The sequence below is a fragment of the Macrotis lagotis genome, chromosome 3 (assembly GCF_037893015.1).
Source record: "Macrotis lagotis isolate mMagLag1 chromosome 3, bilby.v1.9.chrom.fasta, whole genome shotgun sequence".
In the NCBI taxonomy this organism is placed as follows: domain Eukaryota; kingdom Metazoa; phylum Chordata; class Mammalia; order Peramelemorphia; family Peramelidae; genus Macrotis; species Macrotis lagotis.
Window position 1 is genome coordinate 296,928,977 of NC_133660.1, and position 72,089 is coordinate 297,001,065.

Genomic DNA, 72,089 nt, shown 5'->3' on the forward strand with positions numbered 1-72,089 from the left:
TAGATAGATAGATAGACACCACATATCTGTTCCAAGATCTTAAGTGTTTTGACAACTAAGGTCTTGTAAATTTCTGCATATTTTGAACATAATAATAGTTGATTCACGTTATGATATAACTTAATGGACACTTTCTACTTGCAAATATTTCTTTCATTGACTGATGTTTAAAATATCATATTGAGAGATTTAATCATCTGTGGTAACCTATGAATAACATTAACTTTTAAAGTCTTTTTTATCATTTCATATTTTAGTATAAACTCTTGGTCTATACATTCCAAATTAAATTAAACATTAAATATTAAGTAATATAATAATAATTAATAATCAAATAATTAGATTAGTCTAGAGAATCATCTTAACATGTATGCATATATTCACACATACATGCACCACAAACACATGCAAACATATGTACACATGTGTGAACACATATACATACATATATACACACACATACACACACACACACATGCACACACAACCAAAACCACAAAAATGCCTACAGACACATAAAGACATCACTATATTGGTTAAATTAGTATTTTCCCTTGAGAAGAGGCAAGAACCTGATAAATATGCTCCATGTAGGGAATAAATGAAATCATGAGGCATTGAGAATACCATGTATTTGAAAGAATAGTCAAATATTGAGAATTGATACTTAAATGCAAAAATAATTGTAACTTCTTTAAATTTAATAAAAGTCTATTATGAACTTCAAACAGGCTATCCCTCTAGCCATCTTGGTTTGTCCTGTGTGATAACCAAAAATATTCTGAAACATATTCATTCTGTAGTCAAAAAACCTATATTGAAATCTTTCTTCTGATGTTGATTTTCTGCTGCCTTCAACAAGTGATTCAATTTTATTGTGCCTTGGCTTCTTTATCTATATTATAAAAGGATTCAAGTAGTTAACTTCCAAGATTCTTTTCACTCATTGTTTATGCTTCTGATACTACAAAATATGGCAATGCCATTTAAGTTTTTAACTTTTATCCTACAACCCTTATTCCTTCCTTCCTTCCTTCCTTCCTTCCTTCCTTCCTTCCTTCCTTCCTTCCTTCCTTCCTTCTTTCCTTCCTCCCTTCCTTCCTTCCTCCTTTCCTTCCTTCCCTCCCTCCCTCCCTCCCTCCTTTTTTTTTGTTTGTTTGTTTGTTTGTTTGTTTCTTTCTTTGTCTCTTTCTTTTTTTTTTGTCAAGTCTATCAGGGTTAAATAACTTGCTGAGGGTCACACAACTAGTAAGTGTCAAGGGTCTGAGAATAGATTTGAACTCACGTCCACCTGACTCCAGAGTTATTGTACTACCTGCCCCACCACAACCCATATTTCTAAACTTTAGAAAAGCTACCGCAATACCCACTTTAAGCTCGAAGTCAGATATTATAGGATTTCATTTAGAGTCTTGACTCTGTCATAAACTTAGTTGGTAAACTGGATCAATTTATTATATTTCTCATGCTTTAACTTTTCATTTATAAAATTGAAGCACTATTTCTAGCTCTACCTGCCTTTTGCTATGTAGAATAATTGAAACGATTCATCCAAAACATTTTGAAAATTGTAAAACTTGGAACACCATGGCAAGACATCATTGTCATCACCATTATCCCTTTCAGTTTTCTTAGAAGGAATGAAGATTAATCTTCATTAATTAATGTTCTATGGACTTTTATGTTGATGAAAAAAATATTTTGACCTCCTTTAAATTTAACATCCAACCACTATGGTGTCTTCCTTGAGTATCTACTGTTAGTTCTGATTCGATTCACTAAAACACATCTTTATTTGGCTTATAATTCTACTGATGTTATTTTCTTTACATTTCTTTACATTGATGTCACCTGTTGTCATTTCTTGTGACCCCTTCCCTCTTCCTCCACACTCACACAAACACAAATTGAAGCTTTCCTTACAGTAAAGTAGAACTAAGCAAAATAAATCAAGGAATTTGACATGTCAAAAAAATGCATACCTCATTCATCCCTTTTTACACTGTCATTTCTAAGCAAAGAGGATGCATACATATTACAGTGTTAGGATAATAATTGGTGTTCTGTACTCTTTCAAAGAAAGGGATTTATGAAGTAATTGATCATCTTTCTTGTAGGAGAAATTAAATTTAGAATCACCAACAGTATAATAATGCTTTCCTTCCCTATAAGGTATTTTATGCTCTTTTATTAAGCTTTTTCCTTGCCTGGATTTTCAAATTTTGCTTCACATTATAGGTAATTCATTATATAGAAATACCACTCAAATATTTGTGTTACTGACATAAGAATCAATCCACTTTAAATGGTAAAGAAAATAAGGAAGTTCATTCCAGGTCTATATTTGCAGAAATATAAAAATATCTATTATCTTCAGTGTTCTATGATTTTGTAGGAGCTTTACATATATTATCTTATTCATTGAAGAAAACATATTATGGAGCATGGGCAGTTATGAACTCCTTTATGTTAGGGAGATGACAGAATATCAGAGATTGACAAGGTTCCTAGAGCTATTTGCTATCAGATGGAGGATTGCTTCCCTGGGCTGTCTGTCTTCCAGGACAACAATTTTGGTCCAAGAAGAATCTACTTCAATAGCCAAATAACTTATAAAAGAGAACACAAACAAGAATAGATTATTTTATGTACATGAAATGAAAAATCTTTTGTGAAAAACTTTTGATAGAATCAAAGCTTTACAAACCTAATTTGTATATATGGATTATAAAGCTTTGATATTCAAAATATATTTGAAATTGTCATAGATAATACTAAGATCTATTATTGTATCATAGATAAGAAACCAAATAATATAACCAGACTGAATGTACAAATTAAAAATTGTAAATTTTCATTAATCATTAAAAATGTGACTAATAAGAGATTAAAATTGAATTCATATATTTTCATTCCACAAATTACATTCTATCTAATATGATACAAATTATAAATTATCATTTGTTGAATCCTTCTAGAGAATAAGGACATCATACTCATGTCACCATAGCTGTTAATCATCTAAATATTTTGAGAAACTATTTGAAATTATGAGTGAAAAGTCAATAAACTATCACAAGCTTAGGCTCAGCAGTCTCACTAATGTATCCTTAAGGAAGTTAATGACAGAAAGGTCCCACAACGGGAAAATACTAATAGTACTTTTTATGAAAGAAGAACTTGGATTTCAACCTATCAATGACTGGACATATTTTGTTTTAAGTGTTTTTTTTTATAAGAATGTAATGAAATGTTATAAAACATGGAAAATGAAAGTGAGGGATTAAATAAATAGGAAAAATAAGTTTTAAATAACTATACAGCAAAGAAATAGAACCATAATTACAGCAGCCACATCTTCTACATTAATGTGAAAGAAAGCAAAACTAAGACAGCTGAGTTCAGATTAATTGTAATAAAATGTTTATTACTGGAAAAGATGCTGAAACATATGTCTCTCCTCTTAACATGGTAGATCAAGAGAACTTGATTGAGGAAAAGTCAATTTTTCATGTGTAATCTATACCAGATTGTTTACCTTTGGAATTAATTTTTTAAAAAAGAATTGGAAATATTGTATTTACATGAAATTTAGAAAAATAAAATGCCTTTTAAAAATAGAAAAATAAAACAGTAAATGAATTAAAAATAATTTGTTGATTATGGTTTCTTTTAATGTGTGGTTTACTGTAATGTTTTCTTTCTTACATGCAATATGTGAGTCATATTCTTGGTAATACTTTTGATACAACAAAAAATAGGCATAAATAAACAAAAAAGTAAGTAGCTTCCCCCAAACCATTATGATTTTATTTAGATGAATTTAGAATGCAAGATACCTTTTCTTTTTCTAATTTTTTGTCTTGGTACATAGACAAATCAGAGCTTATTGTGCAAAAATATCATTCTTTGGGCATTTTTTCTCTGAATATGTGAATTTTTATTAGTAGTGTTTATTTTAAAGCTATTACATGGTTGTCTAAAAACACCTTAATAGTCAAAGAAGATACACAAGAAAAGAGTTGACACTTACCTTTCTTAGATGAGATTAAATCCCATTCAGGTGCTTCTTTTAATTATCATACTGAAAACAATACAAGAAGTTAATAACTACAATAAATAAGATACTTTAATATTTGGGAAGCTCTTTACATTCATGATCACATCTTATCCTTTCAACAATACCCTAATAGAAGTGCTTTAGGAATTTCTATTCTACATATTAGTAAACTGTCACTCAAACAATCTGAATAATTTGCCCAAAGTTGCAAAGTGGATAAGTGTCAGAGAAAGGCTTGAACTCAGGTTTCTCTGACTGTTCCCTCTAAGTTATTCTTTTTCTCCCTTAACTTTATCATATGCTACCGTATGCTACCCAACTTTGAAAGAGGAACCAGCCTCCTTCTAGAAATGACCATTTAGATCCTATCACCATAATGTTTAAGAAGAAGTGATTCTTGCCATTCTATGCTCTCTGGGAGCATAATTCTTTTATATTTTAATGAATGAGGTCTTTTGGCTCAAAGTCCAGTCTTCTAAACATCTCTTAATGAGGCAGTGTTATGTAGTGGAAAAATCTGGGGATTTGAGCCATGGGAGCATATTGCAACTCTGGTTTTCTTGATTCTTAACTAATTATCAAAAGGTCAATACTTTCTTCTTAATCTCTTTCCCAACTGGTTGAATGATGTATTGAATTCTTTTTTTTTTTATCATATTGTCATTGTGAAAAAAAGTCAATAACAAATGGTAGAATATTTTACCTGTATTTATCATTATTTTTTCTGCTTTTGTAAACTATTATTGAAATGATATCAGTTGCTTCCCTTCAATTATTTGAAAATAAATCAACCTCTTTTATTTTGGAATAAATTAAATCTTCTTCTTAGCATCTACCTATGAAAGAATTCATTTGCTATTTTCTGAACTACTCTCACTCCTCAGATCTTGAGAGGGTATATCAGTATTTAAAAAGTGCATAAAGACATAGGGTAGAATGCCAAGAAACCTTGGATTATCAATCATAACACAAGAGTTTGAATCTCAGTTCTGCTATTTTTATTGAATAGCTTTGAGGAAAGTTATTTGTTAGGTGTCTTCTTTAGTTTGAATCTATCTGAATGTGGCTCATTGTAATAGAAGTTTCTCATACAAGTCCAGCCTGAACAGAGGATTTGAATGAGTTCAGAAGTACAAACTATATTAATCCTGTAAAACATAAGAACTCTAAGTCAGACTACCTGCTCTAAAACTAAGTTCTAAACCCTCTTTTTCTAGATGTTCTATTTGTCCCACTGTTATACCACTGAAATATGTCATCTGACATATCTAAGAACTCCTAGATCTTGCCAATCACTCCTGCTCTAATCGTAGGAGTGCTGGAATTCTCCAATTGTCCCTCAGTTGAAATATCTTTTATGAATGTCTTTGAGTTATTTTAGGTGTATATAAGAATATGCTTATGTAAATATATATAAGCATCTATGTATTTATATCTTTATCTTCATTATTAGTTGAATCGATTAAAATATTCTTTAGTGTAAACTTTGGCACAGATAAAGTGGCACAGTGGATTCAGTTAAGGGGAAGATTTAAATTGAAAAAAACAAAATAAAACAAGCACAAAATCACAAACACCAAAAAGCTCAACCACCACAACAACAAAAACAGAATAGAACAAACTATCAGAATTAGAAGACAAATTAAGTTGTAGTGGGAAAGTTTTTCTAACAAATAAAATAAAAATACTATTAAATCACAGAACAATAATATCACAAACTATTCCTCAAATAAAGAAATGGTCAGTTGAAAGGAAAAATTTACAAGAGAAGAAAAGAAAATCATAAATGGTTTCATGAAAATATTCTTGAAATGACTAATCGACACAACCCCAACAATCAGTTGGAGATCCTAAATCCCAGTGTGGTGGAGCAGTCATGGGCAGACTCCAATTCAAGAGCTACCATTTGCTTCAGGAAAGCCCTGGACAAGCAGAAAACTTCTAGTGGCCAGAACAATCTAGTGAGTGCATCAGCGTAGCTCTAGGGAAATGCAGAATCACCCCACTGGTCTCAGTACATGTCACACAGGAGCACCAGTACCCTAACTCAGCAGCAAGTAAGTTGAACCTAAGGCATATAACCTCCAGTAGCACCAGTCATCCTTACCATACTCTCTCACCAAAAATGACAGCCCTCCATGGGTCTCAGGGAAATATCAGTGCAGTACTAAGGCAGGACCTGTAGCCCCTGGGACTAGCAGTTTGAGACAGTGTCCCTCTTACTTCAAGAGAAGACTTCAAATTTAAATGGGGAAAAGGCCAAAAAGATGAGCAAAAATCTGAACATTGGAAGTTATCATGGTAATAAAGAAAACCAAAATACAACCTTGGAAAATGATGGGCAATGTCAAAACACCTATGGGCAAAGTCTAAAACAAGTCTCAGCCCACAAAAGAATTCAAGGAAAAACTCAAAAAGGAGTTAAAAAATAATATAAAAGAGGCAGAAGAAAACTTGAGGATAGAAATGAGAGTGATGCAAGAGAAATATGTAAAAAAGTCAACAACTTGGAAAAAGAAAATTTTTTTAAATAGTAAAATCGGTTAAATGCAAAAGGACAATCAAAAATCCACTAAAGTGCGGCAGCTGGGTGCCACAGTGTATAGAGCACTGGCTCTGGAGTCAGGAGGACCTGAGTTCAAATCCTCACTCAGTTACTTAATAATTAGCTAGGTGTGTGACCTTGGGCAAGTCACTTAACTCCATTGCCTTGCAAAAATAAACAAAAAATCCCCTAAAACAAACCAGTCCTTAAAAAGTATAATCAGTCAAATGGAAAGCAAGTACAAAAGCTAACTGAGGAACGTAAAATTCAGCAAGCAAAAGCAAATGATTCTATGAGACATCAAAAATAAAAAATTCAAAAGAATGGAAAATAAAAAAAAACAAGAAGACAATGTAAGAAAATTTCATTGGAAAAACAACTGATATAGAAAAATAGATTGAGGATGAACAATAGCAAAAGGAATGGATTGCCATTGCAAAAGTAATGGTCAGCATGTTTCAATCCCTGATTATCATCAAGCATCATCAAATCCCTGATATTCAGGTACCAGAAGGAAAAAAAATAGCATTGAAATAATCCACCAAGCACCTCAGGAAAGAAATACCAAAATAAAAAAATCTAAGGAAAATTACAGCCAAATTTCAGAACAATCAGATCAATGAAAAAATATTGCAAGTGATCAGGAAGATTTTATTCTAATACCAGGGAACCACAACCAGTATTACACAGTATTTAACAGTTAAAACATTAAAGTAAAGATCATGGAATATGATATTTTGGAAGGCAAATGAGCTAGGACTACAAGAATGAATCACCTGGTAAAATTAAGGTTAATATTTCAAGGGATAAAATGGTCATTCAAGGATACAGGATTTCAAAGTTTCATTACAAGACCTGAAAAGAATAACAATGGCAGTAAAATGATCTCCAATATCAAGATCCAAAAGAAGCATACAAAGGGAAAAGAAAACATAAAAATTATACCGCTAGTGACACAGCTAGAAGGAATATATATAGATAGATAGATAGATATAGATAGATAGATATAGATATATAGTCAGAAAATTATGAATATAGGGGGAATTTGAGGTATTGACATAAAAAATTAAGGGATAAGAAGGAAGTGTACATAGGGATTTAGAAAGAAGGGAGAGGGTAGAATAGGGGAAATTATTTCACATGAAGTTATAGGGAAGGAAATATGGGAGTGAAGGCAATGGACATCACTTGAAACTCACTCTCATCACTATTGGCTCAAAGAGAGCATAATATACCCCATTAGTTAAATATAGAAATTTATCTTGCTAGACAGGAAATAAGGAGGGGAAGAACTTAATTAAAGGGCAGAATTGAAGAGGTGGTAAAGAGAAACAAAACATTGTTGAGGAGAGAAAGCATGAAAATAGAGATGTGAAGCAGAAGGGAAAATAGAGATGTGAAGCAGAAGGAAAAATAGGATGGTGGAAAATTAACTGTTAGTAAACATATTTGTGGATATGAATGGAAAGAATTCTCTCCCTCCCTGCCTTTCACAAAAAAAGCAAATAGAAGAGCAGATCAAAAACCATAATCCTACAGTGTTTATAAGAAACACACTTGAAGAAGAGACACATGCAAAGAATAAATTTATTTACTTCATTTAAAGTAGAAAAAAAAAGTAGAGGTAGAAAATTTTCATCTCAGACAAAGCAAAAACAAAAAATGACCTTGTTAAAATGGGTACATGATTTAGACATGAACAGTGACACCACAAGTAAATTAGAAGACTAAGGAGCAGTTGCTCAGATCTAAGGAGAAGGGAAGAATCCAAGACCAAACAAGATATAGAAAGCATTGCAAAATGTAAAATTTAACTTTGATTCTATTAAAATTAAAAAGCTTTTTCACAGACAAAAATCAATGAAACCAAGATTACAAAGAAAGCAGTAAGTGTGTCTGATAAGGCCTCATTTCTAAAATATATAGAGAGAGCCAAGTCAAATTTTTAAGAATGCAAATCATTCACCAATTAATAAGTGGACAAAGGTTATGAACATGCAGTTGAAGAAACCAAAGTTATCTATAGGCAGGTGAAGGAATCTAAATCATTTTTATTAGAAATAGGCATATTAAAACTACTCCGAGGTACCACTTTACACTTATAAATTTGGCTACTATAACAAAAAAGAAAAATGATACATGTTGGATAGAATGTGGGAAAACTGGATAACTAATCTAGTACTGGTGAAGTTGTGTACTGATCCAACTACTCTGGAAAACAATTCACATCTACTTCCAAAGGTTGTGAGAAATGAGATTTAATGAATGAGCATCCCTACTCAAATTCTAAATATTATTAATCAATTTGATATGATTCTGAGTTCTGTATATTGGGTCCCAGAATAGGGAAATTTACAATCATAGGAAGTTAGAGGACTGCCACCCTTGTTTTTCCTTGTCTTGGTTACCAAAGCCAGTTTAGTAGAGGGAAAACTGCATGAAAAGTCCCAATTTTGTTTTGTACCTCTGGACAAAGACTATCTTATAAACATCTGGTTAGGATATATAGTCTGTACCATCATCTTCCCCTGTCTATCCTAAGAAGTAGTCTGTCCATCATAGAATCACTTAGTATGTGGAGATGCTCTATTCTTCACTCATGCCTTGATCCCCAATACAATGTCATTTGTGTCCTATAAGAGTAAGCTCAATCAACCAATGTATTTCACCATGCCTAGGCTGCATATTTAAGAGTCAACAACTCCAAATATCTTTAAATGGAGACTCTATTTAGAGTGGCAGAATTCCCAAAAACCTGAGTGAAACAATTTTTCTATCCCAAGACAATTTGGAAGATTGGCGGGAAAGGTCTGCTTCTTTGGGGTAAGAGGATCACAGAGTAGCCCAGGTGAGGCTAGAGAAAACCAGTCCCAGTGATCCAGGAGCAGGAAGAAGGGAGATGTCAGTAGTTGTTTTCAGACCTCTCAGCCCAGGGATTGCCAGGGATAAATAGGAAGGTCACCCTACTAGACTAAGGTAAGAAAAATCTGGGGTAGGCCTCAACAGTACAGACCTAACCCTAGAAACAGGAGCCACTGAATCAACAAATACCAACTACTTCTGAATTTCTCAGCTCAAGGATGGTAAGGAATCAGGAGGAGATTACAGGGATCTCTTTGCTATCACTGAGGCAGGATTCTGTCCCTTTGCCCATACTCTGATCTGGGGTACATTCTGGGGCCCACCACTGGAAGAGTGGTAGAAGCACAATAGAGCTAACTGCTGGGGTGGAGCAAGGACCCCTTTTAACAGTTCCAGAATAGAAAGGAGTGCTTGTGATCGTCTATGTACCAGGGCACAGTCTATGAGAGTAGTCAAAACCTCTCCTTTGATCATAAGCCTTTGGAAGAAGTGAAAACTTGCAGGAAACTCAAAACATCTCCAAAAAATAGATGTAAAAACCCTCAGAAGCACTAGGGAGTGTGTCCTCCACCCTGAAAGCAGTACCCTACCATAACAAAGACTTAAAATAAAGACAGGCTGGAGAAATGGGCAAACAACAGAACAAAAGTCCAACCATAGGAAATTACTGTGGTCAGCTGGAAAGTCAAACTACATACTCAGAAGAAGATAACAAAGTCAAAGCTTCTACATCCAAAGCTACCAAAAACAATATGAATTGTTCCCAGGTCATGGAAGAGCTTGAAAAATTGAAGTTCAAGTAAGGGAGGCAGAGCAAAAATTCAGAAGAGAAGTGAGAGTGATGTGGGAAAATCATGAAAACTGAGTCTAAAAGCTTGAGGAAGGAGTTACAAAAAATACCCCCAAAAAGGACATCTTAAAAATCAGACTGGACCAAATAGTAAAAGAGGTACTAAAAGCAAATGAGAAGTAGAATTTCTTAAAAAGTAGAATTGATCAAATGGAAAACGAAATACAAAAGCTCACTGAATAATATAATTCTTTAAAATACAGTATGGAGCAAAGGGAAGCTGATGACTTTATGAGACATCAAGAAACAATAGAACAAAATCAAAAGAATTTTGTAAAAGTAGAAGAATTTGTGAAAAAATTCTCCTTGGAAAAGCAACTGACTTGGAAAATAAAATCTGGGAGAGATAATTTATTAAATATTACACTACTTGAAAGCTATGATTAAAAAAAGAGCCCAGACATCATTTTTCAAAAAAATTATCCAGGAAGAATAACATTCTAGAGGTAGAGCGTAAAATGGAAATTGAAAGAATCCACTGATAATGTCCTGAAAAATCCTCAAGGGAAAACTGTCAGGATTATTATAGTTAAATTTCAGAGTTCCCAAGTTAAGGAGAAAATATGAACAACAAGAAAGAAACAATTCAAATATTATGGAGCCAAAATCAGGATAAAATAAGACTCAACAACTTCTACATGAAGGGATCATAATGCTTAGAATATGATATTCTAAAAGGAAAAAGAACTTGGATTACAATCAAGAATGAAATACCTAGCAAAGTTGAACATATCAGGTGAAAAAAATGGATATTCTATGAAATAACGGACTTTCAAACTTTCTTGATGAAATGATCAGAGTTCAATCTTTAAATATAAAATGCAAGTGAAGTATTAAAAAGGCAAGTAGGAAAGGCAAATAATAAGGGGCTTAATAATGCTGAACTGCTTATATTTTTGCATGGGAAAATTATAGTGGTAATTCCTATGAACTTTCTCCTTTATTAGGACAATTAGAAGGAATATATATATATGTATATATATATATACATATATATATAGTTAAGAAACAGGTGGGAGTTGAATTTGAAGGAATAATATGTTTAAATAGCTGTAGTTTAAGGGTGAGAGAAGAATGTCCTGGGAGAAAGGGAAAGGCAGAGGTACAATGATATGTTATTTCACATGAAATGTGCAAAAACAAGCTTTAGTAGTGGAACTGAAGAGGGGGGAGATGAGGAGGAGTGAGAGAACCTCCCTCCCATCAAAATTGACTCAGAGATGGTATTTAACATGCACAATTAATTGAATAGAGAAATATTTCACCCTAGAGGAAGATAGGAGAGGAAAGGGATAGGACAAAGGGGATGGAGGGGGAGATGAAATAAGGGAGGGAAGGTTGTAGGAATGGGTAGACAGATGAAAAAAACTTTTGAGGATAAAAGGAGAGACAGAATAGGAAAAATAAGAATGTGGGGAATGAGATGGAGGAAAATAGTTAGCAATAGTAACTGTGGTGAAAAAATATTGAAATAAATTTCTTTGATGAAGACAAATTTATGAAAAAAAATCATTCCAGAATTGATAAATGATCAAAGGATATGAAGAGTTTTCAGATGAATTTATCAAAGCTCTCTATTTAAATCAGTTAAAAAGATCCAACCTCACTTTTGAAACAGAAATATGGGTTGGAACAATTATACCTATTGGATTGGTTAAAAACTCAGAAAGAGAAAATGACAAATATTGAAAGGGATGACAGGGAAAAATGAGATGCTGATGCACTGTTGGAGAAGTCATGAAATATTTCAACAATTGTGTAGATCAATTAAGAACTATACCTAAAGGGCAAGAAAACCATTGACACCATTTGACCTAGCAGTACCACTACTAAATCAATATTTCAGAAGAGATGAAAAAATGGGAAGGAAAAGGACCTATATGTATAATAATATTTATGGCAAGCTATTTTCTGGTGGTAGGGAGCTTGAGATTGAGGGAATGCCCTTCAGTTGAGGAATGGTTGAACAAATTGTGGTATGTGATTATGAAGGAATACTATTCTGCTATAAGAAATGATAAACAGAATGCTCTTAGTAAAAATATTACATGACTAAATGCAATGGGAAAGGTACCATATATAAAACAACAGCAATGTTGTAGGATAATCAGCTGTGACCATTTCTCAGCAATACTGTGACCCAAGAAAACGCTGAAGAACTTATGATAAAGAATACTATCCACACCCAAAACGATGCTAATGGTTTCTTTGTAAAAAAATATTTTAATTTATTTAAGGAAATGGGGATAAGTGACTTGCTCAAGGTCACACAGCTAGGCAACTATTAAGCATCTGAGGCCGGACTTGAATTCAGGTCCTCCTGACTCCAGGGCTGGTGCTCTATCCACTGTGCCACCTAGCTGCTGCAATAATGGTTTCTTAATATAGATTGATGCTTTTAAAAATTTAATTTTATTTTTCTTGAGGGTTCTCTTTTTTGGGGGGAGGAGTTATGTTTATCTTTACAACATAACTATTGTGGCAAATTTTTCATGACTCCTTTCTCAAACTATATCAAATAACTTGTTTTCTCAATGAGGGGCTGAGGGATGGGGGAAGGAAGAGAATTCAGAACTCAAGCTTTTAAAAGTGAATGTTGAAACTTGTTTTTGTGTGTAATGGGGGGGGAGTGGGGAAGGAAATTGTGAACTGGTAGATTTCGGAAAAAAACCTGGAAAGGCTTGTATGAACTGATGCAATGAAAAATCAGCAGAATTAGGAAAATATTATATATGGTATTGGTAACATTGTGCGGTGGTCAGTTTTGAATGATTTACCTCTTCTCAGCAACAGAATGATTCAGGAAAAGTGCAATAGAAACACATTGGAAACTACTATCCACACGAAGATGAAGACCTGATGGACTCAATACAGATCAAAGCATATCTTTTGTCACTTAATTTGATTTTTTCATTTTTTTCTTTTTGATTTGTTTCTTCTTTCATTATTGTTTCTAAAATGGAAGTATTGTTACAAATTAGCATATACATAAACTAAAATCAAATTACCTACCATTTTCAAAAGAGAGGAAGGCAAAGAGGGTTTAAAATTTGGAATTCAATATCTTGTAAAAATGAATACTGGAAATTATTTCAAGTTGTAATTGAGGAAAATAATAAAACATTATTAAAATATTTTAAAAAGAAGCCTCTAATTAATAAATGCATTTTAAAACAGCTCTAGGGGGTGGCTATGTGGTGCAGTGGATAGAGCTCCAGCCCTGGAGTCAGGAGTACCTGGCTTCGAATCCAGCTTCAGACACTTAATAATTATCTAGTTGTGTGTCCTTGGGCAAGCCACTTAACCCCATTGCCTTGCAAAAACCTAAAAAAAAAAAAAAAAAAAAAAAAACCCAAAAGCTCTAAAACTTTAATATCACTCAACCAATATAAATTCTCTAGTTAAAGATGATGAACAATGTTGGAGGGGCTAAATATTCAGATACCAGTATGTTGTTGGCACATCTGCGAGATCTTGTTATTAATTTATGCTTGAAAAATAAATAGCTTTTCATTCCCCAGAAACTACACTGTAATTTAAATAAACAAAAGAAAGAAAAGAAAAAATTAGCCAATATAATAAAAATATAAATAGGTGGCAGCTAAGTGGCACAATGGATAGGGTGCTTCACAGTTAGGAGGACCTGAGTTGAAATCTAGTTTCAGACAATAATTACCTAGCTATGTGACATTGGGTAAGTCACTTAACTCCATTGTCTTGCAAATTTCAAATATCTACATCTATATCTATATCTATATCTATATAGCTATAGCTATAGCTATAGCTATAGCTATAGCTATATCTATATAATCTATCTATATCTATCTATATCTATCTATCTATAATCTATCTCTATCTCTGTCTCTGTCTCTGTCTCTATCCCTGTCTCTCTCTATCCCTGTCTCTCTCTCTCTCTCTCTCTCTCTCTCTCTCTCTCTCTCTATCTCTATATCTATCTCTATATCTATATCAGCATTGACTCAGGAGAGAACTACTGATGAAGTGTTTCAGGTTTTATGGTAATTGAGGTATAGCTTAAGGAAAAATATAATGTTTAAATATGATGACTTTTTAAATTTGAAATTATAACTATGTGACTCTTCAGATGAATGGAAAAATTGTATGAACTTATTCTAGGATAAAAAAATGAATTAATCATGCAGTCAATTAAAAATAATTAGCATTTGCCATTCCCTGTGCCTTTGGATAAAATTTCAGAAATGAATCTTTTTCAAGTAATGTGCAATATTACAAAAGAGAAAGAATTAATATAAGCAAAATGTTAAATCATACAAAATAAATATAATTTAAAAATGGATTCATATTATATGGGGGAAATAATGAAACACTACTTGTAGAAAGTATCACATGAGCAGTTTAGAGATAAATGAGTGTCTCTGTGACCATAAAAAGACATGAGAAATATGAGGTGGAAAAGATGGTCCAGGAATAAAAATAATTGGATCTGTAGGATGAGAGAGATTGACAATTCAAAAATAGGATTGACTTGAACGTAATGACTAAAAGTATGAAATCCTCCACATATGAGGGAAGACTTTTAGTGAAAGATAACACATTCTGTTTTAATAATATTGAGTGTTTCAGGACAGAATAAAATATGCAAAATAGTTACATAAGATATTCCCTTTTGTGTGCATGAAACTTCTTTCCTGAAAAAGGTAGAGAGAACATTTTTGTAAGGAGAGTCAAATAAATGGGTTTTTTGTTAAATATATTTATAAATTAGTAATTTGGGGCACAAGTAATTGAGAGAAGGAAAGAGATACATAAAAGATAATTTTTATAAAGTATCAGATTCGGGAGGATTGTTTTTTTTTTTCTTGTGGATTTTGTTTTGTTTCGTTTTTCTTTCTTTAGTTGGGGATAATATAGCCCATAACCAGTTGAGTACAGTTATGCTAGCCCTCTGGACTGTCAAAAGGAGTTGCTTCCATTAAGGTTGTTCATCTCACAATGTTGTTGATGTGTACATTGTTCTTTTGGCTCTACTCTCTCCATTCAGCATCAGATCCCATAAATCATCCCATGCTTCTCTAGAGACTGACTATGGTTTCTTATAGAATAATAATATTCCACGGTCTTCATGTACCATAACTTGTTTAGTCATTTCCCACTTGATGGACATTCCCCCAATTTCCAAATTCTTGCCAGTACAAAAGAGCTGCTATAAATATTTTGGAACATGTAGGACTTTTACCATTTTTTACAATTTCTTCTGAAATTAGTTCTAGAATTGAAATTGTTGGGTCAAAGGGAATGAACAATTTTATTGCTCTTTGACCATTGTTCCATAATACTCTCCCGAAAGGTTGTATTCATTCACAACTCCATCAGCAATACATCATTGTCCCAATCCTCCCACAACCTCTCCAACACTGATCATCTTCCTTTTTTTCATCTGGGCTAATAGCTGTGAAATAATACCTCATTGTTGTATTAATTTGAATTTCTCTAATCAATAGTGATTTGGAGCATTTTTTCATTTGATTATATATAGCTTTAATTTCTTCATTTAAAAATTGTTCATATCCTTTGACCATTTATCAATTGGGGAATGACTTGATCTTATAAATCTGATACAATTCTCTCTATTTTAGAAATTAGAGTTTTTTTCAGAATTACAGGTTGTGAAGATTCTTTCCCAGATTTCTGCTTTTCTTTTAATTTTGACAGCATTGATTTTATTAGTGCAACATATTTTTAATTTAATATAGTCAAAATCATTCTTTTGCGGTTTATAACATGCTCTAATTCTAATTTGGTCATAAATTTATCCCTTTTCCATAGATCAGATAGAGTATCTTTTGTAGTAAGAAATATCTAAAAAAAATCAAATAAATAATGAGGAGGGAACCTTTCTGTTAAACAGATGCAGAAATGTTCCACAGATGTTCCAAGATCTGTTTTATGAGCCAGTAATCACTAAATTAATGACAGTTGCAAAGAATCAGGATCCTTTAGCTCTTTTTCATTAATAATTTTGGAATTCTGGACTTTATAAATGACACAAGTATAGATCAAAAATTTATTCTATGACCATGGTAATGACACTATGAAGACTATGTGGTTCTTATTTCAAGTAATAGTGGATTGTTTGAGTATTGCTTTTTTAATTTTAAATAATTAATTTATTAATTAATTTGAATAATTTATCATTCCATCTGAGACTATTGCTTCTTCAGATATTTTATTGAAAAGCTTATCATTCATTGCTTTATTGATTTGTTGGGGGAATTTCAAATAGTTGGAAGGCAAGTTAATCTTGATGCTGTATGAATAGCTACCTATCTGTAGTATTTGACATTTGGCATGAAGTGCTAAGAGTGCCTATCAAGAAGGTCTGTTGCACTGGAGAACAAGCATGAATGAAAAAACTTGAGACTAATGGAACAATTTATTTTGGGGCAGCTAGGTGACACAGTTGTTGGGGGGACTGGGGCATTTACTTGGCTCAATGGATAGAGCACCAGCCCTGGAGTCAGGAGGATCTGAGTTCAAATTTGAGCTCAGACACTTAATAATTGCCTAGCTGTGTGAAAATCTATAATATATTAATTACAGTTTTCTGCATTTTTATAAATTAAGTTCTTTGTCATTGAAATTCTGAAATAGAAGCATTACTTTAGATGTTTCAAGGATCGGTTTTGTGGAAAATGATCCTTTAATTTCAAGGGCCAGTCCTGAAATAAATCACTGATCTGTAGAGGAAAAAAGCAGGTTTCTTAATTTTAGATGTGAAGGAGAGACCATACAGTACTAATCACTTAGAGATAATTTTAAGTAAGGAATAATAAATTCATAAAGTCATCGACCATATATTGGTTTCATCTCATGAAATTTCATAAAATGCAGGAGACAAAATTAACTTTCTTGCTCAAAATCTTTAATTTATTTATGTTTATATGTATTTTAGCATTTTTATATCTATTTTAAAATTAGGAATTTCACTATTGATTTTTGTACAATTTAATCTTAATTGAAGTTCCATGTGACAATTGCACTACTTTATGTACAACACTTAATCTGATTCATCCTTCCTTCTTCCTTTCCTCCCTTCTTTCCTTCTTTTCTCCCTCTCTTCCTCCCTTCTTTCCTTCCTCCCTTTCTACATTCTTTCCTTCTATCTGAGGCACCACGCTATGGATCCCACCCCAATTCCTAACTGTATATATTTTAGTAAAATCCAGATGAACAATCTACATCTAAACAGCTATAGAGGTATCTTTTTGAAGATTTATATTGGAATAAATAGAATATGAGTTATCTTACAAATCAGAGTCTGGGAACTGACAGTAATATCATGCCAATATTTCTTCTTCCCTGGTATTTCTTTAATATAAGGGGTTTTTTTTGTCCTTTTAGTCATGCTTGACTCTTCATGATTCCATATGGGCTTTTCTTGGCTCAGATACTGGAATGGTTTGCCATTTCCTTCTCCAGCTCATTTTGGAGATGAGGAAAATGAAGCAAACAAGGATAAATGACTTGTCCAGGTTCACAAAGCTGGTAAGTTTCCAAGATCAGATTTAAATTTAGCCTTGTATTAGGTTTAAGGTCTTCCACTAGGTGGAGAAATTGAATTATTTCTTTCCTTAAAACAGAATATGACTTAGAGGCAATATTCTCTACTGTTGCTTATATGGATATGGAACCATTAGAGTTCAATGAAGGCAGTGGTGCAATGGTCAGACCTCTCTGATTTGGAGGATCTTTTTGTCAGCTGAGAGGAGACTAGACTGGAGTGGAGATACTCTTGTGGTAGCAAAACTTCCAGGAGGCAATTGTGATAGTGATGAAGCTTCATCAAGGTAACTATTCCTCCTCTCTTCTTAACTATATTACCTTCTTAATAAAACTCAGTTTCTTTAGGTTTTTGCCTCCTTAAAGCACTATATGAATTTACCTCACCATTTGTGGTAATTGAGAAATAAAATTTATGGCCTTACTCATGCTCCTGGGTAAAAGAAACATGTGAATTCTCTAGTAGTAAATGAACCCCCTAGAAGTCTTTACAAACTCCAAGCAATTCTGCCCTTTTAGCTTCCATCAGCAGTTATGTGCCTGAGGCACTGAAAGGGATGTGGTTCCTTGAACCCAATAGGGAAATTTGGAAGTTTTTTTTAGATTTTTTTTTTTGCAAGGCAAATGGGATTAAGTGGCTTGCCCAAGGCCACATGGCTAGGTAATTATTAAGTTTCTGAGACCGGATTTGAACCCAGGTACTCTTGAATCCAGGGCTGGTGCTCTATCCATTGTGCCACCTAGCCGCCCCGAGATTTGGAAGTTTTAAAGGAAAAATAACGTTGTCAGATTTGGACATATTTTGTTTAAAGGTGTTTACAATACATTGTTTAAGATAATTGATAAATACTCAAAGTCTGCAGACTAAAGTTTAACAAAATTTAGATCTGTATAAATGGATCTGAGAATTTTTATCTCTGAGAAAATTGAATACAAGGGAACTGATGAATCCATTAAGTGAAACTAAATAGAAGGAGGAAAAAAGAGGATTTAGTATAAAGTACTGAGGAACACCCACAATCAGTGGACATGACTTGGATGAAGATCCATCAAAGGCAACTGAGAAATAGCAAGCAGTTTTGGAAGAAAAGAATCAGTAGAGAGCAGTCATAAAAACCTAGAGAGTAGTGAGAATCAAAAATAGTGATTGGCAGTAAAATAGTATTTAGGCCTACGAGAACAAGACAAATGTGCCTAAGGAGGAATCCACCTTTCTTATACATTATCTCCAGGTACTGGGGAGAGGTGAAGACAAGAAGGAATTGCTCAGCAAAGTTGTATCAAAGCATTTGGCAATGTCTTAGACCCTAGCCCTGGGAATAAAAATGGTAAATCTGGTGGAATATGACTGGTTGAAAATATGATGTGATCATAGTTCTTATCTTTTACAGTTGATTACATTTATACCAGAGTTCTTATTGTATAAATTGTTCTTGTCCTGATCATTTCTTTAAGATGAGTTCATTCATGATTTCCCAGATTGTTTTCCCTTCATCATTTCTTGCAGCACAATAATATTTCATCACAATGATATAACATAACTTGTCCAATCATTTGGCAATTGATTGATATTGCCTCAGTTTTCAATTTTTGATTTTTCAAAAACTTTTTATAAATAGTTTCAAAGGACTCATAAGGAAATATGACCTTGGTGGCAGCTAGATGGCTCAATGGATAGAGCACCAGTCCTGAAGGCAGGAGGACCTGAGTTGAAATGCAGATTCAGACATTTAATAATTACTAGCTCTGTGGTTTTGGGCAAGTCATTTAAACCCATTGCCTTGCAAAAAAAAGCCCCAAGCAAGAAGAAACACAGCATTCATTTCCAGACAGAAAAGAAATGAACTCAGTGCAGATTAAAGAACACTTGCTTTCCCTCTCCTCCTTTCTTCCTCCTTTTCTTCTTTCTTCTTTCCTATTCTCCTTAGCTTCCTTCCTTCCTTCCTTCCTTCCTTCCTTCCTTCCTTCCTTCCTTCCTTCCTTCCTTCCTTCCTTCCTTCCTTCCTCCCTCCCTCTATTTCTCTCTTTCTTTTTCTACTTTATTTCTAATGGAAAAATTTGTTTTGGAATGATTTTACTTTAATTAATTTACTTTAATGTCAGATTACATATCACATTATATATATTCCCAATAAATAGACTGGTAAATAGAGCAATAAATGAAAAAGATATGCTAATTCAATTTTATTAAGTATGAAAGTGTAGTCTGGTCTGTATAGCAGTGCAGACTCCTCTTTGGCACCAGGGAAAAGGAGTGAATCTGTGTGAATCAAACTGATGTCAAGTCTGTACTAAGACTTCTTTTTGGTCATGGATAGTATTCTCACTGAGCCATTAACAGGACCCAGACAGTTTAAAAAATGCTTACATAACCTTTAAATTTATTCATGAAAATAATTAAGATGATTTTTTTAGTTGAATAAAAAACCATTTTACATGAATTATATTGACCATATTGACTTTTTGCTGGGTATCAACTTTCAGTGACCCACCTTGGATTCATTTTGCCCACATTGATGTTGTCATTTCCACATTTGAAATTCTAATCTTTATTTTTTAATTTTAATTTTAATTTTAATTTTTTTTGCAAGGCAATGGTGTTAAGGCCGCACAGCTAAGGAATTATTAAGTGTTTCAGGCCAAATTTGAACTCTGGTATTCTTGACTCCAGGGCTGGTGCTCTATATACTGCAAACCTAGTCACTCCTGCAATTTTCTTTTGGCAAAACAAAACAAGAAATTCTAATAGATTAATTTCCTATCATTGGCTTACTAAGAGTAAATTAAAAGAACCTGGAGTGATATACTAAGAAACGTTAAGTTGCTTAGATGAAATCAATATTGCTGCCTTTGTGACCCTTGGAATGTCATTTAATCTCATTGAGAAGGCAGCTAGTTGGACTTGAGTTAAAATTTGATACTGTGTGAATTTGGAGAAATCATTTAACCCTAATTGCCTCACAATCAGGGCCGTCTTCTGTAAACCTGCCCACATCTGGATCTGGAAGGCCCTGAAGGAGAAAGTGGGGCTGGTGACTTTGTACAGCACCTTCTCGCTCGAAGCCATTTTATGTGTATGTCACAGCATCACCTCCCTGATGTCATGGTCTTTTTTGAGAATGGAGGACAAACAATGACAACGACTTCACACTGAAGTATGATTTCTTCATTCAAAAAAAATGCAAAAAGTTATTTTTCTAGAAGTCACTTTCTGCCATTATTATAGAATTAAAGCGAACTAGTAAATGAACATAATTCTACACACGCACAGAGCTTTTTGCAAACCAAAGTTCTATATAATTGTTAGTTACAAATTTTGGCTTCATCCTATCACAATCCCCCTTTAGACTTTGAGGCAATTAGCTCTTCTTCACCATAATTTCTCTGCATTTGTCAAATGATGGATTTCTCTTCCAACATTTCAAGGAATGCTAATCTTTCTAATTATTATTTTGCAAAGTTAGATGCTATTGCAATGATATTGCTGAGTCTGCAATCAGAAATTCTCGAATTCATATTCAGCTAAAAGACATTTTGCATCGATGTGATGTATAGAAAGTCTCAACCTCTTTCTGACTCACTTTCCTCAACAGCAAAGTGAGGGTAACAACACTTGCCTTGCAAGATTGTTGTGCATGACCAATAAGAAAATATTTGTAAAGTGCTCAGCATGGTGAATAGAATATAAATGTTTAATAAGCTTTTGTTTCCCTGATACTCCCAGGAAAGTCTCTAACTATGTATTAATGTTCTGTAAAATCTGAAAATATCAATAACATAATCCTAAGAAAAACTTTCTCTACCTTTCCGCATTATTGATATTATTTTATCAAAGGGAAATTAAGGACTAAATCACCTATGTATACTTTTCCCAATGATTGACCTCTTTGCAGCATCTTTCACCTCCTGGTTTCTCAGGCTATAAATTAAAGGGTTTAGCATGGGTATTATGAGTGTATAAAATACAGCAGATATTTTCTCTTGCTCCATAGAATACTGAGAACTTGGTTGAATGTAACTGAAAGTCACTGAACCATAGAATAAAGTTACAGCTGTGAAGTGGGATGCACAGGTAGAAAAGGCTTTACGCCTCCCCTCAGCCGATTTGATTCTCAGAATAGCTACGATGATGTGGATGTAGGACACCATGATAATTATGAAGGTAAACATTGCAATCACTCCCGAGAAGATTAAAAGTAACATTTCATTGATGTGGGCATCAGAACAAGAGAGCTTCAAAAGAGGGGGGATATCACAGAAATAATGATTTACCACATTGGGACCACAGAAATTCAACCTGAGCAAACCAATTGTATGAGTCAAAGAATTAATTAAACCTCCTAAGTAGGACCCAAGAACCATCAAAATACAAATTCTTTGAGTCATAATAACTGTATAGAGCAATGGATTGGCAATGGCTATGTAACGGTCATATGCCATCATAGACAGGAGGATGCCCTCAGTGGTGACATACACAGCAAAAAAGAAACTTTGGAAAACACAACCAGCAAATGAACTCATTTTGTTCTGTACTAGAAAATTGACTAACATCTTGGGAGCAAAGACGGTAGAGTAACAAATATCGCATAAGGAAAGGTTGCTGAGGAAGAAGTACATGGGGGTGTGAAGTTGGACATTACACCAGATAATTATGATCATTCCCCAATTCCCTACCAGAGTGATCATATAAATGAAAAAGAAAAGCAAAAACAGAGGGACCTGAAGTTCTGGGATTTCAGTCAGGCCCACAAGAAAAAATTCTTTTACAAAACCAGTATGATTCCTTGCTGCCATCTCCAACATTCCCATGTTAACGATCCTTTTATGAATCTAACAGAATGTAATTCAAAATATGTAGTAGTGTATTTTTTTCTGGGATCTTGTTTTTAATAGTAGAGATTATCCTATGAAAGAACAATAACAATTTGTTAATGATAATAATAATTTTTCTATTTTTCCACTTTTTATATTGAGACAGAATTGACCATGTGATAAACCATGGTGCTGTTATTATTCATACACCTGATCTTAGAAAAAGTCAAGAAGTTATGCTATTATTCCCTTATATTTAATGTTCTTTCAAATATTACAAGTCATTTAAAATAACTTTGTATCTGTCATTGAATAAATGAATAAATAATTGAATATTGTTAAGATATAAAAACAATTTTTAAGTTGACAAAAAGCATTTGCAACATACCTTCATGAACAGATATGATAAGCATGATGATATTTTCTTCATATGATTTCCACACATGTAATTTTCTTGCTATGTTTATAAAATTTTTCATCTCATAAGCTAAAAAAATTATAGGCATCCGGGACAAATATGTAATTAATTTTTTTGTAATGAAAGTTATGTCTTGGTAATTGTTGATGCTATCTTAGACTGTTAAAAATAGTCTAGATCCAGTAGAATCTATTAAATGAGTTTATTCCTTGTTTTTTGTCCTCTGTCGGGACATGAAAATCAATGACTTATGAAAAAAATACTATCTATCAGGTTTTTTCTTGGCAAATATTCAGCAGTAATATGTAATATCATTTGGACCACATGTATGGATATTTTTCATTGGAAAGTAATTCAGGTTCCCTTAATGATAATCATTTCTGTGCTTTCTGGTAGAAATGGCATAGTTCGAATTTCTCATAATTAACTATTAAATTTTTTTGTATTTTAGATTTTTGCAGTCAAATGGGGTTAAGTGGCTTGCCTAAGGCCACACAGCTAGGTAACTGTTCAGCATCTGAGGTCAGATTTGAACCCAGGTACTCCTGACTCCAAGGCTGATGCTCTATCCACTGCACCATCTAGCCGCCCCAACTATTACATTTTAACAAAAAAAACTCTGTGATACTCATTTATTTAAAGTTTCACTGTCATGATCTTAATTCATTCTATATAATTTAATAAGTCCTATGATCTTCAGAATTTGTTTTGTCATTTCATAATATATAATAATATAACATATCATTAATTTTATTCTATTGACATTAGTGTTCATTAGATTTTAGTCATTAGTCCATTGATATTACTCCTAACCCTTTACAAATGTTAAATATGTTGTTATGAATATTTGACTTTTTTATATTTGTTATATAAAAGAAATATTTGTCATACCTCCTAAAAAGATTCAAGTGAGATCTCTGGGTCAAGGTTTCTTTGACTGTTAGTTACTTTTAATTAGAATAATGAATATTCAAATAATTTCATTCATTTACTGATGTACATGCATTACTCCCCTTCCCAAAAAAGGAAAGCTATTCTGGCTTTGATTTTGTATTTTTATTTACTTAGTATTGAACTTTACATATAGTAAAAGTTAATAGATTTTAAGATGTAATATAGAGAGACTGCCAGTCTCAGACACTTGCTAGCTGTGTAAACAACACATTTAAGCTTATTTCCCTTGGTTTCCTCATCTACAAAATGACCTGGAGAAGGAAATGACAAACCAATTGCACATCCTTGCCAAGAAAAGCTCAAATGGTGTCACAAAAAGTCAGATATAACAGAAAAACCAAGAAAAGGGAGATGTCTGAAACGTGCTTGGGTACTCCTAAAGTTTATCAAGCATTTTATAGACATTTCCCCTCATTGTGATGAATATATTTACACAAAATGTACATGGAGAGGTCCAGTTAGGTAATAGTGCAATTCTCCTGTAGTGTGATGTCTATAAGCCCCTTAATATTTCCTAGTGTGGTTTTTGGTTTAACAGAACCAAGGAAGCCCCAGTTTAATCACACTATTATTTGGTTTTAGGATATTCCTTTAACACCAATGGTACACAGTCAAATTCTGTTTCATACCACTTGCAAAGAGAAAGAAAATGCATGGAAATATGGAATCTGACTTTCAATTCTCCATGAAAATTTCTGAGGTTGGAGAAATTGAAAATTATAAATGTCTTTTCAGGTTGATTGTAAACACTTTGTATTTGTCAGCATACTTGTGACCAATATTGTCTTGTCCTTGATGAAAACCTTGATATCAAGAGTTCTTTCCCTTATCTACTGTCAGATTCCTATTTTCACACACAACATCAATTACACTTTATTGCCAAATAATTTACACCACTGCTTTGCTAAATATGACATTAAATAAAAGTTCCTGAACTACCTTCTCCTTTATCCTTCAATATAATTCTTTTTCTCCTAAAAAAAGAGGATTTATTTTCTGATAATGGAGGTTTTAGCTGAGACTCACAGTCTCACAGTCTGAACATTTATCATATCTTTAGCTTTATCCCAAGACCTGACCTGAGCACTTTATTAAGCAGACATAGATTATAACATATGTTAGGAATCCAAAAATAATCCACAAGAAAACTTTGAACCACAATGACCCCAGTTCTTTGTACTTTGTTTTTAGTTGATTATTTTGACTTCAAAACATGTCTATCTTGACAATTAAATCAATCCTTTTTTATAAAAAATAATATTTTAACCTGTGAATGTGAGTGTCTGTGTGTGTGTGTGTGTGTGTGTGTATATTTGTGTGTAAAAGTAAGAGATACAGAGAGAAAGAGAATTAGAAAGACAGAGATAGAAAAACAGAGAGACAGAGAGACAGGAGAGAGATCAACTATTCCAGTAGTCTGATGTAATCTCTAACACACTATTCAGAATAAAGTCATTAAATGAATAAAGTGTATACAATGACAAAAGAAATTAATTTTATAAAAGATAAATTCAAAATTTTTAAGTTCATAGAGAACAGGGTAAAAATACTATGTAAAAGCCAAAATTCCTACCCAAGTTTTATTTGACTTCATGTCTACTACCATACTTAAATATATAGGAAAATAGGAGGTAGATGACTATGAATATATATGGAATATGAGAAAATGAATGGAAATATTTTTGGGTTAAAAATAAATTTGTAATAAATTACATAGATTGCTTCAAATAAATAAAATATAGGACATTCAAAATTCCACTGGGGAAAAATATTTCAAATATAAACTTCAAAACTCTTTGTCTAGACTGAAATTGAAACTCCAAAAAATTGAGCATATTTTGAATGAATGATTAAAAATATTTAAAACAAATATTTTGTGAAAATCATTGTCTTAGAAACAAATAATCTAGAAAAAAATGAAAAAATATTCTAGATTCCAATTTAAACAAAAGACAGTTTAGACTCATCAAAGCATAACCAAACAATAAGGACAGTTTTCCCCAAAGCTCCAAAGTTAATTAATTTAAAGATTCAGAAATTAGACCAGTTCAAGTATGGAAACCTTATTTTAAAAGATTCTCTTTTTTTAGACATTCTATTATATTAAATAAGCTAGAAGTGTGGACTGATCATTTTGCAATTTTTTTTCCACTGAAACTTACAAAAATATTCTACTGAGGAATAGAACACGTATGATCTGCTTTTGTGTAATGACAAAACATATAATTTTTTAGAAATTCCATAATATCCAAACTGTTCAAGTTGTACCACAGTTAATGATTGCCTAATTCATTCATTTTGCAGTTTACATTGTACTCTATTTCTTGTTTAGTGTGACTGCCCAAATTAAATACCTCCTGAGCCAGTCTCCCATTTTCTGTGCAAAGTGTTTTACTTATTACTACTGAGGGTGAAAAAGAATTGGAACAGAGAAAAGAACCATTATTAAAGTAAAGAGATTTGTCCTTTTAATCCCAGATCTGTAACTGATTGAGTATATATTTTAGGTACTTTGTCTTTCTGTTTAATTCACTCATTTATAAAGTTCAGTGATTGAACTAAATTATGTATAATTAAATGCAGTTTTTTTTGTAATAAGCAGCAATTATCTGTAAAGCATTGTATTAGACAACTGAGATCCAATAAAAAACCAAAATGAAATTATAGTCTACCGAGAAGATAAGATTTATGTTACTATTAAATAAAACTTAAGAAGGGAAAAGGTATAATAAGATGGAGCTGAAGCTAGGAGGGAGAGGGTTTAGCATGGATCTCATGTGCTATTTCTTTTCTGTTTAGAGGTTAAAATTTGGGACAGTTTAGAGTACTCTGCCACCTCTGCCAAAATATTATCTGTGGCTATACCTTAATATAAAACAAGGCAATTAAAGATAGTTAATGATAGTTTCATTGAGCAAAGAAAAAAAAGATCTTGCTTATCTCTGTTATACTGGCATGGGAGGCTCAAAATTTAGAAACAGATAGAGACAATAAGCATAGACAGATTGAGAAACAGAAATTGGGAAAGAGAGCCTGAGATAGAAAGTTTGAGAGAAAAACATACAGATTAAGAGACAGAAGCAGAAAGACAGAGACAAGGGATCAAGAATAGCAGAAACAGAGAAAGACAGAGAGGAAAAGACATAGAAGGAGAAAGAGGGAGGAAAAGAAAGAGGAAAAGGAGAAAGAGACAGGGCTAGAAAGAGTGAGATTGGGAAGCAGATACAGAAACAATTATGCCTGATGGTACCTCTGTGGTAAAATCTGTCCTCTATGAATACTATTTTTTCATTTAATCTTTTCATGAAATTTTTTCACCTATCTCCACTACTTAATTGTTTAGTTTATTATATATTATAACATTCTATTTTAAAATATGTAGCTGTTTTGACCATTTAAATACAGATATCTCTATGTAAAAAAATATTTTTTTTGCTTTAAAAATTTTTTTTCTTGTTCCTTTCTGTTTATTTGGTCAAAAGTTGTAGGAAATTAAGAATGAATGTTAAGAACAAACTTGATCTGCATCAAAAAAGACTGTGACTCAATAGATAAAATCCTAAATCTTTGGAATAATGAATATGCTTTTTCCCTGACTGGAAACACATGATGAGTCTTTATGTTTCTCATTTCACAGTGACTTAACTCAATTGGCTTCAATGATTGAAATTAAAATGATTTCAATTCACCAAACATTCAATCCCATGAACTGGGGAAACAAATAAATTCAATAATACTTGCCCTCAAGGATCATGAATTATACTAAAGCCTAGAATATATAGAAAAGACACTGGTAAATGTAAGACTGAAGGAAGAAGAGAATACAGTGATCTGAGGCGTCCAAAAATACTTTGTGTGAGAAATGGCCCCTTGGAATTTGACCTGGGAGGGGGACTGCTTCTAAGAGAAAGAAATTTATAGCCAGTTAATTTAGGCTTAAGAGATAGTATATGCAAATATGTGGGATCAGTAAATGGAAAATGTATTTCAGGGTTAGAGTCTCAAAAAAGAATATGAATAAGAGACAATGACAAGGTAGAGGAATAAAGTCAGTGTATTTCACATCTGTCTCAAATTTAATTTGATATAGAGGATGAGATCATGGACTCATAGAATCATATCCTTCACCATTGCTCTAAAAATGAATCTGAAAGTAAAGAATTAAGGCAATGATATTACTGTTCCAGTCGATGAGTTTTATTTTTAGGATAAAAACAAAAAACAGCATGTACACTTAATTTGTACATGTTGAATCAATTTGGTTAGAAAAATTATTGCAAGCCCAATTAATTCGCATCAATAACTATGAGTTTTTGAGAACTGTAGTATGAAGATAATGTCCAGTGGGTAACCTTTAAGCAGTTATAGAAAGATAATATGACCACCAAATAATACTAACCTCATTTAAGACAGTTAACATCCAGAAAAGGATAAGTTCATTTTTTTTCAGCTTAGATAAAAATTGTTTTTGTTTGATTGATTATTATATGGGGACACTCCCTGGCTCCTAGCTCTGAATCTCAGACCACGTAATTCTGATTCTCAGACTGGGTCATTAACATGACTTTTTGGTCTTCTGGGAGTAGAAATAAACACAGAAATTTGTATTCTTTAAAGAGCTGCTAGTTGAATCTCTTTTTCACAAGAGAAAAGAATGCCTCCCTTTGCAACAAGGAGGAACAAATTAATATGTTCAAATTAGAAGTCTGCTACAGTAGAAAGGAGTGGGAACAATCTCAGCTCTCATCAATTCTCAGCATTGTAATTTCTTATCTAGTTGGACATGGGCAATGGTACAGTGAATGAATGAATTATTGTTTTAGGACTCAGTAAGATAAAGATTCAGTTTCTATCTCGAGCACTTAACTGTTACATGAAGAGGGACAAATTCCTAAACTTATATTAGTCTTTAATTCCCTGTCTCTGAAATGGAAATAGCACCAATCTCATAAATTTGTTGCTAGGACTACCTAAGATGACCAATATACTACTTCTCTTATATAGATATTATTATTAACTGACATAAGATAAAGAATATGAAAACCTTTTGGAAATGATAAAGTGATTCTTTAATGAAATACATAATACCCATCTTAATATTACAGAAGAGTATATCCATATGCCTATGCATGCATGTATTTATATATATATATATATATATATATATATATATATACATAATTATTTATGTGGTATAATTGAAAGGAGATGGGTATAGATGTCAATATATCTGAATTCTATTGGAATTGAAAATTGCACTCTATGTAAATATCTAAGAAATTACTTAACATCTCTGGGACTCAGTTTCTTCTTCTGCACAATAATGCTATGTCCCTCACAGTATGTGTTGTATTTTACATTAAAATAACCACCACACTATTACATATAATTGAATAATCACATTCAGGTAGCAGTTTGTAATATTGAAAATAATAAAGGTTCTTTTTTTAAATTCATATACTCTGAACTTTTTTATTGGATTTTATGTAATTGTCAGAAAAGTTCTGAAAACTCATTTAGTTTTGCTTCCTCACTATATTTTAGATAATAAAATGACAATATGGAGATTGAGAGTTGCTCCCACATCATCTAGATAGTGAGTGGCACCAAAAAAGTGCTCCATCATTACAAGTTGCTAGCATTAAGTCTTAGAGTCTATAGCATTTATATGCCTTGACTTTAGGAAGAGAGTCTTATAGAGCCACAGCTAATATAATCTTTGGCATGTATATGGGTAATCTATAATAGAATTATATAAATATTCTTATTACTCAATTTATCATTTTGCTTTTTTCTTAATGTCAGTTAACATTAAAAGTATGTAAAGCAAAACTTTACATTTTCAAATAAATCTTGATATCACTTCATGACATTTATGTTGTCATTCAAGATTGTCAGTTTCTCTTCACATCCCTCCTTTCCTTCCTTCATTTTGTCCTCTCCCTTCTGTATAGGCTTCTTTTCTCTTTTCCTATTTTCCTGTAAACATCTCCTTGATCATCTACTTGACATTCTCAAAATCATAAATATTATTCTTTAATTGCAACATTTTTAACTTTTTTCATCTACTCCAGATGAGGTCTGATGAAATGAGACTATCAATGGACTGTCACTATCCTATTCATGAACATAGCCTAGATTATGATTTGAGTAGTTAGCATGATATGCTGTTTGCCCAATTAAATTTAACACATTTTAGAATGTGGTTAGTGCATTGCAGGAATGTAGAGTGTCGAGGGCCAGCTCTTAAGAGTGATTTACACATTTTTTTTGACCTTTGCCACCAGAGAACAATATTAACAAAGTGATTGAAATAACTTTCTATACAACTAAAATTAAAGTTAAATAGATCAGGACATCCATGTTCAAGAGCATGTGTTCTGCTCATTAAATGGATTTGTTGGCTCACCAGTAAACTCTGACCTCAGGCATTCTCTGTGGTACCAAGAGGTGTTTGCAGACTTCTAAGGATAAGTATTATAAATTTAATTCGGGAAGTTAAGCAGCAGGGTTTCTTTTAACCTGCCATTTCTGAGATAAGTTTTTGTTATAAAAAATCTTAGTATCCAAGAATAAAGCAATAGAGTTTGTTTCATGGCCTTATGTGTTAATATTTCTATCTGACCTGACTGTTGTCAATGTTCAGATCCATGCAGAGTTATCGCAGGCGATAGTAGAGTACAGTACAATGCAGACAACTTTCAACTTCAAAATGAGATACTTTGGGAATGAGAAGAGCAAATTCCATCAGAGCCATTTTGAAAAACCCTAAAATCAAATTTTGCCTTGCATAGTTTATATGAAATTCAATTTCAGTCATCCCTAGTTTCTATAACTGGAAGGGGAGTAATCATGGGTATAAAGAATGCCAGTATGGTACTGGAGAAGGGAAAAACCAACATGAATAAAAGCAAAAGGGCCTTGTAATATGGGTTTCTTTTTCCAGGACATAGTGAAGAAACAGGCTTCAAGGGAGTAGAGGGTTTGTGCAGGAAATGGGTGTTGCCTCAGTCAAACTGAGACCTGGGAAAAAACTTGATTTTAAAAGGACAAGTTCTTGCAGTGCATCTGGACCATCTCTATTCATCCCCACCCATATATTGCCACAGAACAGAAGTCTCTTGAAGAGTGAGATCCTAACTTAAATTAAATTCCATTGCTAGATATTACAAAACTTTGCTGATGTCATAGTCTTCTTTAAGAATGAAGGACAACCAATAACCTATGAGAGTGGGAGTTAACCTATTGGGGACCCAATGAGCCAGACACAGTTAAACAAGAAAAATCTATCTATCTCTCAATAAATCTAGTAGCTTTTTAGGGGTGAACAAATAAATTATACATATGATCAAATATAGTAGGCTAATTTTTAAGTTGATGATTTTGTATGTTCTGCAAATGATGTTATAAATATACAAATGTCCTTTGTTAAAGAGAAAAACAGCATAACATAAGGAAAGCTATTCTGTTCACATTACTGAATTAATCAATAATAAAATTAACAAAATGCATATGGTTATATCAATAAATGTAGAGGAAATATTTTTGAAATATTACAGCATTTATTTCTTTTAAAAACACTTGGAAGATCAGGTTTAAATGGATTTTTCCTTAAAATGATAAAAAACTAAAAAAAAAACTTTGCTTAAAACCATCAACAATTATTATTTGCTATGCTATATACTAGAATTACCCAGTCAGATTATATATGAAAAAGGATGCCCACATTCATAAATATTATTCAATATTGCATTGGAAATTCTAGTAATAACAATGAGATAAAGAAATAGAAAGAATCAGGATAGGGAATGAGATAAAAAACTAACTCCTTATGCAGAAAATATCATAATATACTTGAAAAGTTCAAAAGATTCCAAAAAACAATAAGTGAAATGATAATTTTTGTAAGGTAGCAGGATTTAAAATAAATCATGGAGCATAACTATATATATCACCATAGAAATCTGCTAGGATATATAGTAAGAGATAACCAATTTAAAATAATTTCAAACAGTATAAAATACTGTTTCCAAAACAGTTTCCATAACTAACCCAGGAACTCTATTAACAAAGTGATTGAAACAACATTTTATAGTATCAAAATTGAAGTTCAATAGATCAAGACATATCAGTTATGGGTAGACAAGGCCAATATAATAAAATGACAATTTTAAACTTCTATATTCAATGACAGTCCAAGTAAATTACCAAAAAAAGTATTTTATTGAATTAAAATAACAATAAAATTCAATTGAAAGACTAAAAAAAAAATTTGAAAAGCAATAATGAAAGACTATAAAGGAAGACCTGGCACTACCAAACTTTAAACTATAATATAAGAATAAGTATCAAAACTAAATGATACTGGCTAAGAAATATAAGGGAAGATCAGTCAAATACAGTAGATATACAATTTATTTCAGTAAATGACTGAAACAACTCTGTTTTATTTATTTTTATTTTTTAATTAAGTTTTATTAAAGATATTATTTGACTTTTACAATTTCCCTCCATCTTGCTTCCCTCACCCCACCCCCCTACAGAAAGAACTCTGTCAGTCTTTACTTTGTTTCCATGTTGTACCTTAATCCAAATTGGGTGTGATGAGAGAGAAATCATATCCTTAAGAAGAGAAGAGAAGTCTAAGAGGTGACAAGATCAGACAATAAGATATCTGGTTTTTTTCTAAATTAAAGGGAATAGTCCTTGCACTTTGTTCAAACTCCACCGCTCCTTATCTGGATACAGATGGCACTCTCCTTTGCAGACAGCCCAAAATTGTTCCTGATTGTTGCACTGATGGAATGAAAGAGTCCTTCAAGGTTGAAAATCACTCCCATGTTGCTGTTAGGGTGTTTTTCTGGTTCTGCTCATCTCACTCAGCATCAGTTCATGCAAATCCCTCCAGGCTTCCCTGAATTCCCATCCCTCCTGTTTTCTAATAGAACAATAGTGTTCCATGACATACATATACCACAGTTTGCTAAGCCAGTCCCCAATTGATTGACATTTACTTGATTTCCAATTCTTTGCCACCACAAACAGGGCTGCTATAAATATTTTTGTATAAGTAATGTTTTTACCCTTTTTCATCATCTCTTCAGGATATAGACCCAGTAGTAGTATTGCTGGGTCAAAGGGTTTGCACATTTTTGTTGCCCTTTGGGCATAGTTCCAAATAGCTCTCCAGAAAGGTTGGATGAGTTCAAAGCTCCACCAACAGTGTAACAGCACCCCAGATTTCCCACAAGCCTTCCAACAATGATAATTATCCTTCCTGGTCATATTGCCCAATCATAGCAGTGTGAGGTGGTACCTCAGAGAAGCTTTAATTTGCATTTCTCTAATAATTAATGATTTAGGGCATTTTCATATGGCTATGGATTTCTTTGATCTCCTCTTTAAATTGTCTTTGCATATCTTTTGACCATTTGTCAATTGGGGAATGGCTTTTTGTTTTAAAAAATATGACTCAGTTCTCTGTTTATTTTAGAAATGAGTCCTTTGTCAGAATCATTAGTTTTAAAGATTGTTTCCCAATTTACTACATTTCTTTTGGTTACAGTGGTTTTATCTGGGCAAAAGCTTTTTAATTTAATGCAATTGAAATCACTGAAATCATCTAGTTGGTTTCTGGTGATGTTGTCCAACTCTTCCTTAGTCATAAACTGCTCCCCTTTCCATAGATCTGACAGGTAGACTAGTCCTTGATCTTCTAATTTGCTTATAGTATTTTTTAAGGTCTAAATCCTGTAACCATTTGGATCTTATCTTGGTAAAGGGTGTGAGGTGTTGGTCTAATCTAAGTTTCTTCCATACTAACCTCCAATTATCCCAGCAGTTTTTACCAAAGAGGGAGTTTTGATCCCAATGGCCGGACTCTTTGGGTTTATCAAACAGCAGATTACTATAATCGTCTCCTGCTTTTGCACCTAGTCTATTCCACTGGTCCACCACTCTGTTTCTTAGCCAATACCAAACAGTTTCGATGACTGATGTTTTATAATATAATTTTAGATCAGGTAGGACTAAGCCCACCTTCTTTTACACTTTTTCTCATTAAGCTCCTGGCAATTCTTGACTTTTTATTTCTCCATATGAGTTTACTTACAATTTATTTTAACTTATTAAAGTAATTTTTTTTGGAATTTTGATTGGTAGGGCACTAAACAGATAGTTTAGTTTTGGTAGAATTTTCATTTTTATTATATTAGCTCTACCTATCCACGAGCAGTTGCTATTTGACCATTTATTTAAATCTGATTTAATTTGTGTGAGCAGTGTTTTATAATTGTTTTCAAAAAGATTCTGAGTCTTCTTGGCAAATAGACTCCCAAGTATTTTATATTGTCTGAGATTACTTTGAATGGGATTTCTCTTTCTAGCTCTTCCTTCTCTATCATGCTAGACATATAAAGAAAAGTTGAGGATTTATGAGGGTTTATTTTATAACCTGCAACTTTGCTAAAATTGCTAATTGTTTCCAGTAACTTTTTGGATGATTTCTTGGGATACTCTAGGTAGACCATCGTGTCATCTGCAAAGTGTGAGAGTTTTGTCTCTTCCTTCCCAATTCTAATTCCTTCAATTTCTTTTTCTTCTCTAATTGCTGATGCTAACATTTCTAATACAATATTGAATAGTGGTGTTGATAATGGGCGCCCTTGTTTCACCCCTGATCTTATTGGGAATGCCTCTAGCCTCTCCCCATTGAGTATAATGCTTGTTGATGGTTTCAGATAGATACTGCTAATTATTTTAAGCAACAGTCCATTTATTCCTACACTCTCTAGTGTTTTTAATACGAATGGATGCTGCATTTTGTCAAAAGCTTTCTCAGCAGCTATTGATATGATTTTTGATGGGATTGTTGTTGATATAATTGAGTATACTAACAGTTTTCCTAATATTTAACCAATCCTGCATTCCTGGAATAAATCCTACTTGATCATAATGTATTATCCTAGTGATGACTTGTAATCGTTTAGCTAAGATTTCATTTAGGATTTTTGCATCTATGTTCATCAGGGAAATAGGTCTATACTTTTCTTTCTCTGTTTTAACTCTTCCTGGTTTAGGTAACAGTACCATATTGGTTTAATAGAAAGAGGCAGAGTTCCATCTTTCCCTATTTTTCCAAAGAGTTTATATAGGATTCAAACCAATTGTTCCTTAAATGTTTGGTAGAGTTCACTTGTGAATCCATCAGGTCCTGGAAATTTTTTTTTAGGGAGTTCAATAATGGCTTGTTGAATTTCTTTTTCTGAGATAGGGTTGTTTAGGTATTTAATCTCTTCTTCATTTAACCTGGGCAACCTATATTTTTGTAAATATTCATTCATTTCACTTAGAATATCAAATTTATTGGCATAGAGTTGGGCAAAATAATTTCGAATTATTACTTCAATTTCCTCCTCATTGGTGGTGAGTTCACCTTTTTCATTTATGATACTAGCAGTTTGGTTTTCTTTTTTTTAATCAAATTGAACAGAGGTTTATCAATTTTATTGTTTTTTTCATAATACCAACTTTTGGTTTTATTTATTAATTCAATAGTATTTTTGCTTTTGATTTTATTAATTTCTCCTTTAGTTTTTAGAATTTCTAATTTATTCTTTAATTGGGGATTTTTGATTTGTTCTTTCTCTAATTTTTTTTAGTTGCATGTTTAGTTCATTGATTTCCTCTTTCTCCAATTTATTCATGTAAGCATTTAGAGCTATAATATATCCCCTGAGAGTCACTTTGAATGGATCCCATAGGTTTTGGTATGTTTTTTCATTATTATCATTATCTAGGATAAAATTGTTAATTCTTTCTCTAATTTGTTTTTTGGTCCACTCATTTTTTTAAAATGAGGTTATTCAGTTTCCAATTTTTTCTGGGTCTATATCTCCTTGGCCCAGTATTGCATATGACTTTTTTGCATTGTGATGTGAGAAAAATGTATTCACTATTTCTGCCTTTCTGCAGTTGATCATTAGGTTTTTATGTCCTAGTACATGGTCAATTTTTGAATAAGTTCAATGTACTGCAGAGAAAAAGGTATATTCTTTTCTATCCCCATTCAGTTTCCTCCATAAGTCTACCATATCTAATTTTTCTAACAATCTATTTACCTCCTTAATTTCTTTCTTGTTTATTTTATGATACTATTTATCTAGATCTGATAGTGGGAGGTTGAGGTCTCCCACTAGTGGAGTTTTGCGGCCTATGTCTTCCTGTAGTTCTTTCAGCTTCTCCTCTAAGAATTTGGGTGCTGTCCCACTGGGTGCATATATATTCAGTATTGAAATGACTTTATTGTCTATGGTACCTTTTAGGAGGATAAAGTTTCCTTCCTTATCTCTTTTAACGCTATCTATTTTTGTTGCTGCTTTGTCTGAAATAAGGATTGCTACCCCTACTTTTTTTTACTTCAGCTGAAGCAAAATATTTTTTGCTCCAACCTTTTACCTTTACTCTATATGTATCTCTCTGCTTCAAATGAGTTTCTTGTAAGCAGCACATTGTAGAATTCTGGTTTTTAATCCACTCTGCTATTTGCTTATATTTTAAGGCAGAGTTCATCCCATTCACATTCAAGGATATGATTACTAATTCTTTATTGCCCTCCATGCTATCTTCCCTTCATTTTTTGTTTTTCCTCCTTTCTCCCCCCTTTATCTATATTCCCAAGTATTTTTTTTTCTGAATACCACCCCCTTCATTGTGTTTGCCCTCCTATATCACACCCTCCCCTTTCTTTCCCCTTTCCCTTTTTCCCTTTTCCCCTCCCTTCCTTTTGTTATTTCCCCCTTTCCCCCCACTCCCCTTCCCTTTCTCTGCCCCCCTCCCCTTTTAATACTTGAAAGGTTAGATGTTTTATAAGTTAACTGAGTATATGTAGGTTGACTTTAAGCCAAGTCTGATGAGAAGATTCAGGACTTTCTGCTCTGCTCCCTTCTTCCCCTCTATTACCATAGGTTTTTTTGTACCTGTTAGTGTAATGAGATTTACCCCATTCACTCCCCTCCCTCCTTCAGTCTCTTTCCTGTCCCCCAAGAACTGTTTTAAACAAGCAAAAAGACTTAATTTTGTTGAATAAGAATTCATTTTTTGGTAAAAAAAATTGTTTGGAAAACTGGAAAACAATCTTGGTATAAATTAAGCATATTGATATAGTTGATTATGCTGATAATTTTTCCCTGCATTTCTGGTATTCAAACTTGTCATACTGTATGATTCCTGAGTTATATTTTTGTAATATTATTTATTTTTGTTTTATTCAATTTGTTCATTAATATTCATTATGAAAATTTGCCTGCAATTTTCTTTTTTCTGTTTTTGCTTTTCTTTATTTAGGTATCAAAAGTATATTTATGTCATAAAAGAAATTTGGTTTGACACCTACATAAATATATAATCATTTATATTACATTATATATGTATATACATATATATGTATATACATATATATATATACATATATATATATATATATAAATTGTTTAAATAATGTTGTCTTTAATTAGTCCTCTAACATCCTTAAATATCTGGTAGAATATACAGATCTTAATCTTTACCTGAGCAATTCTTTTTATTTTTTAGGGACCTCATTTATGACTTTATGACTTATTTCAGCATCATTTTCTATAATAGGATTAATTTAAGTATCACATTTACTTTTCTGTTAATTTGGTCAGTTTTTATTTTTAAAAATAATCATCACTTAGACTGTATTTTCTGGCATATGATTTTGTAAAAAAATCTACTGTATGTTACAAATTCATCTTCTTTGTTGATATATTAATCCTTTTCCTTTTTTTTGAGAGTGAACATATTTTGCTTCTTATAAAAAAAAAGAAAACCAAAGAGGAGTTAAATGGCACCATGGTGACCTTGGAGTTAGGAGGGCCTGAGTTCAAATCTAGCCTCAAACATTTGATACTAGCTGTGTTTTCTTGAGTAAGTCTCTTAAACTTATTGCCTCACAAATCAAAAAAGAAAACAAGTCAACCAAACTGCCTAAATATTTAATATTGTTTTTAATCTCACCTTTTTTTCAGGATTTTGACACTTTGGTGTTAAATTGGGGCTTTTTTAATTTGCTCTTTTCCTAATTTTATCCATTGCTTACCCATGGATTGATTGTTGTCCTTCATTATCAAAGAAGACCCTGTCGTCTTATATATGATGGTATGACTTGAACATTACATTGACTATATTGAGGAAGTGTTATGGAAAGGCATCTTTCTCACTGCCTCTTGAAGAATCATCTTCTGACCCTGTCCTGATCTAATAGGAAACAGGACTTATGATGATGGTCTGGATGCAGTGGGAGACCTTATTCTTTTGTATGGGGTCTTTCCCATAAAATAATCCATTCTTTTTCTCAATTTTTTGATGTAATCATTTGGAGATATAAAATTTTCCCCTAAGTACTGTTTTATCTATATGCTATACATTTTGATGTTTCCACCTTGGTGTCATTATGTCTAAGAATATCAATAGTTTTTTTTTTTCTTTGATTCACTCATTATAAAGGATTAGATTCTATAACTCTTAATTAAGAATTAATCTCTGCTTCCATGACCCTTTATGGAATTTAATATTTATTCTGCTGTTATCTGATAAAAGATGCATCCTATATTTCTATTTTCCTTTATCCTTGAGCATTCCTGTTCAAAATACACAGTTAGTTTTCGTTTTGCTTTGCTTTCTTTTTGTGAAGATAACACGTATAGGTCAGAAAAGATATACAACTTTCTATTTCCATTTCATTTTCTCTAAAGATTTATATTTTAGCATTTATTTTTATTTATGTTTCCTAAAATGCTATTCATCTCCTTAACTTATTTCTTGGTTTGTTTATGTATTTATTTATTTATTCATTCATTCATTCATTTATTTATTTATCCATTCGTTCATTATTTATTTATTTATTTATTTATTTTTTGCTTTTTGTTTTTTGTTTTTTAGGTTCTTGCAAGGCAAATGGGGTTAAGTGGATTGCCCAAGGCCACACAGCTAGGTAATTATTAAGTGTCTGAGACTGGATTTGAACCCAGTTACTCCTGACTCCAAGGCCGGTGCTTTATCCACTATGCCACCTAGCTGCCCCTTCTTATTTATTTTATGATTATATTTATGAGATGCATCACTAAAACTTTCTATTAGCTTAATTTTACAGTCTATTTCTATTTATAATTTTTCTTTCAAATATTGATACTATGACATTTGGTGCATATATTGGGTACATAAGTATTGTTATTACTTCATCGTTTATTGTGACTTTCAGCAAGATGAAATTTTCCTGCAAAGGCTACTTGGGTCCTCTGTTTCTTTTGGCAACAACCAATAGTATGTAGTTAGGGACCCTTTGCTCCTAATCCTTTGCTGCAAGTCATCTGTTCCTTTATAGCATAACTGCTTTTCATAGCCCCTGCTCTTTTGTGACTGGAATAAATATCATTCCTCTTTGCTACTGTTACCGTGATATTTTAAGTATTCTTCTTTGACCTGGAACTTTGATCCAGAATTGTGAATAAGGAATGAAGTTTCCATTCTGTTCTCCATCTAGTGCCAGCACAGAAATTTCCTGTAGGTTTTTTCAGTTGTTGTAATTTATTTCTTTTTCTGGTCCCTCAAATCCTTTAATATTGAAACTTGTAAATCCTGTATAATCCTGAGTCTGGCTCTCTGTTATGTTATTTAAATCGTTTCTTTTTGGCAACTTATAGTATTTACTCTTTTAGCTGAGGATTGTGAAATTTAGTTATAATATGCCTTGGATACCACATTGCTGACTAGTTGCCTAATTCCTTTACCATCTTAGGTTTAAAGTTCTTGAAGATAGTGTTGCTGATGCTGTTCCCTCCAACCTTCAAGAAACATAAGTTCATCTCTATGAAGCACAGCAAATAGAATAATGATTCTTAAGATTTGTCAAGTCTTTCATGGTGGTCCAGTTAAAGTTTTGGGGCATCCAACTCAAAAAGTTATTACTCACATTTATTTTAGAAGGAAAGACTATATTTAAATCAGTGGTTCGTAAAAATAATTAAAAATGTATTTGTTTCCCTGTTCAAGTGTTTGTGAGACTTCAAATTTACATCATGTCCTAGATAAAGAATTCCTGGCTACTTCCAGAGCAGAGCCAGATGGCAGCATGAAGCTAGGAAGCTCCTAGAGTTTTTCCAGAAACAAGTTTAAATGAAGCCTTTTACAGACCCTAAAGTGAGAGAACCAAAAACCACCCAAAACCAAAAAAAAAAATAGCGATACAAGATATCATGGAGGAACTTCAGAAAAATTCTGTTTCTCATGGGTAAAAGAGGAGTGTAGCCAAGCATAGACAACAGACCTGGGAACCTAAAGGGAGGCTCTTATCCACAGTACAGATCAGATCCCAGCTCAACAGGCCAGCAGCACAGGAGACTAGTTGTGAGGATCCCAACATTAGCTCAGAAGGCAAAGATCAAGCCCAGGAAAGATGGAGTAACAAATAGGACTGGGTTGGAACTGGAACAAACAATGAGCACCTTGAGACACAAGTGAAGAAAGCCAGAGATCAGATCAGGAGCTCCCAGCACAAAAAGCTTGGGACCATGCTCCTTCTGCTCCAGAAGCAGAGCTCATCTGTCAAAATGAGTAAAAATAACAAAAAGAAATTGATAGCTATAGTTAGCTGTTATTATGATAGGGATGACAAAATTGCCATCTCAGAAGAAGAGAGCAGTGACAAAATGCCTATAGGTGAAACCTCAAAGAGATTTATGAATTGGTCTCAAATACCAAAAAAACCTCTTAGACAAGTTGAAAAATGATATTAAAAATCCAAATATAAGGAAGAAGAAAAATTGACAAAATAAATTAGACCATGCAGAAGAATTATGAAGAAGTGACTGAAGAAAACAAAATCTTTGAAAGTAAAATTGGGCAAGTGGAAAAAAGAACTCAGCTTCTTTAAAAGTAAAAATGACCAACTGGAAAAAGAAATTGACAGATCAAAAAGTAAAATTAACCAACTGGGAAAGGAAAAAACTGACCTAAAATTAAAGTTATCCCACTCAAAAGCCCACTCAAACTCAAAAGCCAACTGAAGAAATTAAAACCTTAAAAGGCAGAATTGAACAAATGGAACATAATGACTCTATGAAACATTAAGATTCTATTAAAAAACCAAAGTGCTGAAAAAATAGAATGAAACATAAAGCTTCTCATAGGAAAAATGATTCACATGCAAAATAGGAGAAATAATTCATGAATTATTTGTCTACCTGACTGCCACAATCAGAAAAAGAACCTACAAGAAATTATCATGGAAAACATGCCCTAATAACCTAGAAGAAAAAGATGAAATAGTCCTTGAAAGAATCCATAGATCTTCCCTAGAAAGCAATCCCAAAATAAAAACTCCAAGGAATATTGTAATCAAATTTCACAATCTTCAGCTAAAAGAGCAACTCATGCAAGTTGCCAAAAAGAAGCAATTTAAATATACCAGAGATCCTGAGTTAGGATTCCACAGGACTTACTAGTTTCAATATTAAAGGATTGGGGGGACTGGAATATGATATTCTGCAAGACCAAGGACATTTAATTACAACTAAAAATCAATTACCCTACAAAATTCAACATATTCTTTCAGAAAATGAAAAGATGGATTTTCAATGAAATAGAGGACTTACCTGATAAAATACTTACATGATAAAAAAAGACTAAATAGAAAATTTGATTTTGTAATACAAGACTCAAGAGATGAACAAAAAAAAGGTAAATGAAAAGAAAAAAATTATTACCTATTAAAGTTAAGAAAAAAAACATTAGTCATGATGATTATGATGATGATGATGATGATGACGATGATGATGTTTGTCCTTCACTCTCAAAGAAGACCTTGCCATCAGGGAGGTGATACCATGACAAACACATGAATTGGATTTGAGTGAAAGGGTGCTGTGCTAAGTAACCAGCCTCACTTTCTCTTCCAGAACCATCTGGGTCCAGTGACCAGATATGAATCAGGATAACTGGAGATGGTCCTGGATGTGAGGTAATCAGGCTTAAGTTTCTTGTCCAAGGTCACATAGTAAGTGTTAAAAATTTAGGCTAGATTTGTACTCCAGTCCTTCTGACTCCAAGGCCAATCAATGATAAATACTGAAAGGGAAGACATTACTTGCAACTCTGGAGAAAAGTATTTTTCTCAGGACAATTGAAAGGAACTTATTTAGACCAAGGATATAGGTATCAATTGATCATGATGTGATGATTTACTTCAGCTCATGAAAGTTGTATTTCTATTGGGACAGTGGGAGGGAGGATACTCGAACAGAAGGTATTGGTATAAATTGATTATGATGTGATAGCACTTTAGCAAAAAAGGGTTGTATTTCTATTGGAGGAGAATACTTGGAGAGAGGGTATGGGTACAAATTGATCATTATGGTGAAAATGCTTATGGCTCTAAAGAATTTTACTTCTCTCTCAGGATAGTTAAAAAGTTTACTTTGACAGAGGGTGGGCCACATTCAGTTATAAAGTAATTAAGACATGATAAAAAGGTTTATTCAGGGATGAAAATACAGAGGAGTAGAGGATAATTAACATCATATGAAGAGATGCAAAGGGCATAGTAGAGGGAGAAAACGAGAGTATAAATTCTGAGCAGATCTTACTTTCAACTGATTTGACTCAAAGAAGGAAATATATGTAGTTATTCCCAATTGAGTTTAGAAATGTTTCCTACCCTACAGTTAAGTAGCAGGGAAAAGGGGAAAAGACAGTATGAGACAGGCAGCAGTCAGAAGCAAAACATTGATGAGGGTAGATAACAGGAAAGGAGAAAGAAAAGTAAAAATAGGAGAAAAAATGGAGTGGAAAGAAAAAAAAAATTTTGCACAAACAAAATCTATGCAACCAAGATTAGAAGGAATAGAGAAAACGTGGAAACAACTTCATAGGTAATGTTGCTTATAAAGAATTCATTTCAAAAATATATAAAATAAGTGAATTGAATTTAATAATTTTTAGTCAATAAAATTAAGTCATAACTCAATTGACAAATGATCAAAGGATAGGGTCAGGTAATTTTTCAGATAAAGAAACTAAAGCTAGCTATAGTTATGTGTAAAAATACTTCAAATCATTAGTAATTAGAGAAATCCAAAATAAAAAAAAACCCTAAGGTATTGCCTTACATTTACCAGATTGACTAAAATGACAAAAATGGAAATTGATCAAAAAAAAAAACCAAACAATGGAGTTTAAATGGAGACAAGAGCATACTATGTTCACTTTTCTAAATTTCTTTTATGTTTCTTCTTTTTTCTCATTTTCCTCCCATCATTCTAATTCCTATTTTACAACCTGAATAATAGCGAATATACTAAGCATGATTGTATCAGTGCAACCTATATAAAATGGCTTGCTGCCATGGGTAAATGGGAGGAGGAAAGGGAGGTAGAAAAATGTGGAACTCAAAAGCTCGTGAAAGAATGAATTTGGAAAACCATCTTTACCTGTAAATGGAAAACTAATAAAATTATTTAAAATATTTAGACTAAATTCACTCTCTCCAATTCCCTTTCTTATTGTCAAATCAGTTCTTATTAGACATTTCTGTATATTCTCAGTATTCTAGGGACATTTCTAAGGGATTAGTCTTTCCTATGTGATAGCTCACAAGCCTACATCAATGTATTCCCACTATGAAAATCAATTAATATTAATTAGTCACACCAGCTTTAGAACTTAATCTTTAATTAAATCCAGAATCCAGGAGAATATATATTTAATTTTTAGAGAGCTCATGTGTCAAATAATAAATGAGTGATCATTGTCAGTTCTGGAAGGTATTTTCTGCCTTTCATGGATTACTCATGAAAGTTCCCTGAGACATACATGTACCATTTCTACTGGACTCCTTATAAAATCCCAAATACTGCTTTTTTTCAGTGTTTCTGATTTGTACTTTGCTTCGAATGCAGACACTATTGGATCACTATTTTTGCAGTGTTGGGTAATGGATAAAAAGTCTCCATCTTCTATATTCTCAAAATTATAAAACTTTCGTCCTGCAGACCAAGACTCTTTCCCCCTTTCCTGTGGTTTTCCTTAACAGAGTTTTGGTCCAAAGATTTCAACTTCTCTTCCTCCCACTCAAATCTCCCATTACCTACTAGTTGACTCATTTTATATATCCTCCACACATAGGTCTCCAACATGTCCACAAAGTAGAAATGACAAAGGTAATTTATTTTAATTGGAGATAATATCATCAATACACAATTATCCTTACAGAGTCATAACAGCAAGATTTTATATAGAGCTTTTAAGGTATAGAAAGAGACTATTTGTTTCTATATATGTGGATTCCAATGACTAGATGTCTTCAAATATAGATTGGAGAGTGAGTTGTCTATTATGATTTTATAGAGGGGATCCTACCTGAAAAATGGATTAGATCAGAAACCTTCTTTGTCTCTATATTTATGAAATTTTATTATTTTGCTACTTATTTCACTTTATATGACTCAAATTTGTTTGTGAATTGATCGGTTGATTGATTTTGAATATCTGGACAATACTGAAAAGTATCTTTATTTCCACTACATCAATTAAATCAATTGCCTAATTCTCTTACAAAGTCCACCTTCATTCAGGCCTTTATCACCTCTAACTTTTACTTTTAATTGGTTTTCCTTTACACGTCCTTCTCTAATCCAATTCTGCTTTCACAAAATTGGAATTTTTTTTCTAAAGTAAGTCTGAACATGTTAGTCCTTTAATCAATCAAATCTAGTGGTTCCTGTTATTTTCCCTTTAGGATAAAATATAAAGAAACTCTCCTTTTTAAACTATGAGTTCTTTATAAAGTATGTCCCTACCTATCATGATAATTTTCAATTTCCCTTTTAAAAATGTTTTTGAGAAAAGGGATTATCTTTGTGATACCAGTGCTTGGAACATAGTACATGTTTAATGAGCGTGTGTGTTTATTTTCTTTATTTGATTTATATCTTTATTATTATCTCTTTCCCCTTATCTCCTTGCATAATTTTCTTGCCTCTGTCCTTTTTCCCCTCATTCTCTCTGATTTCCTTAATTTGCTTTCTTGTTTTCCTTCCTTTTTTTAATATTTTTCTTTTACTTTTTTCCTTTCATCTTTCTATTCTGCTGCTCTATCCTACCTTCCTCTCCTCTACCCTACCATTTTATCCCCATTGTATGAAGTATCACCATCACTAGATTCACTGTTCACTATTCACCATCACTAGATTCACAGATCCCCTGTGATAGAAAATGTCTGTCTTTTATCTTAAGATCATAGTAATACTACTAAAACACTTTGCTGTCCTTTGTCTTCATGACCAATCTATGTCCTCCTATCATATTTATTTTTTGATATAAACTACTTTCATTTCTTCTTAGAAGTTTGTTATTGGCTATAGGTTGCAATGTATTTACACACAGCAGGATTCTCTCTAATCCCCTCATTTTTCATTCATTCATGCACTATTGCAATCAACATCTTTATGACATTTAACAACATTTGCTTATTGTATATTATTTTATAAGAAAGCAACAGAATCAGATAAGTCTTTGTTACTATCTGGAACTCATAGTTCTTAAAAATAGCTTTATATTTTTTATTTTTTTGAAATTTGCCCATCCTATTTGTCTTTTCCTGTTTAGCTCTGGATTTGATGAGCAAGCTTTTCTTTACATTTTTTGGGTAAAATTTCCAATATTTATGTAATGTTCCACAATGCTTTAAGCTGTATGAAGACAGGAGCTTGGTGCTATTTGACTTTGATAACCTTGATACTTGTTAATTCTAGATTACATGAATTTTGGAAAAAAATCAACATTTGCATCATTAAAAATATTTAAGTGGTTTCATTTTTCTCAGCCTTTTTTGGGGGGTGGGTTAAGGAAAAGGGAGGAATCAGGTGTTGTCATGAAAGACAATCGGCCATGAAAAAAATAAATTATAGATAAGATGCAGTTCTAGATCAGACTAAGGATAGTCATTTTATATTTACTTTGATTTTTGTATATTGTCTTATGAAAACACATATTAAAATCAATTGTGATATTATCAAGAGAACCTAGAATCCACTAAATAGCAAAATAACAAAGTATGGAAATAAAAAAAAAATCTCACTTTTGATCATTTAGTCTGCATCATGGCCAAGAAGACTGTTTAATCTCTGCATTAATTCATGTCTTTTGAAATTTCCAAGTAATAAAACAATTATTCCAATTTTAGGAAGATTTCCCCTGTAACCATTGGCCATTAGGATTTCTGGAGTCTGTAAACTTGAAGACAGTAGTATTTGTTGTTTAGGAGGACTAGAATATGTAATATGAGAGCTTGTTGAGCCCTTCTATATCCATTTTTTTTGGCAAGGCAATAGGGTTAAGTGACTCTCCCAAGGTCACACAGTTAGTCAAATATTAAGTGTCTGAGGGCAGATTTGAACTCGAGTCCTCCTGATTCCAGGGCCAGTGCTCTGCACCATCTAGTTGCCCCAGTGTGGAGCCCTTTTCAGAGCTACTCATACACATTTGCTATCCATTTGTTGCCCAACTCTTACCTGTGTCTTCTTGAAGCTGTAGCATGTGAAGCATTCATACCTCAGGAAAACTGGGCAGCTTTTATTATACTACATACCCCCAAATGTTCTACAATATTGTTCTAAATGCCACCCAAATCTTGACAGATAGAGTAAATCACGTTGAGGGAAACTAACAGGCCTCAAATCTATTGGTAAGATAGGAGGCTGTTTACTGCAAATATGCAAAAATGTCCCCCCAGTAAAACTGGTAAATAAGAACAATTTGTTTCCATGGCAATGAAGGCAGCTGAATTGGGTGCTGTGGAGAAGTTAGAACTTGGTTAGACACCAAAGATGCATCCTGGGTCATCACCTGTCTTCCTGCCCTTTGTCTTTCAATTGGATTTCAACTACTCAGCATGATAGAGTGAGGTTCACTTAAATCTAATTCCCATTCAAGTCAAAATATCACCCTCTGATAATGACATCGGTGCTCTTCAAAAATAAGGAATAATGAACAGCCAGTCAAATAGTGAAAAGATTCATTTAAACAAATAGTTATGTCAATCTGTTTCTTATTAATAGACTTTTCACAGAATAGGCAGATTTGTGTCCTTGCTCATAACTCCTATGTTTGTTCAGAAAGATTATGTAATGGAACTATGATTTCATTTCTGTAGAGAATATCTAACTAACTATAATTCCTTCTGTTCAGTTAGATCATTCTGTGCAACTCAGTCTTGGGTCTTCCATAAGGCATGTTAAAGTAAGTAAACTGACTAGATTTACATAATGAGCATGTGTCAAAGGAAAAATTTGAATCAGATCACTATCCCTGCTTTGTTTTTTAAATCAGCAGAGAAAGGGAATCTGTTTTACTTTCCTCTAACCAGTCCTATTACCGGGAATTACTTCTTTGTAAGTAGTACAATATATTTTCACTTTTTAAGTCAATGAGCCCTTAATCAAGGAGTCCCTCAGATTAATCACCTAACTTTTTTTCCATACCATGATAGTAGCTAAAATCAATTGTCTTTTTAAGAGATGATTTGTGACAACTTTGAAGGAACTTGCTTTTTAAATCTTTGTTCTTTTGAATGACTGAATCAGCTCTTGCCACATGGAGAAAACTTTATGCCTACTGAACAAAAATTAAAAAATTGGCCTCATCATAATTCATTTACTTTCCTTCTGAACCATCTTCTAGAATACTCCAAATCATTTCAAAGTAGAATAAACTTCATCAGATAGTAGTGGAATGATGAGCAATCTTCAAGTTAATACTAGATGACAATTTGTTGTGAGTGTAATGAAGTGTAGTATTAAACAGTTATTCTTTCACCCGCAGATTTTCAAGAGTCTTTTTCATCTCTAAGATATTGAAATTCCTTATCAGAAGGCACTATTGGTTTGGGGATATTCTGTCCAACATTTTCTTGAGTGCATTTTTCACATCTTTGTTTCTCAAACTATATATAATAGGGTTAAACATGGGGAAGACCACAGTATAAAAAACAGATACTACTTTATCTGTATCTGGGGAGTATTTTGTGCTGGGACGTAAGTACATGAATAAAAGTGTCCCATAGAATAAAGCCACAGCTATTAAGTGGGAAGCACAAGTGGAAAAGGTCTTACTTCTCCCTCCAGATGATTTGATGTTCAAAACTGTGATGAGAATAGAAAGGTAAGAAATGAAAATGATCACAAAAGTGCTAGTCTGGATGAAGCCACATAAAGCAAAGAGCAGAAGCTCATTGAGGGAGGTATTGGCACAAGACAAAGCTAGTAGTGGTGGTATGTCACAAAAAAAGTGATTGATGACATGAGATTTGCAGAATGGCAACCTGAAGGTCAGACACACATGAACCAGAGAAGTCATGCTTCCACTAAAATAAGCTAAGACAATGAAACAAACACACACCTTCCTCGACATAAGTGTAGAATACATCAAAGGATTGCAGATAGCTGCATAGCGGTCAAAGGCCATTGCAGCTAGAATGAGACATTCTGCATCAGCAAAGCATGCAAAAAAGTACATTTGAAGGGCACAACCATACAGGGAAATGTTCTTCTTAGAAGCTAAGAAGTTCACTAGCATTTTTGGAGCTATGGCTGTAGAATAACTAAGATCGAGAAAGGAAAGATTACTGAGAAAATAATACATAGGAGTTTGAAGATTAGAATCAGTATTGACCAGAACTATTAAACCAATGTTTCCCAACAAGGTCAAAATGTAGATGATCAAAAACAGAAGGAAGAGGCTGATTCGGAGTGGTAGATGATCCGTGAAGCCAATAAAAAGAAACTCAGTTGGTGCAGTATAATTCCTCTCAGACATCTTCTCTTTTGGGAATGAGATGAACAATAGATGTGGTTTTCAGTTAGAACATGTGATATTAGATAGTTCTAGAATGTCTTGTTTTTCTTTGCTGGGAAAAGGAAGAGAGATAATAATATCTTTCCTATCTTATTAAGAATACATCATGGGGCGGCTAGGTGGCGTAGTGGATAGAGCACCGGCCTTGGAGTCAGGAGTACCTGGGTTCAAATCCGGTCTCAGACACTTAATAGTTACCTAGCTGTGTGGCCTTGGGCAAGCCACTTAACCCCATTTGCCTTGCAAAAAAAAATCTAAAAAAAAAGAATACATCATTAAGAGTTCTACATTTAAGAAGTCTTAAATAATGTGAAAAAATGCTGACAAGGAACTACTATTCAAATGAAATAATAATGACAACAAATTTTTTTTGGATTTTTAAAATTCATAGTAAATAATATTTATTTTCCCTGTTGATTTTTTTATTAGGTTTTTGTTTTTCTGTGCAAGACAGTGGGTTTAAGTGGCTTGCCCAAGGCCACACAGCTAGGTAACTATTAAGTGTCTGAGGCCAGATTTGAACTCAAGGGCTCCTGACTCCAGGGCCGGTGCTCTATCCACTGCACCACCTAGCTGTCCCTTCCCTGTTGATTCTTTCAACAATTTTGTTAAGCTGGTACACTATTGTTATGGATTTAAGGATAAGGAAACTGGGTTCTATATGATTCAAATCATTTATCAATTGTTATTAAGTTAATCTTGAGTAAGAGGTAGAATTTCAACCCAGTTGACTCAAACACAATTCTCTGTTCACCTTGCTTCATCGAGCCCTCCAAATTATGATAATTGGAGTTTGAACAGACAATATACAAATCAATTATGACGTAGTATGTTCCTGGCAAATTTCTCTGGAGGAATTCAAATGTTCCCTGAAAACAATAAAAATAAGATCAAGGTATCTAGGTGGCAGAGTGGATAGAATGCTGAATATGGTGTCAGGAAAACCTGGTCCCAATGAACCACAAACACTTAGTAGTTTTGTGCCCCTCTCACTTTCCTCATCTTTAAAATATGCAAAAAAATCCACCTCCCAGAGATGCTGTGAAGATAAAATGAGAAAAATATTTTTAAAGCATTTTGAAAACATTAAATTACTATTTAAATTCTTATGATTAACAAGCAGTTGGAGGTAGTGGAATTTAAGAAACCAGGATGAAGATCTATAAGTAAGTTTTATGTATTAAACTAGACAAAACTGAAATTTCTATCATTGCTATGCAACTGGAATATGTGTAGCTTTATAAAGGCTGAGATTGCATAAATATACATTGAGTACAACATAATGAAAAATACTTTGGTTTTTAGAGTATAGACAACTGAATTTGCACAGTGATTCTTGCCTTTACCATGTGACATTAGACAGGTAATAGACACATAGAGGATGCAGGTTGGTACTTTCTCTGCCCTAGGGAGTTTCATAGACAGGATAAATTATTTTCTATGTCGTATAGCTAGTATTTTACAGAAGCAGCATTTGACACCAGAACTTCTGGTTCTCTTTTACTTTTGTTATACTTCCTAATAGACATTTAGGTGAATCAAATCACTTATTTAGGGAAAAAAAACCAGAAATCTTATGGATCTTCAAAAGAGTATAGCTTTATGGATAGGGTGGTATCCTTCGACTCAAGGAAGAGCTTGATTCAAATTATTACTTCAGACACTTTACTAGCTGTTTGATTCTAATGAAAGTTGCTTACTTTATTTGCCTTTGTTTCCTTATCTGTAGAATGAAGATAATTATAGTGCTTACTTTAAAGGATTGTTATGAGATATTTATTTCGCTGAAAATGAGATTTTATAAACTGCTTCATAATCATTAAAGCACCATACATTAGTATTCTATATGTTGAATACCTTGTGTAAAACACAAGCTCCAATAGTGAAGGGATTGTTATTTGTATCTTGCATAAATATTTATTTGTCATGTGTTTATCAAAGCACTCTTGAATTACTGAATAATTGATCGATGGAAACTAATCCATTGAGAACTTAACCCTTGATGGATTTCTTCATAAGGTCAGCATAAAGGAGTACTTTGCAAGGAGATTAGCTACCCCCCCCCCCAAATATTCCAGTTCTCTGAGGATAGCAGCTATTTTATTCATGGATGTTATACCTTCTTTGCTTAGTAAAGTTCCTGACATAAAAAATATATTTGTTGAATTAAAACAAATTGAATTGAATTTGTTTGAGTACAACATTTGATGCAAAAATAATACTAAGATCGTTGTATAAACATCTACAATTTGAGGACATTTCTTGGTTATCACAACAGGGAAGTAAGGCCAACCAGGGCATACTTAGAGTCTGGAAGAGAAAGTTAAAGATGGGATGGAAATTATGTTGACCAAAGAAGGGAAGCATCATTAGTATGCTGAAGCCAGGTTGGACGTGATTGTTAAATCTGTGAAATTTTCAATTTGAGTGTTTTTATTTAAAATTTCAATATATATCACAAATTAGGATTTTTATTACTTTATTAATAAGTTATTTCAAGGAATTGATAGTTAATTTCCATGTAGATTAAATTTAAAAATGAATCTTGATGAATTTTCTTTGAGAAACCCAGTTGTATAAATTTATCAGTTTTTCTTGGTGGTTCAATGAAAAAAAGTCCTAATGATAGGGTATCAGAAGTTCTGGAATTGGATTTCTGCCCAGTCAGTGGTCATATCATTTCACTTCTTTTCCTCTATTTTCTCATCTACCAAATGGAGATAATGACTCTTTCAGTGCCTACCCACAAAGTGTTGTCTAGGGAAAGTCTTTGTATACTTAGATCAGAAGATCAGAGTGATTGAATATAATTATCCCTAATTGAAAGGATTGCCATCAGAAAAACCACTGACATACTCTTAGTCTTTCATTTGACATCTAAGATTTTTTGGTAATAAAGATTAAAAATCAGATCAGTTAATTTAAAAAGAGCTCTATTTCTTCAATGAAAAATTTGGAAATCAAATTAATCAAGTACAGATGACATGGTTCCCTTTAACTCAGCAAAATTTCTCACTTTACTTTTCTTTTTATAATAAATTATGTTGTCCTAAACTTATTATTTTTGGTGAATAATATGCCTTAATTATATTTCAAAGATCTATGATTTTATTGATTTATTTACATTTTGTACTAACACAGATCACATCTACAATTCAGTAGTCAGTGAATTTTCTATCCCTGCAGTCAAACTGCTGAAGACTTTCCACACTCAGAGATGGTTGCTGATTAAATAGAATAACAATTAATACCAAAATGGAAGAATTTGCACCAAGATTCAAAGAGATTACACTCTACTGATATAGACTATAATATTTATCATAACCTCTTTACCTCTGTGAAGTAACAGTGTGACTTTAGTGAGGGATCACTTTATCAAATCAACATTTCCTGTTTTTGTATGGATTAAAGATAGAAGGCACCTGACAGATAAGACAAAATTGAAAGGTATCTTATAACATAGAAAATCACATGATAGCTTCCAGAAGGATCCTTAGAATTTAAAATATATAAACTTAGAACAGAATGGTACTTCTGTACATAGAATATAAATAGAGGTGATGTTATATAAAAAAGATTTATATTTTAAGATATATACATCTTTTTATTGTACAATGCTGTGAAAATACTTGTTTTATTCTATGAATTGAAATAAAAAAAAAATTAAAGTGAAATGAGAGTCCTAGAATATCATGCATGGAATATTAGAGCTCATACTCATAATCCTTTGGATTTGAATGCTAAGAAAATAGAAGGAATGCCAAAACTACAAGGTTAAATTAACCCTGTTAAAACTAGGAAGTTAAAGTTCAAAAGAAACTGAAGGATGTAGGCATATGAATGTGTATGCATATGTGCAAATATATACATTATACATATAATGTGTGTGCATAGATATAACGTGTGCGTGTTTATATCTATGTTTCCTTATCTCTGTATCTTAATGGTCAACTTTTCCAATCTGTTCCATTTTAAGATAAATAAGATATAAATTTCAGACATATTAACTTCATAAGGCCGGTTACCTATTGAAACTAATGCATGTATAGTTTCATTCCTTAAATAGACTATCAGCATCTCAGATATAACAGACTGGGGCTTACATTTCCTGGTATTCTCTTTTATATATTGAACATAAAATAGATGCTTCAGTCTAATTTTTAACTTATGGATTCTTTGACCATTAGCCATTTAAACTTGGAGCATAATATGAACTACTGCCAACTCATGCAGAAGAGCCATCTTCAGACCATCTTGTATCAATCTGGACATGAAAAGAATTCTTCCAGCAAGACTGTTATCTATAAACTGATTTAAGAAAGGCATTCCATTTATCCCTGTCTATAGAAATAATGATGCTGAAAGATCGCCCAGGTTTAAGGACATAAGGCTTGTGTCGTCAAACCTAAAATCTGGTTACAAATTTGTAAGGTCTCAGCATAATTCTAAATACCAAACAAACAAACAATAATAAAAAAAATAACTAGACTTTTACAAAGACAGATTATTTTTTATGTCTTTGATTTTTTGATTTTCTCCACTTGGGATAAGACTAGACTCTATTAATCCATGGATAACCATTCGTACTCCCAAAGGTATGTCAACTTTAATCTTCTCCACATCCACTGATTTTAATACTTACCTTACCCTATCCAACTACTTCATTAGGGCCTTTGATACGAATGATCTAAGTTAATTCAGAAGAAAACAATTCTCATGGCTAGGAGAATAAGCTAGAACTCATGACTTTTCAGTGGTCAAGCAATAGAATGACTCTTGAATATGATGCCCAGTTCATCACCACCACTACAGTTTTGTCTGCCCTTAACAATTTTTGCACATGTCATGAAAATACACAATGATTTTAGAACACTTCAAAATCTCATTTTCAGAACTTACATGGGGACAATTCTCTCCTTGATATTATAAACCACTTGAACTAAAAATGAGTATTTATATCTAGTTCTCTGACGTGTGGGACATGTTCCCTGGAGCAACTCTCACCCTCAGGCTTATAAGTAATTAATGGTTTATTTTTTCACATGAAAATATGTGGAAAATGACAATATGCATGCCTTTTCCCCACATACACACCCTGTTGTGAGATTCTGGGTTCACAATTGACTGCTGCCAATTAATAAAAAGGGGTAATAGAATATATCAGGATTATGGATTAAAATATCATATTCTTTTAAACCCATCTCAACAGTCTAGTCAAATAACAGTCTATTCAAATATTTATCCAAAGTAAACAATTTCAAATAAGAAATTGGTGAGAAAATTCATATCAAAGATTCTTTTGACTCAACTTTTTAAGTATTGAATGCTTTCTATATGCATTTATTTCTTATCTTCTCTTTGCTCTTTATATCCTTTCTTTTATCTTTTCTTGATGTCTAGATTTCCATTTTTCTTCATCTATTGATATTTCCACTCAAAAGGTTATGGAAACATATCAATTTCAGTTGTGTCCATTGAGATCAATAGTAGGAAATCATCCTTATTTGGAAAGATTTAGGTGTTGAAAGTAGTCCTTTTTCCTTTTTTGGTCCATTTGATCATCACCTTTAAGGGGTAAATTTATCTTTGGAGATGATTATAGAGTCATAGGATTATAAGACCTTTCATCTAGAGTTAGATGAGCTAGAAGTGACCATTTCTTCCAATCCAATATTCGCCTTTAAATCTTAAGACTCAAAAAAGGGCTAAAGATTTTAGTTTTATTTATTAATTTCATATGTATGCCACAATGGGAAAAATCACTGAACTTGGAGTAACAGAACTTGAGATCAAATCCTAATTGTGTCTCTTACTATCTTTGTGTATTTTTATTAAATACCTACTTTATTCCATGTATTGGCCAGTGCATTGGGAAACCACATACAACAAAAAAACTGTCTCTAACCTTAAGGAATTTACATCATGATGCTGGCAAGTATGCATGCCTAATGTTCATTAAATTCTTAGTAAAAAATTTCTTTATTTGTCTTCTATTATTTAATTTTGCTTAAACCCTTATTATAAAGAACTTTTCCTTACCAAATTGATGATCCTTGATGTTGCTGTTTTTCCTTCATTTTTGAAGATGGCCATAACATCAGAATGGTAACTCCAAGACATGCAAGTAAATGGTATTTAAGTAGGGGATGCTATGAAAAATCACCAGCCTCAATTTCTCCTCTATAGTCACCTGAGTCCAGGAGTCAGATATGGATTAGGAAGTATGGGGATGGTCCTGATGCAGTAGGAGACCTTTACCTTTTAAATCTAAATTTCTCAGGTCAAGTTTGACCAAGATTCTGTTCATTCAGTGATTGAGGTTAGGCAAGAGATAGTTGAAGCAAACAGGTTAAGAATGTAGACTTCTAAAAAAATAAAAATAAGTTGGTAGGTAAAGACCCTTGGGATTGCTCAGTAATTAAAACTGGTAAGAAAGAAAAGAAGTAAGAAGATCCTTTTTTACATAGTTAAAAAAATTGTTTGTGAAGGCCCATAGGCTTTCTGGCTCAAACAGAAGTAATTGCTATTTGCATTCACTATGAAGCAATCAGGGCCCAAACAATGACCAAGTGGGCTCAGCTTGTGACCCATAGTTTGATTATCAAACAGGAAGAAAGGAAGGAGGGAAGGAAATGAAGGAAGGAAGGAAGGAAAGAAGGAAAGAAGAAAGAAAAGAAGACAAAAAAGGAGTTGTATAGCCCAACTTGCCAGCAGTGTGGGACAACCCCTGTAACTCACAAAGGCTGTTGTTTGACCTTCTTTCTCCAAGACAAATATGACAACAGGAAGATATGTCATGACATGCATGTGAATTGGATTTAAGTAGGGAATACAATAGAGTTCCTAGACTCAGTTTCTCCCCCATAGCCATCTGACTCCAGCGGTCAGATATCGATCAGGAAAAGTCAATATGACCCTGGATGCATTAGGAAACCTTGACAGTTTAAAGCTAGGTCTTTCACTGATTAGAGATCTTTAGACACATTTAAGAGAACAGTTTTCTCTGAAGTTAACTTTACTGTTCCATTTTCTTAGGAATTTTGTAACTGTAAAATTATAGTTACTGCACAAAGGCAAGTTTGTCATGAAATTTTAAGAACATTGGTATTGGATTCAAAAGACCTATGCACAAGTCTTATTTGTTTGTATTAACTGAGTGATTGCATATACAGATTAATGGGATCATATAAGAAACAAGAGGTTTCTTCCAGGTGATTAATCAAATGCCTTCATCTTACTAATTTTGAAAGTGTGTGTCTGAAAAGTATTAACTGTTTTCTTTTGGTACAAAACTATTAAGTATCTGAGGCAAGGTTTGATTCAAACCTTCCTGACTGTGTCTAGTATATATAATTCTATGAGTCCAGGAATTTTTATCTGTAATTTAAGAATAATGGTACTACTGGCAAGATATCATAGCATTAACAAGTCCCAAATCACTCTGGCTCTTATTTATTGGCCAACACTATATCCCATTTCAATATCACTTGCTTATTGTTTGGACTCTGACTCAGAGAAATACAACCCAAGGCAATTTAAAAACATGTAAATCATGTATGATGGATACAAATTTAAGTTATAAACTTAGAAGTATTTTGTCAATGTAATTGACTTTGCTTTTTGTCCTTAGTTCAAAGTTGTAAGTTATTGTCTCTTCACTATCTTTTAGAATCAATCATGAATTTATGGTGACAGGTGATGCAGAAGCTAGAATGCTCCAGTGGACCAGGAATAATAGCCCATGGAAATCACAATTTTTTTTTGGTTTTTGTTTTTTAAAGTTTTTTTTTTCCCAAGGCAATGGGATTAAGTACCTTGCCCAAGGCCACACAGCTAGGTAATTATTAAGTGTCTGAGGTCGCATTTGAACTCAGGTCCTCCTGACTCCAGGGCTGGTGCTCTATCCACTGCACCACCTAGTCGCTCCTGAAACCACAAAATTTGCAGAAGTAGTTGATTCCTGAGTTTTCTTTGCCTACTCATGGTACGGAATCAAAAGGAGATATAGGCATGTCTTAGTTATTGGTGAGGCAGGACTCTGCTACTTTACTCATACGCTGATCTAGTTTGCAGTCCTGGATTGCAGTCCCAGGAAAAGGAGGAACAGCAACACAACTGAGTTTATTGACTCAGGGAAGTGGGAGATCCTCCTCACAGTTCTAGGGGAGAAAGAAGTGCTTGTAATTACCCATAGACTAGAACACAGGTCAGGACTGAAGAAAAACCTCTTTGTAGATCATACCATCTTGAAAGAACTGAAAAATTGCAGGTTCCTAGAAGTATCTCTGAAATTAGCTGCAAAAAAAAAAAAGTCCAAACGTTTGAGACAGAGTGACGTCTACCCTGGAAGCAGAGCCCCACCTTAACAGGGTTAAAAGCAACCCCTAGGTTTTGAAAATGTGCAAAGAAAAGGGAAAAAAATCTGAAAATAGAAAGTGTTTGTTGATAGGGAAGATTAAAATAGACTCAGGAAAAGGATAACAAAGAAAAAGCTCTTAGATCCAAAGTCACCAAGAAAAATATGAATTAGTCTTAGACCATGGAAGAATTCAAAAAGGACTTTGAAAATTTTATAAGGGAGGTAGAGGAAAAATTGGGAAGAGAAATGAGAGTGCAGCAGGAAAATCTTGAAAACTGAGTGGGCACCTTGATGATGGAGATATAAAAATTAATGAAGAAAATAATATCTTAAAAATTAGACTGGTCCAAATCGAAAAAGAGATACAAAAAGCCCATGAGGAGAAAAGCAGAATTAGTCAAATTGAAAAGGAGATACAAACGTTCTTTGAAGAAAATAATTCCATTAACAAATGAAAATGAACAAAAAGAAGGTGATCCCTTTGTGAGAAGTCAATAGATAACAAAAAAAAATCAACGGAATGAAAAAACTAGAAGACAATGTAAAATATCTCTTGAAAAAAATGCAACTGGTCTGGAAAATAGAGAAGAGTTACTTTAAAAGTTATTGGTCTAACTGAAAGCCATAATCAGTAAAAAGAGTCTAGTCATCACCTTTTAAGAGATCATCAAAGGATAATTACCCTGTTATTCTAGAATCAGAGGGTAAAATAGAAAATGAAAAAATTCACTGACAACCCCCTGAAATATATCTCAAATCAAAATATACAGGAATATAATGGCCAAATTAAAGAGTTCCTAGTTTAAGGAGAAAATACTGCAAGCAGCCAGAAAAGAAAATCAAATTATTGTGGAGCCATAGATGTAGAAGCTTCTACATTAAGAGATCCTTGGGTTTGGAACAGATATTCTGGAAGCCAAAAGAGTTTGAATTATAACCAATTATACCTTGAAAAACATTTTCAGGGGAAACATAGACCTCCAATGAAATAGGGGAATTTTGAACTTTCTTAGAGCTAAACATAAACTTTAAACTGCAAATAGGAGATTCAAGTGAAGCATAAAAAAGTAAATAAGAAAGACAAATCAGGAGGGCCTTAATGATGATGAACTCTATATTCCTGCATGGGAAGTTAATAGTGGTAATTCATATAAAACTGTCATTTACTAGGGTAGTTAGAAGAAGCATATATAGACAGAGTTAAGATGGGAATTGAATATGAAGGGATAATATATTTAAAAAGATGGGGTTAATAGTGAGAAAGGAATGTATCAAGTGAAAGGGAAAGAGACAGGTAGAATGGGGCAAGTTGCTTCACATAAAAGAGGCAAGAAAAAGTTTTTGCAGTGGAATGGAAGCGGGGGGACATGAGAGGGGATGAGTGAGTCTTAATCTCATCAGAATTGATTCAGAGAAGGAATAACGTACATAATTGGGTGTAGAAATCTATCATACACAATACAAAAGTAAGAAGAGAAGGGGATGGTAAAAAGGGGCAGGGTAATGGAAGTGAAAGGAGATGGCAGGATGGATTACTCAGAAGTAAAGCAAAGTAAAGCACCTTTGAGGAGAGACAGGGTGAAAAGAGAGAGAGAGAGAGAGAGAGAGAGAGAGAGAGAGAGAGAGAGAGAGAGAGAATAGAATAAATGGGGGAGGAGGAAATATGATGGAAGGAAATACCATTAGCATTATTAACTGTGAGAGAAAAAAGTATTGAACCAAGTTTCTCAGATAAAGGTCTCATTTTCAACATTAGAAAACTGAGTCAAATTAAAGAAATATGAGTCATTTCCAAACTTATAAGTGATCAAAATATATATGAACAGGTTTTTGATAAGGTTTTTAATGCTATACTTGATTTTATTTAAAAATATGCTAATTCACTATTTAGAGAAATACAAAGTAGAAAATTCTGAGGTATTACATTAGGCTTATTAGACTAGCTTTTAGGATAGAAAGGGAAAAATTACAAATGTCAGAGGAGATGTAGAGATACAAGTCCATACACACGTATACATATGTACATAAAGATATGTATATATAGATATCTAAATATGAATTCATAGCAGCCCTTTTCTAGTGGCATGGAACTGGAATTTGAGAGAATTCCAATTAGTTGGTGAGTGACTGAGAAAATTGTTGAATGTGATTATGATTGAATCCTATGTAAAAATGAAGAATAGGATATACTCCACAAAACCTGGATAGGCTTACATGAACGGATGAAATGGTAAATGATGAATACAAATTAACATCAATATTGGAGGATGATCAAGTGAGAATGATTTAGCAAAACTGTGTCCCAAGACAACTCTGAGGAAATATGAAAAAAATGTTATTCATCCCCAGATGAAGAGCTAATAGTATCTGAATACAGATTTAAACATATTTTTATTTGATTTTTTTCTTGAGCTTTCGTTTTTGAGGGTAGGGGGACCTATGCTTCCTTTCACAATATGGCTATTGTTTTGCATGACAAATTTTATTTTTTTAGGGTTTTTTTTTGCAAGGCAAATGGGGTTAAGTGGCTTGCCCAAGGCCACACAGCTAGGTAATTATTAAGTGTCTGAGACCGGATTTGAACCCAGGTACTCCTGACTCCAGGGCCGGTGCTTTATCCACTACACCACCTAGCCGCCCCAATTGCATGACAAATTTTAAACCAATATCAAATAACTTGTTTTATAAATGAAGAGAGGGTGGGTTGGCAGGGAGAGAATTTTAAAGGCAAAGTTTTAAAAGTGAAAGCTAAATGTGTTTTTACATGTAAATGAAGAAAAAATAAGATAGAATGAAGAACACACACATCTGTAAAGTATCATCTGGAAAGATTTGTACCTGGAACTTCCTGAGTCTAATTCTAGAAATTCATTGGAAGAATCAAGCTGCCCTTTGCAGTAGACTATGGTTGAGACAAATTTAATGACTGCTTCATCTTGAGAAAAAGAATTTTACACAGAATCCATTAAACCCAAGAAGGTATTCCATCAAAGATACTAGATAAATTTTATGGACAAAGTTTGGACTTCCAAACTCTTTTAGAGTACCAAAATCTTTTAGAATGATGCCTTCCTTCTTCAAGTATCCTAAACTCCCTTAAGGGCATCTGGATAGTATAGTGGATAGAATATATATAGCCTATGGTCAGGAAGACTCACCTGATTTCAAATCTGTTCTCAGACATTTATTAGTTGTATGATCCTGAGCATGATACCTTTTTTTGCATCAGTTCCATTTCTGTAAAAGAGAATGGCAAACCACTCCGGGATGTTTATCAGAAAAAACTTTAAATGGGGTCACAAAGATTCAGACACTACTTACATGAATGAGCAATCTTCATTGTAGAGATATTAAAAAATGGCACAGAATTGACTTATTCTAACTGTTGTTGATGTATGATGATGACTCTGCTCAGACCTACTCATTTAAGAAAACCATCCATTTGTGTTGAAATGGATAGCATTCAAAATCAAAGACTTGGGTTGGAGCAATTATCGTTTCTAATACTCTTTAACGCATTTCTTAGATCACATGAAATGAGGGGGAAGATTTCAGAGGAAAGTTGGAAACCACTATTATCACAATAGTTCTAGATTTCATCATGTTTTGCCTAGATAATAATAAGTTCTAAAATATCATTTCCTCATAAACTCTTTGCAATCCTGATCATTGTTCTTATTGCTTAACTGCAATCCAACTTTATCATTTGCATCATAGGAAAATGAAAGTTAGCATCTCTAGAATACTTGAAGTTTTGAAAAGCATTTTACTTACTCAGTAAGTGAATGACCAGCTTTGCCTGAAAATCTTGGGTGGCTGGGTGTGGGGTGGAGGGAAACCTCACTTCCTTAGACGATCCATATCACACACAACTCTATATGTCTGATAAGTGTCCTCTGACAAAGTCTAGGATTACCCCATTGCAGTTCATACCTTTTGCTACTACTTATACCTTCTGAGCTTGGGCAGAACAAAGCTAATACTTTTCCCATACTTTAGATACATCAGAAATAACTCTCACATCAATTTAATACATTACCTTATATTCTTATAATATATATATAATATAATTATATTATATATATAATATATATATAATTATTCAAGCAATACATTATGTTTCCAATTATGGCATTTACTATATTTTAAATTCTCAGAGGGGAGAAACCTATTCCTCAGTCACACTGTCTGTAAGTCAAAAGGTTTTGAATAAAAAGTATTCTCAATAAATATTTATTCAATGAATGATTATCTGTAAAGACTTGCTTCTGACTAAATTAACTTCATGGAGGCAAGTATAACTAAACTGCTTTCATCATAAAGACAAGAACACAGAAAGTTTTCAAAAATGCTGAATAAATGGATTGTTAAACCTTTCAAGGAAATTTTTTAAGGATTTTTTTTTTTGCGAGGCAAATGGGGTTAAGTGGCTTGCCCAAGGCCACACAGTTAGGTAATAAGTACCTGAGACCGGATTTGAACCCAGGTACTCCTGACTCCAAGGCCAGTGTTTCATCCACTACACCACCTAGCCGCCCCACTATGCCACCTAGCCGCCCCACAAGGTTTTAATAAAAAATTAATCTAATAATGCTAAAACCTTAACTGAATCTTGAAGCCAACACTTTCTTTCATACTTTTCTCTATATCTGAAAGGACCACTTTCCTTAAGAGGGAACCTAAGAGACACTGAGGGGAAAAAAGTATGATATATATTTATAATTATATTTATGAATATATTTAAAAGAGAACTGTATGGCAATCAAAGAGGACTAGTATCTCCAGTATGAGAACTTTGCAAGCCCTTCTCAAAGCTGTTCATTCACCTTTGATGTCCATCTAGCACTTAATTCTCAACTATAGCTCCAAGAAGCTGCAGCATGTAGCCATACCCTGCCAGAAAAAAATCTGCTCAGTTGAGCTAAACCTGGTTAAGGAAAACCAATATGCCACAAACCCATCTGTAAGTTGAGGGGAAAGATATCTAAGGCAAAAAATGTGATGGCTCCCCCCCAGGGGAATGGAAGATGAAATTATTTATTCCAACAAAATCTGGTGAAGCAGGCACTATGTAATCCTGATCCATCAAAGTGGTCAAGATCATCCACTGCATCTGGACCGTTGTCAAAAATCATGACTTTGTTTTGTCTTGCAACTGAATCTAGAAGAAAGAATGGAACTGATAACTTTGTACAACTATGCTTAATTTAAATTCAATTTATGCATGAGTCATGAGATCAACCTGTGATGTCATTATTCATCTTTGAAAATGAAGAACAGATAACATAATTGAAAGCTGAAATGTTTGGATTGTAAAAGGTGAGGTTTAGATACAATAAACCATCAATAAATATAATATATAAATAACTTATAATAGAGTTCTTTCAAAACTGAGTGAAAAGTGGCCATTTATAAAAAAAATATTAATTTAGATATGTATGTTTATATGTATGTATATATGGATATATATTCATGCATGTTATAGAACCAAACTTAAAGTGCTATATAAAATTCAACTATGTGTTTTACAGTGGTGCTGGTACTCAAATTGCTTGCAACGCAGTTGAAAAGATACAATGAATATATGCAGAAGATTCTACTCATACCATCACAGGCTTATTCAATAATTTTCAGAATTGTAAGGGGGTCATATAGCCCAATCCTTTAATTTTATGCATAAATTGACGGAGACCCAGAAACTTTACAAAATTTTCTATAGGTCACATTGATTTAATGTAGAAACTAGGGAAGATAATTTTCTTACTATACAAATTCATTCCTTAGCACAAAACTAGACTCATCAATATTAAAAAACAGAAACATAAATGTTGAAGGATTTCAAGAATTTGGAGTTGCTGTTGAGGAAGGAATTGCTAAGTCTTTCAAAGTAATATATTTGACAAGAACTATGATGTTATACTCCCTTGCCAAAACTGAAGTATTTAATGTTTGGTGGTTTGTACTCAAGTGGTTGTGATATTATGATATTGTATCAAGTATTATCCACACATACACCTGTCACAGAAAAGTGTCCCTAGAAAGGGCCAGAAAGGCTCCATGACATGACTTTATCTTGGTCAAGTCAATAATCTACTCTGGACATCTCTTTTGTTACCAGGAATTTGTGTCTGTTTGTGTGTTTGTGTGTATGTGTGTGTGTGTGTGTGTGTGTGTGTGTGTGTGTGTATGTGTGTGTGTGTTCGATTGTGCCTAATTCAATTTTCTGAGAAGGTGATTTAATATCCCTCTCAACTCCAAATTTATTTTACCACATATAATTTCAAAGCTTTGTAAGGAAATGAAAAGTAAGAATGTGGCTAAATCTTTCTAACATCTATTATATAAGATTAATTCAATCTTCAAAAGTCCTTCTAAATATTTTTTATTTATTTTTTGTGTTTCTTTCTGGCAGTATGGACACTACCAAAGCCAAGGCCATCTAGGTGGCACATGGGTAGAATATTTGGTTCAGAAATGAGAAGATTCATCTTCAGGAATTCAAATTGAGCCTCACACTTACTTAAAGTGTGACCCTAGACAATTCACTTAACCCCATTTATCTGTTTTTTCGAACTGTAAATTAAACTGGAGAAGGAAAGAACACCCCAGATGGAGTCATAAAGAGTCAGACATCAGTGAAATGACTAAACAAAAGTGAGCAAGCCAATGGACACTTTGTCAGAGTAAGACCTTTAAAGGCCTACATAAAAGGCATAGATTACAAAGGCAATCAATAAAATTAAAGTACAGTTATTTATTTTTTTTAAATGCATAGACCCTAGGTTAGGAACTTCTGATCTATTTGGTATCTTTGGAGCAAATGTTTCCAACACAAAGATCCAGGCTGTATGAGGCCCTCAAACTCCATCTTTTGGGTCAAAATTATACATTATTTATATTGTCATTGGTAAAATGAATTACATTATAGTGATAAAGAAGCATTACATTCTATATGTACCCATGGACAAGTTTTTGTTAGACCATATGACCCAGAAGAGTTAAAATTTGGATATTCACTCTTTAGGGAGTTATAGATTCTACTCAAGTAAAATTTCTTCATTTAATTCCATCTATACTGATGCCTTCAAAATAATACTTTGAAAACATTAAGGTTCAAAATTCATTTATTTTCTCTCGTACATTTCTTATTTAGGACCTTATCATTCTTTAGAATTTATGGTTTCTTAATTTACAATTTTTAAAAATTTTCTAAGGAAGCATTGTCTGGCATGTTTCTTCTATCTAACTTAATGTCAGTTGTTCCAGTCATAGACTTTCAATGAAGATTTCCACTTAAAAGTTTATGTCCCAACAGACTCATTAACAAACACACTTTAAGAAATTAGTTCCAGAAAAAAGAAATTAGAGTAATCACTTCTGTAGGGATCATCGCATTGGCAATGATAACATCAATGAAGTAATAGCACTAATAACAACAAAAAATTATTTTGTTTCTTCTCCTAGTAATGAGTCCCTTTGAGCATTGTCAAACCATGTTCAGTGCCCTTGAGGAAACATAGAAACTTTTCCCTCAATTATCATAATTCTATTCTTAACTATGTATATCTCTGAATAGGAAAAGTAATTCATTTTAAAAATATTTCCACTTTTTAAGAGAATTCACAGAGAGATGTGATATGAAGTATAGAGGTATGAGATTTAAAAACATATATAGATCTTAAATGCATGAAATAAGGGAGTGATTTCCAGAAGCAAAATTTTCTTGACAAAATACAGAAAGACATAATTTACTAGGTTTAGGGCCTTATCCCTTTATAAAATCAGTCTTTCATATTCAATGTGAATACAAAACCCCAAAATTTTCTACTTAAAGTATTTCAATTTATAAGTAAAGAGGACATTTACTAAAAAGTCATACTCCCAATGAGACACGATGACTAATTCCTGCATTGGAACATTGCATTTCATACAATTGTTTGTCCATCGAACAGATTTTTATTCCTTGAATCATTCAAGGAATGCTAATCTAACAAAAATAGTCAAATCATTTAAAAGTCATAAGTTTTAGAATACTTCGTAATGATCAGATTAGAAATTACTTAAGCTGTACTGAATCGCTCAGTGATGAAGTTTGTCAAGTTGGCAAATTGTTTTATTTTTTGGTTTATTTGCTTGTTTTTGTTTTATAGGAAGGCAATGGGATTGACTTGGCCAAGGTCACACATTTAAGCAATTATTCTTTTCAAAATTTATTTTGAATTTTATATTTCCTCCCCATCTTGCCTCCCACTGCCCCCCCCCACAGAAGGCAGTCTGTTAGTCTTTACATTGTTTCCATGCTATACACTGATCTAAATTGAATGTGTTGAGAGAAATTATATCCTTAAGGAGAAAAATAAATTGTAAAAGATAGCAAAATTACAAAATAAGATAACCTTTTAAAAAATAATTAAAGGTCTTTGGTCTTAGTACAAACTCCACAATTCTCTCTCTCTGAATAAAGATGGTATTCTCCATCGCAGATAGCCCCAAATTGTCCCTGATTATTGCACTGATGGAATGAGCAAGTCCATCAAGGTTGATCATCAATCCCCATGTTGCTTTTAGGGTTCAGGGTTATTCTTCTTCTCATCTTCCTTGGCATCAGTTCATGCAAATCCTTCCAGGTTTCTCTGAATTCCCATCCCTCCTGATTTCCAGTAGAACAATAGTGTTCCATATTATACATTTGCCAGAATTTGTTTAGCCATTCCCCAATTGATGGACATTCATTCAATTTTCAATTCTTTTACACCACAAACAGAACTGCTATGAATATTTTTGGACTAGTAATATTTTTACCCTTTTTAATGATCTCTTCATGGTATAGAACCAGTAGTGTTATTGTTGGATCAAAGGGTATAGACATTTTTTAATGTCCTTTGGGTGTAATTCCAGTGTCCCAGATTTCCCACGTCCCTTCCAACATTGATCGTTGTCCTTTCTGGTCATATTGATCAGTTTGAAAGGTGTGAGGTGGTAGCTCAGAGATATAGCTAAGTAATTATTAAGTGTCTTTGGTTGGATTTGAAGTCGGGTCCTCTTGACTCCAGGATTGATGCTCAATCCACTGCACCACCTAGCTGCTACATTGATAAGGACTTGTAAAAGTTTTTTTTAGAAATTTGGACTGAAGTCTGCCTTTAACAAATATACAAACTTATGTGTATAGGTTTAAAAAAATGGTAGATGACTTGAACTCATGTATGCCAAATATATCTGTTTATATGTGCACAGCATATATATACATATATGTGTATGTAATTATATATGAATATATATGTGTATACATAAAAGTAATAGCCATAATAAAATTAATCAATATGTATGTGAGTGCTACATACTCTTTTTTGTTTGTTTGTTTTTTGATTTTTGCAAGGCAATGGGGTTAAGTGACTTGCCCAGGGTCACATGGCTAAGTAAGTACTAAGGATCTGAGATCATATTTGAGCCTCCTGACTGCAGAACTGGTACTCTATCCACTGTTCTATCAAACTGTTCTCTGCTACATACTCTTTATAAGATTTTTCTGGTATGTTTATATTCCCAAAATTTGCAATAATTTTAAATTTTATTTTAAAACAGAATAAAAGAAAATGATTTCTGGGATATTTTATTAAACATATTTTGAGAGTTGTTATGATGCAAACTTTAGAAACTAGTATATCAATGAATCAAGACAGTGCACTCAAGTTTTCTTTAACTATTCCATAGATTATGGCCCACTTTGAATGTCTACCTGATACAGTTTAGTCCTATTAAATATAAATTATAGTTTCTTTTCCACTGAATTTTTATACCATTTCTTTTATTATGAAGATACTGGTTACTTTTGCTCACTTTTATCTTTTTGGTTCATTGGGTCTCAATTTCTTATTCTTTCGAGGCCAATGGTGTTTTATAATTTATAAATGTGTCATATTTATGAGTATTCATGTTAAAAAGATGATTTTTTTAAAACTCAAATCAATTCTGATCAGTGACAGCACTATTATGATGTCACAAATGTGATAAAGTCTGATCTCTTCAGTTTTAAGCAATATTTAGAAGTAGAATATTGAAGAATAGGTTGGGACAACACATTCATGACCTAGAATTTTAATCAAATGTATTTTGTCTAAACCATTCTTATTTTGGCAACAAACAAAGCAGATCAATTGAAAAAAGATGAGGGTTTTTGTTTAGTTTTTGTTTCATTGTGGAGAGGGCAGAAAGAAAAGCAAAGCAAAAGTCAAGAACATTAACAGTAATTTATCTGTGTTTTGATGGATATTGTTTTTTGGAAATGAAGTGTGAAGCAAAAGAGTATCATAACAGAAGAATGTTCATAGATAGAAGAACCCTCAGAAACGTGGATTGCCGTTTAAATGTGAATAGTAATTCTTTATCAGTGACAAATGTTATCCAATTCGGTGTGAAGACATTCAATAAAGAAATATTCATTAACTCTTAAAACCCCTGTTTCCCTTTAGCACAGCTCTCCTCTCCTCTCCTTTTCTGTTCACATAGGATAACATGACTTCACCTGAAGTTGCTCTGCCCAAAGGAATGTAAATTTTGATCATTTAAACTTAGTTAGATATTATGGGTCTTACAGACTATAATTCATTTTGACTCTCTTTAACTGGCCAACTGTAGGTTCCAGGCCAAGTTTCACTTGTTCATTGTTTGGGTTCTGATTAACTGAGTGAATTAAAAACAAACCAAAAAGGCACAATTATTTTGGTATTGATTGAAATTGTCTTCCCCTTACAGTTTGAGGGTGTTTTTTTGTCTAGGTTAAAGAGGTCAATCTCTGACTCATTTCTTTCTTTCTTATGGGACTTGCCTCAGTCAGACTGAGACCTCTTAAAGACCTTAGTTTAAAAGGCCCTCTTCTGCATCCAGGGCCATCTATGAGCCTGTTCTATATCTGGCTACTGAACCCACATGACTCTGGAAGAAAAAGTGATGCTGACAACTTTACACAGCTCAACCGCACTTACATGTCATGGTATAACCTCCCTGATATTATGGTGTTCTTTGCGAAGAATAGTTATAAGGAACTGGCAATCCAATCAATATGGCATTTTCAATCAGAGGACATGGGTTCATCCTCCAACTCTGCTATTCCTTCTGTAACTTTTGGAATATGGAGAATACTTCAAGTGCTCACATTAATTAAAAGAAAAATTTGAAATACTTGGCATCCTATGTCCCTTTCTTGATTGTATTTAAAACCCTATGAATTGATGACATTTATTTCCCTCCTTTAATTAACTAAAATAATGTCTAAAATATCTATTGAATTCTGGTTCTTTACCCAGGAAATAACAGGGAAAAGTCTGTCTATTCCTTAAATTATTTTTAAATAATACTTTATTTCTCCCAAAAATTTCATGTAAAAGCAATTTAAACATTTACCTAAAAATATTTTGAGTTGGAAATTCTCCCTCCTTCCAACTAACCATTAATTGAGATTGTAAGCAATCTGATATAGGTTATATTTGTTTAAACTTGTAAAACACTTCTATATTATTTATTTTATGCAAGACAATATGACAAGAGAGGAAGAAACAAAATAAAAAGGAAGGAAGGACAGAAGGAAGGAAGGAAGGAAGGAAGGAAGGAAGGAAGGAAGGAAGAAAAAGAAAGAAAGAAAGAAAAAGAAAGAAGGAAGGAAGACCTAAAGAAAGAAAAACACAAAGAAAACAAAGAAAGTATGTTTCAGCCTGTTTTCAGATAAGAATAGTTCCTTCTTGTAGAGGAGAACATTTTTCATGATTAATTCTATGTAGTTGTCTCAGATCATTTTATTGCTGAGAATAGCCTAGTCATCATCAGTTCATCATACCCTATTGCTATTGCTATGTACAATGTTCTCCTCATTCACTCACTTCACTTCATGTAGGTCATAGACGTCTTTCCAGGTTTTCTGCAATCTTTATGCCGTCATTTCTTATACCACAATAATTTTCCATTGTAATCATATATTATGACAGGTTCAGCCATTCTTGAATTGTTGAGTATCCTCTCAAATTGTAATCTGAAATACCACAAAAAGAAATGCCCTGAATTTTTTTTTTTGAGAAACAGGTAATTTCCTCTTTTTATATCCCTTTGTATCCCTTAAATTGAAAATAAGCTTCATCTTCTCCATATCAAGCTTTTTTTTTTGTGGGGTCAGCATCCCTAGTTCCCTCATGTAGCCTCCTCGGTATAATCTCAAATCCCTTCAGTATTCTAGTTGTCGCCTATGGATGCTCATATCCAATATTCCACATATTTCATATGTGGAATGTTCACAAAACTCCAAATGTACATTGACTAAAATAATAAACTATGATTCTCAATTCTGTGGCCCTGAGAATTCACCTTCTATTACATCTGAGTAAGATTGCTCATTTATTTACTTCAAACTTGAAGTTCACAAAATATTTTTATATAAATTTCTCCATTCTCATATTATACTTTCAAAATATATTTATAAAAGTATACACCTGTAGGTTTAAATTCAATTTTACTAAATCCTGTTTAAATATTATAAACTATTGATGTTCCTTTGAAAACTGGTCTTATAGGTGGTATAAAGAGAACTAAGTGGCACAGAGGATAAGGTACTGGTTTTGCAATGAGGAAGACAACTTCGTGAGTTCAAATCTGGCTTCAGAGACTTTCTAGTTGTGTGAGGCTGGGCAAATCATTTAATCCTGTTTGCCTCAGTTCTCCATCTGTACAATAGACTGGAGTAGGAATTGATAAACCACTCCAGTAACTTTGTTAAAAAACTCCAAATGGAATCATGAAGAGTCAGGCAAGACTGATACAAATCAACAACTTATAATCTAATGTGTTATCTATATATCATGCTATTTTGTTACTGACAAATTGCATCAACTCATCATTTATTCTTCTTTCAGGACATTTAAGAAGTTTATTTGTAGACTCAAAGCAAAGACCTTTTCCTAAGGCATGTCATGAAAAATGTAGGAACATGTGCTTTCCTCTAGCATTTTTTCACATTCCATTATTTCATCATATTACAGTGGAATGATTCCTCAAATACAGATTCCCAGAGAAATTTTTAAACTTTATTTCCATTGAAGATGGCAAAAAACACATCTATATTTTCTCCCAGAAGATTTAAAAGCCCAGGGAATTAAACTACTATAAAGAGAAAACAGAATCTACAGATGAAGGAACTTTGAGGAAATGAAACTTTGGAGTAGCTTTAGAGAAGGTGAGCTCCCAGGAAGCTGAGTCATTGTTCTAGTTTGTGTTCTGAAGGGACAGAGATGATAAAAGTTACTTTAAAAATCAATTTGGACTTATTGCGAAGATATCATTTGCCTGATGAGATCCAGTAGTTTTGGTATGTATTTTCCCCAGAGCTCCTCCTCACAAACAGTAGTTAGTGAAAATACATTAATTTCATTTTAGAGTTTAATTGATTAAATTTTTAAGATGACACATCATGATCTGATCTCCTAGACCTTCCTACTAGTCATTCCAAATTAATTCGATATTTATTAAGAATCCTTGATACTTTAATAACCCCTAGATGTGAGCCTTCCAGGTCAATTGTATCAGACAAGGTATGAGCAGATTACTATGGTAGAATAAATATTGTCATGCCTTTTGTATGACCCACTGAGTCAAAATTACTTCTTGTTACATGATGCTGTTAATTCTATTCCATTGTGTCCAATTCTTCATGACTCCATTTGGATTTTTCTTCATAAAGAGATTTTAGTGGTTTGCCATTCCCATCTACAACTCATTTTACAAATGAGAAACTAAGGCAAATGGAAACTAAGGCAAATGGAATGAAATGACTTGCCCAAACTCAACAGGTAGCAAGTCACTGAGGCAGAATTTTAACTTGTGAAAATGAGTCTTGTTCCATTCGCTGCACGACTAGCTAGCTGACCCTGTCATATAGTAAGGGCTCAAAACATGCTTGTTGAGTGAGTTTAATAATTTGAAGAAATGATTCTTTTTTCTGGCAAGATTCCACTCAGGTTTTAGTTAATTAGTTAAAAGAATTCTGACTAATCTTAAAGTAGGTTGAGTAAGAATTAGAATGTATCTTTAAAAGCATCCATTTTATTTGAAAAATAAAAGATAAAACAATAGTCCTCAGAGATTGTGATTAATCCTAGAGTACACAGATTATATGGTAATTTAAGATGTACCTTATACACCAAAATTAAGTGATTTTTATACTAAAAAAATTTCATCATTCTCAAGTTTCTTGTCATAATTCACCCATACCTTTCATTTATAAATAATTGTGTGAGTAATTGTCTGCCCTTTAAATTCCTGATAGAAAACATAGGGCTTTCAAGAATTGATTCTTAGTAAAAGTTAAGGAAAATAAAAACAAAATAATAAGCCCATCATTTTATGTGCAAATACTTCACAAGTTACTAAAGTTAAGATAAGACACCACACTATTCTTAATCTGAATTTATTTTAGCCGAATTATTCTAATTTAATTTATTTATTTTTTGATTCTAGGAATTTTCAATGTGTGACTGTGCTGTTATTTTGAATAAATGTCTGGGAAAAACCATACCACAGTGACTGAATTTATCTTGCTCGGGCTAACAGACTCACCTGAAATTCAAATTATACTTTTCGTTTTATTTTTGGTGATTTATACTCTCACAGTGGTGGGGAATGCAGGAATGGTTACATTAATTATAATAGACTCTCAACTTCACACACCTATGTATTTTTTTCTGACTGGCTTATCTTTGGCTGATATTTTTTATTCTA

At 33.0% G+C, this 72,089-nt stretch overlaps 3 protein-coding genes across 3 annotated transcripts in view; 1 reads left to right on the top strand and 2 right to left on the bottom strand.

The window, feature by feature from the left end:
• Nucleotides 1-21,711: 21,711 nt before the first annotated feature.
• LOC141519557 (olfactory receptor 5J3-like) lies at nt 21,712-22,653 on the bottom strand. The gene has a single exon (XM_074231769.1). The coding sequence runs from the start codon at nt 22,651-22,653 to the stop codon at nt 21,712-21,714; it is 942 nt and encodes a 313-aa protein (XP_074087870.1).
• A 25,339-nt stretch (nt 22,654-47,992) lies between these two features.
• Nucleotides 47,993-48,931, bottom strand: LOC141516850 (olfactory receptor 5AS1-like). Its single transcript, XM_074227815.1, has one exon. The coding sequence runs from the start codon at nt 48,929-48,931 to the stop codon at nt 47,993-47,995; it is 939 nt and encodes a 312-aa protein (XP_074083916.1).
• Nucleotides 48,932-71,866: 22,935 nt separating this feature from the next.
• LOC141519558 (olfactory receptor 5F1-like) overlaps nt 71,867-72,089 on the top strand; it is a 1,900-nt gene continuing 1,677 nt past the window's right edge. The window contains exon 1 of the mRNA XM_074231770.1: nt 71,867-72,089. This exon is cut by the window's right edge and continues 365 nt beyond it. Coding sequence (XP_074087871.1) covers nt 71,867-72,089 — 223 coding nt within the window.

Coding starts and splice junctions, on each gene's coding strand:
- LOC141516850 (XM_074227815.1), bottom strand. CDS start 48,931: ATGTCTGAGAGGAATTATACTGCACCAACTGAGTTTCTTTTTATTGGC.
- LOC141519557 (XM_074231769.1), bottom strand. CDS start 22,653: ATGGCAGCAAGGAATCATACTGGTTTTGTAAAAGAATTTTTTCTTGTG.